The sequence below is a fragment of the Salvia splendens genome, chromosome 17 (genome assembly GCF_004379255.2).
Source record: "Salvia splendens isolate huo1 chromosome 17, SspV2, whole genome shotgun sequence".
NCBI lineage: Eukaryota > Viridiplantae > Streptophyta > Magnoliopsida > Lamiales > Lamiaceae > Salvia > Salvia splendens.
In genome coordinates, this window is record NC_056048.1 from 12,747,447 (window position 1) to 12,819,535 (window position 72,089).

A 72,089-nucleotide genomic window follows, 5' to 3' on the forward strand; every position below is an offset into this window, starting at 1 on the left:
CTCCTTCGTGTGTTTGTGCATTCCACAATGTGAACACCATAGTTTGGACTTGTCTGGTTTGTCGTTTCCCCGGCGGTTGGCGGCGGAGCGCGGCGGAGGTGGATGACCTCTGTTCTGTGGTTGTGATGGACGGTATTCTCGAGCTCCAAAACCGAATCCGACTCCCCCCGATGATGGTTCATTTCCGACCGCGACGGAGGCTGAATCGGACGTCGGTGACATGACTTTAAGTCGAGCTGCCTCCCGTTTCACCCATCCGTACGCGACGTCGGCTGAGGGGTAAGGTTCTTCCTTAAGGATTTCTCGTCGGATCCAATCGTATTTCTCATTGAGCCCGGTGAGGAATTTGAATAACCTCAATTCTGCTTTAATTTCTCTGTATTGTTCCACTCCCTTATCGCAACAATTAACTATTTTATGCGAGCACCGATCAATGTCGATCCAGAGGCCGTGTAATCGGCTCCAGTAGGCTTCCAGCGTTGAGTCCCCTTGTACTATTTTGCTCGCTTTGTTGCGCAGGTCGTATATCAAATACGAGTCCGATGAACTTGCGAATGTAACCGCGAGGGTATCCCATAGTGACTTCGCCGTCTGATGATGTGCGAAATCCGCTATGAGATTGGTCTCCATATTATCAATGATCCAGGAAAAGACGATTAAGTCTATTTCCTCCCAATCGGTGTATCCGATTTCGCCTGGTTTTGGTGGAGATGGAACTCCGGAAATGTGGCGGTAGACTCCTCGGCCGCCAATGGACACCTTCATCAGCCGTGCCCATAGTGAATAATTCGAGCCGTTCAACTTGAAGGCTATGGTAACACTCTTACTTGATCTAATCTTTTCGGCAATTTCGATTTGGGGTGGCTTGTCTTCTGCCATTTTTCCAGGTCGAGAGAGGTTTGGACAGTTGCTTTCTTCTCGCCGTTTCGGTCGAGAGAGGTATGTTTTTGGCTATGATGATATTTTTCTGAGCCTGCTCTGATACCATGTAGAACTGTATAATTCTCGGTTATGTCATTCACAATGAATTGATACATCATATATAGACCTAGGGATTTTATACATGGTAAGATTTTCCTCAATCAAATCTCCCTAATTATTGTCTAAATATTTCGTTCAATCTTCTTCCTGATTTGATGCAATCTTCTCTGTTTCTTGCATGATACTCTCCAATCTCCAACACTTGGAAGGAGGCCATTTTCACGAGCATGATGACTGGCCAACTCACTCACTAAATCATATTCACTAAGTGTATACTTAATCCAGACAGAATAGGTACCCGCTCAGGATCCGGATTTTGTTATGCATAATTGGAAAAACCAATGCCGATAGACATCATACATAAATCTCAAAAGTTTAGGCAAGAAAATAACGTGAAAGGATTTTCAGTTCAAGGGCTTTTGAAAAGAAATTTGTTAAAATGTAGTGACCAACTTGTTTACTACGTATGTAAACCCACTTGAATTAAAATTCCTCACTTACGGGTGCACAGAATCTTTTCCATTGCTCGCCTTTCCAGGTCGAGTTTATCATGAAACTAAAAGATGGAAAGATCTTATTGAAAGCTTAAAAAGTATTTGCAATTTTAATTTTTAGGGAATTTGCATTTTCTAGCTTCAGATTTTCACTGGTAACTCTATCTCTTTATGTTAACAATTTAGAAGACTGATCACTGAAAATGCTTCCATTTAGTGATCCATAGGTTAATTTTCCCATTAATTGATTTTAAAACTCAAAGTTGATTTTCACTGTGCGCAGCAATCAGTTTCAAACAAACTGCAGTTTTTTCTCAGGAATTAGGAGGAGTGGATTCTACCGTTAGAAAGCTACAGTAGTCTAGTTTAAGCCCTTCCAAATGGTGACCAAATCCATTTACCGAAGTAGGAGATATTCCATTTAAATTGAAGGGTGGTGAAACAGCTCATCTGAATTTTTAGTATAAGTGACAATTTTACTCGACCACAATTTAGGATATGACTGCTTGACTTTCTCCAACTTGTCCTATTTATGATCTTCCTATAAGACCATTGTACTTTTCTTCCTGACTGTTATTAGTACGATACCAAGTTGTTAAGCTTATAAAAAAGCAGGATTATGTTTATCGATTCCTACGCGGTAGACTATGTCATGGTACCCAGACACCCCCACTTGTTTCACTCTCCTAAGATATTGAATTAAAATTTTGAGCTCATTATCAGTAAACTCTGGGTGCTAATTATTGCTTTTTAATAATTACCCATGGTTGTCAATTATTGCTTTTTAATTTAGTGTAGTTAGTCAGGATTTTTTATTAATTCATGTATTAATTTGTATATTAGGAAAAGGCAAGGTGCAGTAAGGTTTTTTGTCTTTTTTTTCCTTGTTTATAATGCACCATTAATGTGGTATGTAAATGAACCTACTGTGTACTTGGATAGCATAGATAGGCCATCAGTGATTGATTTTATTTTGATTGGTTGGTCCTGAGAATATCTGATTCTCTGTGAAGTTACGTAAGCCTCTGTGCTGGATTATTTACATGCTGTCAATGTTACATTGTTAATCTACAAGAATTATGGATAATGATTGGTCTTTTGACAGTCCACAACCGTGCTCTTGCCAGCGGCACGGTTGTGGGCCCGGGCGGTACTATTCATGCCTGCTCTCTGGCAAGAGCACAACACCCACAACTGTGCTCTTCCGCAAGGACGAGCACAATTAATATAAAATTCAATTACACAAAAACATTTCCATAATATTAAAATTCATTTAAAACCCACAATAAATATTACAAATGACAAATAAAATTAAACATTGCATAATTAAAATCCTAAAAATTAAAAATTACATAATTAAAATCCTAAAAATTAAAAATTACATAATTAAAATCCTAAAAATTAAAAATGACACTACTCGTTGCCGAATTTCGCCCACATGTGGTTGATTAGGTCTTCTTGTAGTTGATTGTGGATTCGAGTATCGCGCATTGTGTGTCTTGTCTCGATCCTCTGGCCAACCGTCGTATGCTCGCCTCGGCGTAGGGGAGACCTCGCTGTTGAGCTTCCGGCTTCGTCCTCGTCGTAGAAGCTAGCCGCCCTCGGCCCTTCGTCGGCTATAATCATGTTGTGTAATATAATACACGTGAACATGATGTCGGCGATATTATTCACGTACCACAGCCGAGCCGGGGCCTTCACAATGTTGAATCGAGCTTGAAGGACCCCGAAGGCTCTTTCGACATCTTTCCGCGCTGACTCTTGACGCTGCGCAAAAAGAACCCGTCTCGGGTCGTGCGGGTTGTGGAGCGTCTTCACGAACGTCGACCACCTTGGGTAGATACCATCGGCGAGATAGTAACCCATGCGGTATATATTTCCGTTGATGGTGAAGTCGATCGCCGGTGCTACACCATTCATCACATCATTGAAGAGTGGTGACGAATATAGCACATTCAAGTCGTTGTTGGATCCAGCAACGCCGAAATATGCATGCCAAATCCATAGGCGGTAGTCGGCGACCGCCTCAAGGATAAGCGTTGGGCCGCCGCCTTTGTGACCGCTCAAGTGTTGCCCCCTCCAAGCAGTCGGACAATTCTTCCACCTCCAATGCATGCAGTCAATGCTGCCAAGCATTCCGGGAAAGCCATGGACTGATTCGTGAAGACGAAGCAACCGTTGGCAATCATCAGTGGTGGGTGCTCGAAGGAATTCATCCCCAAAAGCAGAACGAACGCCCTCGCAAAAATTCTTTAAACATAGGATTCCAGTGGACTCACCGATATGCAAATACTCGTCGAACATGTCGGCCGTTTGCCCAGTAGCGAGTTGTCGGATGGCACACGTACACTTCTGCAACGCCGTGATACTTTGCCGGCCGGCTGCATCTACACCTGTTTGAAAGTATTCAACACGTGCGGACAATGTGTTGACAATTCGCATGAACAAGCGCTTTGACATGCGAAAACGGCGCCTGAAGTAATCTGCCGGAAACCGCGGCTGGTCGGCAAAGTAGTCGGCAACGAGCCTTTCGTGGGCTCCCTCCCGGTCACGATGGATGTACCGTCGATTTGATCTGGTTCGTTGAGGAGGAGGAGCAGGGGTATTCGCCGCGACATATGCTTCGTAAGCGGCACGATGTTGTTCGTAGTATTCTTGTTCTTCGCGTTCCGCTTCCGCCATAATATGGGTGAAATCCATTTGAGAATTTGAGTGGGGGATGAATGTGTTGATAGTTTGTATGAGAATTATGAATGAGAGATGAATGAGAGATGATTTGATGTGATAAATGGATGATGAATGTGTGTATTTATAGATGATTTTGGGGAAAAAAAAATAAAAAAAAATCAAAAAAATTCAGAAAAAACGGGAAAAAACGGCCATATTTTTGGGATTTGGAAAATATTTTTTTTTTATTTTTTAGCATTATTTATAATTAAATACCGATTTTTAAAAAAAAAAATAAAAAAAAGTTTAAACACAACGGCTATGCCGTTGACGAATGGGAGCGCGCCACGTGTGCGTCCGCTGGCACGGACGTGCTCGATACATCGAGCAGCGCCGTGCCAGCGGCGCGGCTGCAGCGGCGGCGGTCCTGCGCCTTGCCAACGGCGCGGACGGCGGTGGCGTCTTTCGCCACCGCTGCGGATGCTCTCAGAAAAGGCTTTACGATGCATTCATGAGATTCTTAAAATTGATGAAAGGTTCGGATAAGCTACACTTCTGTCTGATATGATCAATTAATATTATGTCACATGTGGACAATTGGTGACTTACAAGTGATGAATCTTAGTAATTATTCTTTTAAATGCTCATTGGATTTACTTTGTTACCATATTTTATTTGTTTACCCGGTAGGATATAGCTCATATTTTTTCCTTGAACGCGACTTGGGAAGGTATGAAGGAGTTGTTTGGCCTACACGAGTCTATATTGTCTTTTCATCTGGGGACACAATCTGTAAATTGATATTTGAGTAAAGGTCAATTTTGGTCCTAAACATATAACCAAAATACAAATTTGGTCCAAAACATTCGCTTTTTGAAAAGCGGGTCCATAACAAATGAAAATGTCGCCGAATAGTCCTTTTTTTGACGGTTCCGTCAAAAAACTAACGGTCAACGCTAATTGCACAATGGCATGACCGTTAGTTTTTTGATGGAACCTTCAAAAAAGGACCGCTCCGACAAGGATTTCATTATTATGAACCTGATTTTCAAAAAGTAGATCTTTTGGACCAAATTCGTATTTTGGTCCATTCCTAAATTGAATCTATCTTTATTCTACCATTCCTACTGAAAATAAAATTTTGTTACTAGATTATGCATTCTTTTGTTTCTTCATGTAACCTTTACTTGGAAGAAGTTTATGGGACCTAAGTACCTAATGTTTCGTAGTCGTTGCCCATGTAGTCATCTAAAGAAGTTTGTGTAAATCCCCCTTCAAGTTTCTTATACAGAGTCCAGATATGAACTCCGTATATTGGTTTTTGTCATGCTAATTACTCACACATCAATCAGAGGTCACATGGATTGCCTAATGAATATTCAGTCTGGTCACTACATGTATAAAAAAAGTATCTTAGTAATTATCTTTTTCCATGACCATGAAGCTGGTTAATAAGATATTTAATTGTATGAGAACTAACAGATTTTGAAAATTTATCTTCAATATAGCCTTCAATATGTGGTCTAGAGTCTAGAGTTATTTTCATCCTTAATAGAGTTGGTTTAAATTGAGGTTTTAAGGTGTTTGTGGTTTTACATACCTGCATATCATACTGAAGAGGTAGTTAAAATTTTTGATTTCAACTGCTGCTCAGGTTTGCCAAAGCATACCACCTGCACGGGCTTCTTCTCCATGGAATGGGAGAACACAGGTAACATTCTAAAGTTAATATGGTTGTGTCTGATACTTGGCTGGATATGCTAGCTATTGTTATGTATTATAAAGTAAGGTTTGAATTATAAGATATAAAATTTGATACTCCCTCCGTCTCATAAAAATAGGAACTTTGGGGATGGCACAGGTTTTAATGTGAATTTGGTAAAGTGGGAGAGATGTATAAAGAAAAAGTGATTGAAATATTATTCGTGTAGAATGGACCCACTTTATAAGAGAGAAAAGACTTGCCAAAAATAAAAAGGGCTATTCTTTTGGGACGAACCAAAATGGAAAAAGAAGACTATTTTATGAGACAGAGGGAGTATTATTCTATGTTGTGGTTTATTTTATGTTATTGTTATATGTTTAAGCTCGGAGATATACCCAATTTGGTCAGCATATGCTCAGAGATTTCCTTTTGACTTAAATACATAAACCTCAAGATATAAGCATTCTTCCACAACTTTAGCTTTTAGCATTGTATTAACTTTATATTATGTGTAATTTCTCGTGAGCTGTAAGTTTTTCTCCTTAAGTTATTTGTACTTTCTGCGTAGAAAATTGTAATTATGTTACTCTTCCTATGTGTGTGTGTACTACTTATAGTTCTTTGGATTATTTATTTTGAAAATTCATAGTCTATCTCCTACTGGCATGCTTTGTCTTAATATACTTGTCATGAAAACCATTAGGTTTGACGTGTTTGTTTCATAATTCATACTACCTCCGTGTTTTAAAATAGAAACTATTTCCATTCTGGTTCGTTATAGAAACTTTTTATACTTTCTATTTTAGGAAATCTTTTTCTATCTAATGAGACTGGAGCCATTCTCCACTAATAATACTTCAATCTCTTTTTCTTGCTATCTCTCTCTTACCTTACCAATTATGAATTATAACACGTGCCATTTCAAAAGTTTATATTTTTCAAAGATGGAGGTAGTATATTAAACTAGATTACTTGAGTTTCAGATGAAATTTGATCCACTGTTTAACATGATGATTGTAGGAATGCCATCAAGGAATTATCAACGGGATTGAGTAGTGATAGTTCGAATATCGAATGTTTGTATCTAAGAGCTTCTTGCTATCATGCTATTGGAGAATTTAAAGAAGCAGTATGACTTTCTCCATATTCCTTATTATTCCCTCTATGATAGTGTTATTCATGGAGTGGATCTTATGATGCAGGTTAAATATTATGATGCCGCCCTAGATCTTGAATTAGATTCAATGGAAAAATTTATACTCCAGTGCTTAGCCTTCTATCAGGTTATTTATTGTTCAGTACGACTTATTTCCAGTGATTGTCTGACGAATTTCACTTTTCACCTGTCTATTAGTATTACAGCATTATTGTTGAATTATAATTGTATTCATGTTACAAACAAGTTCAAAGTAATTACAAATTTTATTATATATGTGATTTATGTAGTGTTTGGCTTCACCCAGCAAGTCTCTGCTATTTTTAGAGTTGGCTATTCTTTCTGAGTAAACTGGAGCTCCTTAGAATATCATGTGATCCATGATTTGTTTGACTTATTATCGTACATTGGAGTATATTCACTATATTGTAGGTACCATGAGTTTAGACTGAGGAATTAGGCTTCAACTTTGATGAGCGTGATAAGTGTTGTTAGAGAGTGAGGGAATCCTAAGAATTTAGTCATAACTTTGCATGTCGCTTGTCTTTGGTCATTTCATTTCATCTTCGGCACAATTTTCGGAAATTAGTTGTTCCAGGGTGCTTTAGAATCTCCAAATAGTACATTTAGCATATAAAACTGATATATCATCTGAGCAATTGGAAAAGTGTATATGCAGAAAAGATTCATTGCAGTAGCATGGTGGAATAATGGATACTTGAATCTACATTTGAACACATGATTGGCTTCAAAAAAACAATTTGGAATGTTACTAAGTCGGAATTCTCGGTCGTATGAGTTGTATCATTCATCTATCTGTTCTTGTTCTCCATATAGACATCATTTTATCCACGATCAATGTTAATCTATTAGAGTATCCCAAAACCATGCTTTAGTGTGAGGAGTGACTGTTCATCATTCTTATTGCTGTGTCTATAATCTATTGTTGCAGAAAGAAATTGCGCTGTACACAGCTTCAAAGTTTAATACTGAGTTATCACGGTTTGACTTTGATGGTGACATAGATCCCCTCTTTAAGGTAATATTAATTTCTCACATCATCCTTCCTAGGCCGTGGCTATCGCGTCAATCATCTGATTGTTCTGTTACCGTATTATGTAGGCATAGGTTAGAAAGTGTATCTGGATTCTTTTTATATTTATGTTTGAGCATGCTATGCAATCAAGCTGAATTATGATTTGCAACTTATTGACCTTTTTACTCTGAATAAATTTAAATTCTCATGATGTCTTCTACAGTGCTTCTGTTTCTTTGCCATAAGAAACTTGTACATACTTCAGAAGATTTAAGGATACAATTAATTCATATATTTATACATATTGTATGGACATGCCCCTAGATGCATTTATCACTATTGGAAGGCAGGTCACAGTCACGAATATGTATGGACATGCCCCTAAATCAGTAATAGGACGATTTAGTCGTTGGCCTCCTGCATATGTGTTCAAACAGAACTGGGGAATTTGTGAGAAGAGATATGACTTTAATGCTCGAAATAAACAAACAGAAAATGAACAACGAAAGAGGAATTCTCACGCAGGAGGCCAATGACTAAATCGTCCTATTACTGATTTCCCAAGATGATTTCTATTGCCTAGGGTCCTCACTATATATAGCGACTAATGCAGCAAAAATAGAAGCAATGAAACTCAACCTAACAAGACTTCCAATTTTCTCTCCAAATCTTCTCTATCGGTTAGCATGAACAACTTACCAAGTCAGTCGGGATCTGTGGGGTTGTTCTGCAGGCGCTTACTTGGACAAACGACTTCCCTATTCCCGCACCTGTATACTTTCCAACCGCCACCCATATCATTGTGTTAGAGATACTTGTAGCTAACATGTCATTAAAAGCTTAGTATTAGCATACTAATATTATGTCAAGCTTTATCTTTATTTCTTGACTAGTATTTTATTTCAAGACATCATTCTCTTATATTTGTAGCCCTTTAATTAGTTGATTGTTGAACGTGTGACAAATCAATTATTTGAAGCATAGGACTTTGGCTTTCAAATTTAGTTTTCCTACATGTATTAAATTTTGAAATGAGTTAGTTTGGAGAACAATTTGAGGCCAAAACATTAAATATTTTAGTACGAGATATCTGAAAATATTCAATTTAGCTGTTGCTACCTTGAGTAGTAAATGTCAGTTCTCATGCTGATATAGCCAACAAGCAGATAACCGTGAATTAGCATTAGCAAATGTGGATTGTATTAACTAGCACACATTGAGTTAGTTCAAAACTTTTCTCCTCAAATGGTTCTGGTTCTTTGCTTTTCTTGCCCTCTTACTATTTGCTACTCTACTGTTGGGTTTTGCACCAACTGATAATCTTTATCCAAACATGAATCAGTACTGAATGGCGGGACTTGCTGCTTTAGAGATTGCACAGAAAGTTGTCAGAGTTTGGCGCTCTATACAAACTGATTGGAAGCATTCAAATAAAGGTTGTCTTAAGCATGGAAAGAAAGTGAGGAGAAAAGAACTTATCCCTACTAGTCATAACAGAGGTGGTGCTGGTTGCAGCACTAGCAGTTTTTTTGAATCATCAACTACCAGTAATGTAGCAGAAGATAGACCATTCAGGCGTCCTTCATTGCCATGGCATGGTGTTTATTCAATTGCTGTCAAATGGAGACAAATATCTGAACCATGTGATCAAGTTGTTTGGATTAACAAACTGAGGTATTCCGTTTCTGTTCATCTACTTGAGATTTATGAGAGAAAAGAGTTGGCGTTACGGCCATCTGCACCATGCAAAATTTAAACTATGGGGATCAATGGTGCTGTGAATTGTTAGATATTATTTGAGGAAGAAAAGAGTTGTTCACTATGTGTATAACTGTATGTATATTTTCATGTGCATTTAAGCTTAATTTCTTGTGCGGTTTTTTTTGGTTGTCTAGTGAGGAATTTAATTCTGGATTTGGATCCGAAACTCCTCTTGTTCTTGGGCAAGCAAAAGTGGTACGCTATTTCCCAAAATTTTACAGGTAATTTTTAATCCCAAACTCCTCTTAGATTCAATAGAGACGAAATCATTCATTGCTTGTTGGTCTGCAGAGCATTCAGTGTTGCCAAAACATTAATGAAGGAGAATAAGTATGCCCGTGACAAGAAGAACAACCTCATCTATCTCAATGAAGATGGAAAATTGCAAGAAGTAATATTGTTGAACAAGTCAAACGTTAAATCTTCTGCATCTTCACTTTTTTTGTCTTCTTTCATGGACTCTACTGTTTTTGCAAGATTAGTTACTTTGGTTTGCCTTTCTAGACTTCCCATCAATAGAACTATTGTTTGTCAGTTCATTATTGGGTCCACGATAAGTGTTGTGGTGTTTTTGCCATTTTCGTCCATCCCCAGTAAGTGGGGTGTTTCTAATTTGGCACATGATCCCACCCATTCCCTTATATATTTGAACCTCATTCACACTCGATATTTACCAAAAACTCAATACTTAATTACCTAACACAATACCCTTTGTGGGACTCTTTATCCACTGAAAACATATCCACTCAGGTTATTAAAACCCATGCCCTCCATTCTACAGCACACTTATCGTGATTCGTAGTAATATAGTATGCTGCTCAATTTAGGTTGGGATATTATCGATGTACAATTTCTTGATCATGTTACCAGTCCTGTTTCTTCTTAGGTGGAAATATCAGGAGAAAAACCTCTTGTTTTAGAGTGGTATTAGTGTTTTTTCTTTTTTATGAAACTTTACTGGAGTAAGGCTGATGAGTTGACTATGCTGTAGATACCCCCCTGTAGGGATACTAATACGTATCTACACTCTACAATCTTGCATCTTGCTACAATCACCTTGTTTTCCCTGGTTCTCCACTGAACTAAACCTAAAAGACATGGACAGTATCAATGCTACAAGATTACTTAATAACAAATTTGAGCTAACTTATATTGAATCGCAATCAATGCTCAGTTTGGTTCTTTTTTCAGCTCATGGATATTTCTTTTATTGTGCTTTGTTGGTTTCCTATGTATTATGCTCTGAACTGTGTTGTTCGTTGACATTACAGATAATGAATGCAGAATCATGCTCAGACCTTTATAAAGCTGTGGGCCAGGATTTCTGGTTGGCTACTTGGTGCCACAGTACGGCAGTTGAGGGGTACTCTTTGTTGAACATTTCTTTTTGCAAACACTTTTTTGTCCGTTTGATTATAAATGTTGAAATTTTGTAACACGAACTCCTTTGATCATTTTCTCATTTCAGAAAACAGCTTGAAGGAACTAGGATCTCTTTAACACAAACGTATGCTACATATCCTTCTGGTCCACTTCATATTGATAACTTATCAATTTGTATGGTTACTGTTTTAAACTTATCTTCATCTGCTTATAAATTTTGTTGTTTGTTTGCTCCTATCAGGGATCCAATTGGGTATGATTTTGCTGTCAAAACTCCTTGCACACCTTCAAGGTGGGATGACTTCGAAATGGAAATGGTTTCAGCATGGGAGGTATCTCTTCCATACCACCTAATTCTTCTGTGCTTCTAATATCACCTGGCTCTATTGAACATAAATTCTCATCCTGTTCCTGCAATATACTCCATCCGTCCCTATGTAGTTGAGACATTTCATTTGGGTACTGAGATTAAGGAAAAAGTGTTTAGTTAGTTAAATGGAGTGAGAATAAAGTAGGACAGAGAATAAAATAAATAATTGAAGAGAGAATAAAATAAATAATTGAAGATAGAGTAAAAAAGGAGAGAAAATAAAGGAGCAAAGCTCAAGTATGTGTTGTTTTTTTTGTCATAAAAGGAAATGAATCAACTATAGTGGGACAGCTCAAAAAGGAATACGACTCGACTATAGTGGGATGGAGGACATATGGAACTGATCAAAAAAATGGAATACATGCATCATCTTTTCTTGTAGCCTAGATTGTCAAAAGCAACTGGATTTTGCAGGCACTCTGTGATGCTTGTTGTGGTGAAAATTATGGGTCAACCGATTTTGATGTGCGAGAATGTTAGGGGGGCAATTTTAAGGATGACTTATTACTGGTGAGAATATGTTTGGAGTGCCATAACATGTGCGCATTGCACTTAGTGACGTTTCACTTATATGATTCGTGCTCAATTGCTACTTGCAGGTATAATTTTATGCCGTTATCAAGAGGCACTGCTGTAATTGGATTGGTTGTGTTGCTTGGGCTGTTTATGGCCGCCAACATGGAATTCGCTGGTACCATTCCAGAGGGCGTTCAGGGATGCAATTCTAGAACGCGACCCTAACTCGTTTATATCTTCCGTGAAAAGCTGGCTGTATCCTTCCCTCAAGATCGTGGAAAGGGTACCCTGATGTAGCCTCAACTCTTGAAACAACAGGACTAGTTGTTGCGGCGTTGAGCACCTACTCTGATTGAGGAACTCATCTATAAGATATGAGTGAGTTTTTAGGTTTGACTCGGACGCCGCAGGAAGGACCAGTTTATGTGGCGTTCGCATTTTATGAAGTGTTTTTGTTAGGTGTATGTATTGTTGTGCAATCTAATACTAGTTATTAATCTAGATTAATTAACCTCGTATAATGTTTGGTTTGCCAGTGTTATTTAAGTCTTGAGGTTGTTAGAGAAACTCTGTTAACTGCCTCTGGTCAGTTTTAGAATCAGTATTAGCCTTTTGATTGGAGGATTTACGTCTTACTGATTGAACTATATTTTGTCATCAGTATCTTGTATTTTTCATGTTGCGCAATGGTGAATATGTTCCGAATTCTATATTTGGTAGTCACAGCTCAAAAGTTGGGCTTGGATCCTCTGCTGTGCCAAAGAGCACAGCAGGATTTGCAGTGCTGAAAACGCAGCTCTCAACCCTTACAAATAATGATAATTACGAGGGTGGAGAAATAGAGTTTATGATGCCTATACTATATACATGTGTTTTTGTCAAGCTAAGGCTGAATTGCATTTAACGTTGAATATGAGTATATGTATGTAAAATGGATTCAGCCTTTAACGATGAATATGAGTATATGTATGTAAAATGGACTATGATCAATTGCTAACTAATTATTCTATATTAAGATTAATTTTTAGTCATTAGATTAAAAGATCTATTGGTTGAAATAATGACCAGTAAATTATATTTTAAATTTAAATATTTAGTAAATAAATTTTAAAAGTATTAATATCAATATATGATAGTTAAAATTACTACTATCCGTCTTCTAAACCATCTCAAAACATTAAATTACGTGGCTCTTTCGATTTAAATTATTTTTTTGTAAAAAATATATTAAATTAAAAGTAATTTTATAAGGATTCTAACGAGATTTCAATTGCATATGTTCCAAATATGTTCAGATGATGAAATTTGACGAGTAATGTTTATTTCATTTTTTGTATATGTTGATAAACAGATTTTGTATATTTTTGTAAAATATCAGTAAAATTGTGTTGATATTTTCGTATACTTGTGTTGAAATACTCATGTCATTGTGTTGATATTTGTAATGCTCTATGTTGATATAAAAAAACCACAAAAATTATAATATGATAACAGAATGACGATCTTACCCGATTGTTGATATTTTGTTTACTATTTATTGAAATTCGTAAAGTTTAATCTCACCCACTCATCTCAAAATCTAAGGGTGTAGATTGGATCTTAGTTTTGGATTATGATACTATAAGCAATATAAAAGGACCCGTACATTTAAATTAGTGTAGTTCTCGTATAAAACCATGAGAATGAGGACATGTATGATTTTGAGTGGTCTTATCTGATGGATTCGAATAAAAAGAGAGATATCAACTGGGCCAGCTAAGCAGGTTTTGGGTCAATTCTATTCGGGTTGTGGTTTAGTTGGGTGTTGGCTAACCGGGCCAGAATTTTATTTGAGTTAGAAATTTTGAACCTTGACATTTAGATTTCGGGCTAGTCCATTGGGCTAATTGGGTTGCTAACAATAAAAAGAACACGTGTTAAATCAAAAGCAAAACATTTAATTAGGAGAAATTAAGGATTATGCTTAAATCAAAAGCAAAACATTTAATAAAGGTTGAGTTGTTGAATGATTAAATATATGTGAATGAATTATGATGGATCACGACATTGAACATGTAATGTACTATAATGGTTGCACGCGTGAGATTGTATGTATGAGTTGAATGTGGTTTGTGGAAAAGTTGGAGATAGCAGCTGGAGTGTAATGTTAATGATTGGTGGTGATGCCTTCGTCTTAAACACTCCTATGAAGGAGTGTTTTGGGGCACACATGCCAACAGAAAGTCGTCCCATGGGGACTGAGACACACATAGCGCTGCAGGCTGAAGTCCACATCTAGGAGACCCGAGGTGAGGGTATGGAGAAGAGGAAATGATGGACAACCTTCGCACACAATTGAGATGCAATTGATGTGCTTTTTTTTCTTTATTCTACTATGTTTTTTTAATTTCTTATATATTTTCCTTTGTACGTTTTTTTAATAATAACTAGTACTTCGTATGTTTTAGCATTGTCTTAATTTATGTTATTTTCCTATTTATAACTTCTTTCATAAATGTTTAAAATGGTGACTGAAATTGAATATGATGTTAACGTGACTGTTAAAAAATGGGTTGTGACAGATTTTGGAACTAATTTTTAGTCCAGTACTATGGATGCTTTATTCATCTATTTCTGTTTTTCTTTAAAATTTTGCTTATCAAATCAATCTCTTTTGTTCGTGGATGGGCAGCGTCACATGATTTTTGGGATAGTTTCGACAGGATGTTGCCATGATATCCTGAACGTGGCTACGAGATACATCGTTGGAGGTTAAAATTCACACCAATGATATGCTTAGTTGCTTTCTAACTAAAAATTAATGGCGTCTAATATAAGATCAAGCGACCCTTTTAGAGTAAGTTTACTCTTATACAAATAAGATCACTTGGATTTGCTAGGTTTATGCTACACTGACAAAACTTAGATAATTTAACATAGACCAATATTGTTTTTTGAAACAACATTTCCACATGGCCACCTTGGCAGCATATATGCCCGACAATCCAAGTATGAAATTATTAAGGTATGAGCTTTGAATTTGTGGAATGCATAGAGTTGAATGTAGTAGTCAACCAAGAAATTAGTACTAGAGTTCTTTGAAATAGTTTGTTTGGAAGTTTCCCAAAATGCTTGTCATAGATTCTTCTCTCCATAAGAACAGTAGGTTTGAAGAGATGCTAAAAATGAAGCTAGATTTTGTCTTCTTTTCAAAGTATAAACTTGCTTGTTTTTGCTTATTCAATTGATACACTGCAAAATGATATTAATACTTGACACCTGCAACAGTATGCGAAAGTGGACTAACAACACTTTGAAAGATTATGGATGAAGTTGAATAATTATACCAGTGGAAAAGAAGCTCATATACCAGCAATCAATACTAATGGATAATTAGCACTAACCTACCAATACATACATGGCTTTTGACATCACATCGAAATCAACTAGTGTAAAGACAATACCTCTTCTCTACCAGTTGCTTTCTTTACACACAGAGTGGCAGGACTTCAGATCGAAGGTTTTGGCTCTGGCACTGTGGATATTGTTGTTTTGCAGGCATAAGAAGCCCGATTAATCATTTTTCTGTAACATATGATATGAATGGCTGATAAATGATTGATTACGAACCCAATATTGTCTTGGCTCTTGCACACAAACTGGAAAAGCTTACGCTCCTTGTCACAAGATACATGATGAAGCAAACATATGCAGCCGAGAAGGTCGTAACTATACTCATGAAGAATACACCACTCAATTCAGAAGAGAAAAAGTCCACCAGAAGATACCCATTTATCAAGATTACCAGAGCTGCAACCATCCACGATACAGTCTGCATAGCAGAAGCACATTAAGTTTTGAGGTTTCCGTTCAGAAAAAGCATAAACTGTATATCTTTGCATAACAATGATAGACTGTTGTTCAAGTAAAGAGTAAAGTCAAGTCAAAACTTAAGCTTAGTTGAATACAAGAGAGACATATGCAATATTTTTGATAAACCAAGGATCCTTCCTTTTCTATTTGTCATTGTTTAACAATTCTACAATGAAAGAAAATGACACACTACCACTAAATTTGCAACTAAAACTAACATAAATTATCACAATAGATTAATTCATGAAAAAAGATCAGTTTAAATGTCGTTTCAACTACTTTAAAGATTGCATTAAGTCTGCTCAGGCTTATCTCAATCATTAATGCAGAAACCAAATTATAAATGCCATTGTTTCTCCAAAGGAGAGAACAATAGTAATATCGTGAATGCACAGAATAGCAAGTGTAGCTTGTGTCACTTGGCATCAGACGAGGGGGAAAGGATCGCATCTATGAATTGATCAAAACAAAACGGATGCACCCTAGTAGACCCTTTAAAAATTAGAATAGAAGCCACATTATGCAAATATTATTTTAGAGGAAAACAAATACTTCTCAAGAAAAAGAAGATACCTGAAGAAGAGTCCCAATTTTGAAATACCCCATGACTTCCTCCTTGGACACTAGGCAGAGGAGAGGAATAAGAGCAAAAGGTATCTGAACTGACTGCAGCACATTAAGCCATTCGTTTAGAATGTCCAACGAGGCATCTGATGTGTCAAATACAAGCGCCACAATCAAAGTAGGGATGATGGCACAGCTTCGCGTTATCAGTGCCCTCATCCATTTCTTCAACCGCAAATTCAGAAACCCTCCCATAATGAACTGCCCAGCATATGTCCCGGTTATGGTGCTGCTCTGCCCGGCAGCAAGCAACCCAATAGCCCATATGTACAAAATGGGGAACAACCCCCCACCATACCTCTCTTCAAGATACTGCCCTGCATTCACAAGTCCGATAGTATTTGCTTGTTCTGTGCCATAAAATACCTTGGCAAACACTGTTGTAACAAATAAATTTATCATGAATGAGATGACCAAGGCAATGCCAGATTCAATCGAGTAGTACTTGAGAGCTTCCCGCACTCTGCCTATCTTGCGATTGTCTACTTCTCTAGACTGCACAAGGGCAGAGTGCAAGAAAACATTGTGAGGCATTATTACACAGCCCACCACTCCTACCGCCTGCTTTATGGTACTCGAACTCAGCTTTGGAACCAAGATACCTGAAATGAGAGACCACACTTATTACTTATAAATAAAACATCTCATTAGAAAAGAACTCCACTTGGGCAAGAGCATCTTCTCACCAATCATAAGCTCAAGGCCATCAGGTTTCGTCTCGCCAAACATCCAAGCAAAGGAGATTGCCATTGTCGCTATAAGCACGGCGAAAAGCGCTTCCAATTTTCTCACACCATAATTCTCCAGAAACAGGAAGATGAAGCTGCATCAAGAAAGCCAGCGGCACACAATCAAAAAGTGAATACAAAATCATAACTTGTTTCCAAACATAATAAATAATGCAGTACAATATACAAAGTAGCTAAACTCAACCACTAAAAGTCAAAAGGAAAGCGAAATAATATTCACAAACACACACACAAACATATGCATATTATAAACTTGAATAACAATAATCTCAATTCAACTTCTCACAAATTTTATTTTATAAAAAGTGGCAGATAAAGTCCACAAAAGATATAAACTTGATAACATAGTAAACTCAATTTTAAAATAGCAAGTCTTATACAATGAAGAATTGACAGTTAAACTCCACACAATTTCACCACTAACTTCCAATTCATATATAAAATTAATGAAGTGAGAAGAGAGGAAAAGGGTACCAATCAAGAGCGGTTATAATGACACCCGCCCAAAGCGGAAGAACACCCTGGCTGAGAATCTTAATGGCAATAGCGCTTCCAATGACCTCCTGGATGTCAGCGCCAATGAGGGCAAGCTCGGCCATGATCCACAGCAGCAGCCTCGCCCAATTAGGATACTCCTCGCGGCAGAGCTCGGCCAGGTGTCTACCGGTGACGACGCCGAGGCGAGCCGCGAGGAGCTGGACCAAAAGGCCCATGGCGGTGGCCCAGAGGAGCAGCCAGAGAAGGGAATAGCCGGCGATGGCGCCGGACTGGAGATCCCCCTCGAGGTTGCCTGGATCGAGGAAGGCTATGCTCATGAGGAATCCGGGGCCAGTGAAGAGCCAGAGCTTCCGCCACGAGAATGGCGGGGGTGTGGTGGAGTAATCGTCGCCGTCGTCGTAGCTGGTGATGTGGACTTTCTCATTGCTGTCGTAGGCTCGCTCCTCTTCGAGAAGGGGCTGCTGTTGGTGAGCAGACATTTAGGGATTTTGTTTGGGAGAAATTCAATTGAATTCTTCAATCAGTTAATCAAACAGTAAAGGAGTGATGAACTGTGGAATTGATAATGGGATTGTAGTTGTAGTGGATGATGGATGAAAGAGAGAGAGAGAGAGAGAGAGAGATTGGTGGATGCTTTGCTTTTATCGCGACAAATTGGAATATTTTATTTACATAAGTAATTGTAAATATAAACTTTATTTGGTCATGAAATACGTAATTGTTAATTAATGTATAACTAATTTGTATAGTAGAAATTAAGCTCATTCACATTTTTGGTTCTTGTTTATTAAAGAATCTCAATGATGGTTTACAATTATTCACATGACAATTCGAACCATCAATCTAGATAGTAGTCGAGGGAGAAATATTTTGTCAACTAAATTATGTTTTATTGTCCATTTATAATTTATACTCCATTTTTATCAGAGCATCCACAATGAGACGGACGAACGCCCACTCCATGCCATCGTCTATCACTGTGGATAGGCGGGCGATGCATCGGACGATTGCCACTCCCCATGTGTAGTTCACGGACCATGAATCTGAAATCATCATCCACTCAATTGCGGGCATCCACACGATAGGTCGGGCGATTTTCCTTTTATTTATTTTTTCCCATTTTTCAATATATAAATATACCTCATTCCTATTTCATTTCTCACACCAATCTCCTCTTTCCCAACTCAATTTTCGCTCACTCTAGAAAAATGAATCCCGACGACGACCTCACCACCTCGGAAGGAGAAGGTCCCGAGGCCAATCGTACATAGGAAGTCGGTCCGCTGAGATCATGACGTAGTTACCAACGTCTCTAGATCTGGCATGCTCACTTCAATGTGGCTAGGTTAAACAACGACATCAACGTCATGCACACACCGCATCTCTTCAATGAACAATGCAATGGCAACGGCCCGGTCACCGAGTTCACTACCAACTGACGCTAGCATCATATGGGGTACTATTTGGCTGATGGCATATACCCGCGAGGTGGCCTTTATTTCTGAAGACGGTCACTTGCCCAATGGATCCGAAGAGAGCTTTATTTGCTTAAAGGCAAGAGGCTGCATGGAAGGATGTGGAGCGAGAATATGGTGTGTCCAAAGTGCATTAGGAATAATGAAAGGTCCAACACGTTTCTGGAACAAGACTGTTATCACCGATGTCATGTATGCGTGCATCATCTTGCACAACATGATAGCCGATGATGAAGGTGCAGGAGTCACCGATTGAAGCGAAGAGGAAGCTGGACCTAGCTCCGGTGTGGCGACCCCGCCCCACTTTCAATGTTTACCGATGAGCTACAATGAGGTTCTACCAGCAAAGATCACAATGCGCGACCAACAACTCCATGCTCGTCTCATGTCAGAAATGATTGAAGATATTTGGTTGTTGAAATTGTAGTTTTTTTAATATTTCGGGTTTTTTTAATAAAATGAATGTTTTCATATTGGGGTCGTAATTTTATGTATATTTTGTTATTTTATTATATTTAAAAATAAATAAATAAGTAAAAGAAAATAAAATAGTTGTTAAAAAATATGGTCCATGCGAAAAGTAGAACTATACAATACTGATGTAATGGACTATAAATTGGTATCGAACAGGGTCTAAATGCGGCTATAGGCCGCCCAATTCTCATACTAGGATTAGGATTAGGATTAGGATTAGGATTAGGATTAGGATTAGGATTAGGATTAGTTTCTCTTTCATCGGGTACAGGCACAGCTAGCTAGGCAAGCACCAAAGGCGAGGCCACGAGTGTGGGATAAGTGTGCGAGCGTGTGTCACCCTTCCGACTTCCTCATGCTTTCCTCTATTTCTCGTATACGACAACTCCTTTTCTAATTTAAAACCTAAATTCCCCAAACTTTCCTCTTCCCCAATAACATATCCGATTTTTTCCACGTGACTCCACCATTTTACAATTGCTAATCAAAATTCGAATTTTTGGGATTCTGTTAAAATTATTGTTTTTATTTTAAATTATGGAAAAATGTGTCCACATAAGTGATTGAGACTTGAGAGATGTCGTAGTTTGTTATTGTATGATGTGCAGCTTTTTTTTGTTATTAAATCATACTCCCTCCTTATTCAAATAATATAAATATTTGAAATAACATAAGTTTTAATGTATAATTAGTAAAGTAAGTGAAAAAAATTGGTAAAGTAAGAGAGATGAAAAGAAAAATGAGTAAAGTAAGAAAGAGGAAGAGAAAAAGTAGTGAAAGTAGAGTTAGTGGATTGTGGGGTCAATATCCTAAAATAGAAAGATTCTAAAGTTTCTATTTTTAAGGAACGACCCAAAATGAAAAATAGTTGTTTTTTTAAAAAACGGAGGGAGTACTACTAGTACTCCCTCCGTCCCAAAGAAGATGACCCCTTCTTTGGGTGACAGAGATTTTATGCAACTTTATTTTATGTGTTAAGTGGAAAGAGTAAAGTAAGAGAGAGAATAAAGTAGAGATAAATGTGTTTCCAATTTTGGTTATGAGTCATCTTAGTTGAGACAAACAAAAAGGGAAAGTGAGTCATCTTTAATGGGATGAATGGAAATGGAATATGTGTTTTTTAATTCTTCTTACAAAAGATTGGTTAATTAGCTCAACTCAACATTTGATTAAGTACATAATTATTTAAACATATAAGTTAATCTACTTAACGATAGAGAGGCAAGATTCGATTTAAATGTCTAACCATTTCATAAAAACGAACACATTCATAGACAATTACAATGAGGTGTCCACAATTGCAAAAGAAAAGCTAAAATCTAGTAGTAGTTAATATTCATAAAAAATCACATTAAAAAGATATTCTTCAACTTAATTAAAACAATACTCCCTCAGCCCCCACAAAAAATAGTCGCATTTGTGGACGGCACGGATTTTAATAAGAAATCGGTAAAGTACGAGAGAAAAGGAGAACAAGGAGGCAAAGTATGAGAGAACGAAGAAAAAATAGGAAAAGTATGAGAGAAAAACTTTCCATTTTAAAAAAGGAGATTATTTTTTTGGACATTCCAAAAATGCTAAATAAGACGATTTTCCGTGGATTGAGGTAGTATCATTTTACGCGGTGACGTAGTGTAGTCTTATTCCCTCCACAGATCGTTTGTTCATTTTCCTCCTCACTAGCCACCGTAGATGAGAAAAAGTTTAGTGGTTTAAGTATATCATAATGGAAATTATGTCTCACCAATTATATTTTGACAAATAGATAAATAAATGGGCCCCACCTCATGCAAATAGGCAGATTGCATATATGGAAATTTCGCATGTCCATACGTAATGCATATATACAGCCATACACACATATATATACCTATTAATTTGACAATCACACAAGCATTCTACATTATTTTTATCAATCTCAAGGAAACATGAAACTGTTCATTGCACTGAGTATGTCAGCCATTTTTGAGGTTTTGAGGCGAAATAATTGTTTCACTGATTGTTGTTTATGTGGAATGTGCAAAGACATGCACATACTCTCAGTTCTTAGCACGGAAACATCGTAGCTGCTAAGTCTCCTTATCGTCTTTTTTTTTTTTGGGACGGTCCAAAATGACAAAACTTATCTATTTTTCATGGATGGGGAGTATAATTCATAAATCCACATTTTAAAGAAAACATTTTATGTAGTACTAACTATTGAGTACTCCCTCCGTCCCAAGGAAGATGACCCCTTTCTTGGGCGGCACAGAGTTTTATTCAGTTTTATTTAGTGTGTTAAGTGTAGAGAGTAAAGTAAGAGAGAAAGAATAAAGTAGAGATAGAGGTGTTTCCATTTATAGTAATGAGTCATCTTGGATAAGACAAACCAAAAAGGAAAGTGAGTCATCTTTAGTGAGACGGTGGGATTAGTATTTTATATGATTAAATTTTATGGTTGGTGATCAATTTGGGTATAGTAAAATAGTTTCATTTATTTTATTTTTATTTTAATTCATATTTATTGCGATAATCATCTACTACTATAATTTATTTCTAGAGTTTTTTCATGGTATATTGACAAAGATTTAATATAATAAAATCATTTTTTGGATCATGTTATTAATATTAACTATCTTTATATTTTTATGTAGAAAATAAATACTATCAAATTAACTTACTATTGAAAATAAAATAAGATTCATATTATATAATCATTCATATAGATTTATTGTGTTCAATGCTAGCAAAAACGCAAAAACAATTCATTAAATATTATGTGAAATACTAGCAATGAAAAAATATAACTAAGCAATCCCTTGTAAACAGGTGATGATTCTTGCGTGTATAATTTATTCTCTAGCAGCAATGATGGAAATGATGCGAAGGATTTAGGTGCATCTAATAGGATATTAATGCAAACCAACCCCCAAAAAGTTGAAAAAAGAATTGGTAAGAAAATTTAGTGATATATTTTTTTAATGAATAAATGAATTTAAATATAAAAACTGTACCACTATAAATCCGAATCTATGACATTTTTACTGCTTAGCCAACCCACACAAATCTCGTGATATACTTATTTATTGATTAAGTGCTTAACGATTATAAAGGAGAAGGATATTCTTCCTACGCGCTACTACGGAGCCATAAATATTTTGAGAAACATCTGACCATAATGTTAATAAAAAAAATTGATAGTGTATTTTTAAAGTATACAATAGTCAAGTAGATTTTACATACAATAGAGTGTTATCACAGACTGAATATAGATCAATAGTTAGCTTAATTAATGATGGCCAATATAATAAATGTGGGCCAAGAACAGAAAAAAATATTGAAGTTAATCTTGAATCCAAAACCTTTTGATAAGGCAAATCTTTGGGTACATCAGCTTTGAATAACTACTCCAGCTCTTTTTCTCCAAATAAATTTGGTAGGAGAAGAAAAGCTTTATAATTGATTTTGTCATGTCTCAGATGCGGATTCAGGAAATTTGATTTGAAAATTTGGAGTACGAATTGTACAGTATAAAATAATATTCAAAATTTTAAAAAAATTTACATAGCAATATTTTTTTTAGGTACGAGTTGTACTATAAATACAAATCGATAATATTTTACTCATTAGATATGAGTCTATATCGAATTTTTACTAGTAATAATTTCTATGCACAAAACTTCGAAGGAAACGAAAGGCCGTTTTCATAAAATATGCAATTTTTTTACTGTCAATATTTGTCCGGCATATTGGACAACTCTTGATTTCTTCAATCATAACCCCTGCGAAAATACCAAAGAAAGTAATAATTATGCCACATTAATATTTGGAAACATTGAAATATTGTCCCAATAATTAAGTATATTCCAAAAATGAGTCCTAAGTGGAGTATTAAATATTCGTTCGTACTAATATTTTTTTTTAGTTTTACCATTTTAAACCGTTCCCAAAATTATATCAAGTCTAAATATGTAAAACTTTTAATCAATTACATACCACTAATAATGTGGACCCAACACTCCACTATCACTACCTACACTATATTTTTCATCTCTCTTTTTTTTTCATCTCTATCTTAATTTACTAATTACAAATTAAAACCTATGCCATTTGTAAATTAGTTTATTTTTAAGGACGTAAGGAATATAACAACTTCTGGCTAATCTAATACTCCCTTTGTCCCATTAAAAATGAAACGTTTTCCTTTTTGGATTGTCCCATTAAAAATGAAACGTTTCCTAAAATGGAAACATCTCTATCTCAGGTTTTTCTCTCTTACTTTCATCTCTCTTCATTAACTCACAAAACAACTCTATATAAAAATTCGTGTCGATTCTCAAATATTGCATATTTAATGTGGCGGAGGGAGTATTTGATGAAATTCATCACTACTTCAGTATAGAATTCTTGATATGCTTTCCATATCTAGGATGATATTAGTATCTTCCTACAGTCAAACATCTCAAGTCAAACATCTCAAGTATGTCTCCAGTATGACACGAGATTAAAAATTTGAACTATAAAAAAGAAAAATGTGTATAGATCGCCATACCTCTTGGCACATGTGTACCATGTAATAAAATGACCACACGGCATAAACCAGCAACTTCTTTGATCATCGTAGCATAACACACATATCTTTCCATCATATAAATCTTCTGATGATGAAGTGCAACTCTTATCACTATTTGACTTAATACCATCTTTGCTCGTCCCATACAATGCAATGGACCAAGCTTCCACATTTTGAGACAATAAACCACTCCTCTCACTCACCCTCATTCCTATGCCGTTGTCTTCATTGCTGGTATCCCACGAGAGTTTCATCATCATTGCAATAATCATAAAGAATATTACTGAAATTCCATAACCACAAAATAAATAATAAATAAATGAATTTAAAGCAAGACTAATATCCAAAAAAAATGCATCAAATTTTTGTCCATTCGATTTTTCACCACATACATTAAATGTTGTGAAAAAAATACATAAACTTTTACATTGTAGTCTATAAAATTCAATTTTGCCAAAATTTAATCATACATAGCGCACATGAATATTAACGTTATCTGACTGTCGGTTCCCTTAAACGATGTAGCAGGGACGGATGTACATTAGCTTCACAAGACCCCACCTCAAAAAAAATTCATTTATGCTATTTTGAGCATTATTTTTAAATTTTTTTTAAATAGCCTTATATATGCTACTTATGAAATCCTTAAAATGTTTTTATCTATATTTTTGCCCCCAGGTATATAAAATTTCTAGCTCCATCATCATTGCAATAATCATAAAGAAATTCACTGAAATCGTGTTAAATTTATATTAGTTAAAAGTTTGTTATAAAACTCTTAGGTGGTGTTCAGTTTTCAAGATAAAATAATACCAAGATACAATCAAGGATTGAGTTGTGAGATTATTTTAGTCATTGGGGGTTAGCTATGACTAATTACCCCATTATTATCCATCTAGGATTTAGTTGTGAGGGTTGAATCTCATGAACCAAACACACTACAAATTTAATCTCTGATACAATCTTGCAAACCGAACACCCCTTAATTGACAAAATGTTGGTGTATTTTTTGGCTATTAACCCTATAAAGCAATGTTTTAAAAACCGGACCGGCCGGTTCGACCGGTCGAACCGCGAACCGGTAGGTACTCCGGTCCGGTTCACCCCTTTAAACCACCACTGCATTGAACCGCCGTGAACCGGTGGAACCGGCCGGTCGGACCGGTTGGACCGTGAACCGGAAACCGGTTTTCTATTTTTTTTTTCAAAATTTTTTAAAATTTGTTGTTGGTAGAGGTTGAACTCATGATCTCTCTTCTAGTTAAGAAGACCTCTACCACTCCACCACATGGGCTCATTGAACAATTTGAACATTAAATATTTTTATACATTAGCCATTAATTTTATCTAAGAAAACTAATAATTCATTTTAATTTTATTATTCTTTAATATAATTGTTAATTATAATATATATAATTATCATCCTTTATATTTTAATGATGCTCTACTTACCACCTATATTATTATTAGTACCATATAAGATTCATTGTTTACTATAAATAAATTTTTTATATTACATACTTAATTTATATACCCTAGCTATTAATATTAATGAATAATCTTATCTAAACTAATTAATAAGTACTTAATTCGTATTTAATTATATATTATTTTACGAAATAAATTTTCTTAAATTAATATAAACATTATCTATTTTAATACATGAAATATTAAATTTTTTATCTAGACTAACTAATATTAAATATATATATCTGAATATATTTACTAAATTTCAATATTATTTATATTTAAACACCACTAATTATCTATAAGGTTTAATGTTTTGTGATATATTATTAATCGTAAATCATTTACTAAATTTAATATATTTTTATATATATTTGCAACAGTAAAACGGTTAGACGGGTGGTTCGACCGGTTGGACCGGTTGAACCGTGAACCAGTAACGTCGCCGGTTCGTTTGCCGGTCCGATTTTTAAAACATTGCTATAAAGTATTCAATTATTCACATCATATAATCAACAATTCACATCATATAATCAACAAAACGAATTGCTATGCGTTAACTTTCACCATAGAAAAAAATTCAATTTATAATCATAAATAGGGGTCTCTGATATAGAGTAGTAATATTGCTAATCAAGATTTACGGGCAAATTATCTCTGTCGACATCACGCGTCCCTTTCAACTAGATAGCTTTAAAAAAAAGTACTATATTATTTCTAGTAGTACTATATTTCTAGGAAACCCTTATTGCAAGCAACAAGTAATGTAATCAGCAAAAATATTATTTACGCATCAACTTTAGCAATTGCAATATTGCAAGCATAGTTTTCATCAATTCGATCAAAACTGGAAGTCTGTAACAAGACTGTCAATCCTAATTTACACCAGAAAATTAGATCTCAGTGTGGCAACAATTTCGAGTTTTCGAGTTACATTACCACTAATTGCGACGTAAATAATGTTGGAATCTTGATTTTAAGATGTCCGGTCAATGAAGTTTGACCAATAATAAATGTGATGAGGCATTTAATTTTGGAGAATTAAATGATATAGCGTCGATCTACGTTACGCGTAAATGACCGTAGTATATTCACTTTCTCAAATCCGATTCCCGGTGAGTGAGAAATAGTGGATTAAAGTTGGTCACATTGTAGCTTTTGATAAAACTATGAGTTGAAAGTGTAGGGAGTAATTAACTAGTGTTAATTATCCTACATAGGAGATGAGACACATATTTAAATGTGTATTTATTAAGTGACTAATTACACTTAGTAATTATCGTGGACTAAGATGGGTGAAAGAGCCCACACGCGCGCCGAGCCGAGCCGTGCCCTTGCCCTTGCCATTGGATCTTGGCAATTGGTCTTTGGGTGGTCTTTTGGACCACCTCAGTTTTGGGCAGCAGCCTGATCAACTCGACATGCTGCGCCTTGATCAGTAGCCTGATCAACTCGGCCTGCTGCGCCTTGAGCGATGGCTTGATCAGTGTCTTGATCAAGTCACGCAATGATGAGCCATGATGACAGCCAGCTTTCAAACTAGTAACGGCCGACGGTTACAGGCCCGCCATGATGAGCCATGATGACAGCCATCAAGGCTGAGTTGACCCCCGCAGTGGACCAAGCCTATAAATAGGCTAGTCATTCCTTGCATTAGAACGAACAGAATAACATTCACATACTCACAAGCATCATACTCTCTCTGCATTGTCTTTCTTCCCGAAAGCTCTGCCTTCTCCTCTTCCAGTTCGCCGGAGCTCTGTTGATTGCGGTGCTGCTTCACTAGAGACGTAGCCGTTTTATCTTTGGGGACGACACGCCAAACCGAGAGCACTATCGGGGCGTATCTCGTCTTGCGGAAAGAGGTCTCCTCGACTCGGCTAAGTTTATTTCCAGTTTACAGTTTCAATTTCATTGTAATTTTCAGTTTTTAGTTCTTCCTTCTTGGGTTGTATTACGCCCAGTATTGTTTATCTCTTGTAATTCCAGTTTTCCCCAACAATCGCAAGACGGGATATACTTGCCGTTGAAGGATTCGGACCTTAACTTAAATTAATCACTATCGAAATTAATACCTTTGCTGGAGATGTCGACTGAATCAAACACTGTCGCTGCCACCACCGCTGCTGCAACAACTCCATCCACCGTGTTGACCACTGCACCGGTCAACACACCGTCGATTCTGACGATGATGCCCACTCCTGGGCGCTATCCATCTTCATCAACAACGGTGGATCCACTCCTGGGCGCTATCCATTCTGACGATGATGCCCACTTGGGAGTTTGTTAACCCCCTTGGGCCCACTGGTGGATCCACCTCGAGTGGATCGGTTGGTTCCACTTTTAGTGGTTCCTTCGGATCCTTTAATGGATCGAGTGCTAGGGCCTTCGGGTCTCACACGAATGCTGGGGCCTTCGGGTCTCACGCGGGTGGTGGTTCCTTCAGGGCTGGTACGACCATGGCGGGATCTATGCCCAACATGAATGGTGGGGGCTCTATGCCCAACCACGTTGCTCGTTCAAGTGGAGTCAACTTGAATGGTTCATATCATGGACCAAGCTCGGTGCCTTTGATGCCGAGAATGATGCCGCCCGCTGAGAAGCCCTCCAAGTTTGGAGGATCTAACTTCAAGAGGTGGCAACATAAAATGTTGTTCTACTTGACAACATTGGGGGTCGTGTACTTCCTCAAGGAAGACGATCCACCCAAGCGAAGCGATCAAGAGACCAGACTGGAGGTCTTCTCCGACTACGACGCATGGCACAAAGGGGATTATCTATGTAAAAACTTTATTTTAAGTGCACTAGATGATAGCCTCTACAATGTATACTCTAATGTCACCACATCTAAACAAATGTGGGAGAACGTAGAGAAGAAGTACCATAGCAATGATGCCGGTACTAAGAAATTTGTAATAGCTAAGTACTTGGACTACAAAATGGTCGATTCAAGACCAGTGATAGACTAAGTACAAGAGTTTCAAATTATCATCCACGAACTCGCCGCCGAGGGGATGAACTTGCCGGAAGCTTTTACTTCTGGCACAATAATTGAGAAGCTCCCACCTAGTTGGAAGGACTTCAAGAGCTACCTTAAGCACAAGCGAAAGGAGATGACCCTTGAAGAAATGATCGTGAAATTGCGCATTGAATCTGACGTGCGCAAAAACGACCAAAAGGCTAGAGGCCATGGCCCCTTTGAAGCCAAGGCCAACTTGTTGGAGCGGGGCGGTCCCTCCAACAAACGTCCTCGTCCAAGTCAAAAGGATAAAGGGAAAGGAAATCAGCCTGCAAAGAAATTTGAAGGCGAATGCTTCAAGTGTGGCAAAACTGGCCACTTTGCCAAAGACTGCTGCAGCAAGAAGAAGAAGCCGGCAGCCCACGTCGTTAAAAAAGAGTTCAAAGACTGGGACGAAAATGACCTCATCGCTGTGGTCACTGAAGAGGCCAACTTGATTGAAAACAAGGGAGGCTGGTACATCGACACTGGAGCAACTTCTCATGTTTGTGCCGATAGGAGTAAATTTTCAACTTACAATCCTGTTGATGGGAGGAAGATCAACATGGGGAATCAAGCGTCATCCGAAGTCAAAGGAACTGGAGATGTGATCCTCAAAATGACGCATGGCGTCTCTGTCACGCTGAAGGATGTGCTGCATGTGCCCGACATCCGAAAGAACCTAGTCTCTGGATCTATACTAGTTAATAAGGGTTTTAAACTTGTATTTGAATCCGATAGGTTTGTTTTGTATAAGTTTGGAAAATCCCTCGGAAAAGGTTATGTAACCGATGGGCTTTTCAAGCTTAGCGTGGCTACGCGCCATGGTCCCAAGCCTTTGGTTATCAATAACAATGCGTCTACTTGCTCTTACTTGATTGAGTATTCAAACTTGTGGCATTGTAGATTGAGACATGTAAATTCAAAAGCCATTACAAGATTAGTGAATTTAGATTTACTAAAGGCTAATGAAGTGGATAACCAAGATAAATGTGAAATTTGTCTTGAAGTAAAAATGACTAATTTGTCGTTTCACTCGGTTGAACGAAGCACAAAACCCCTTGAATTAATTCACACGGACGTATGTGATTTAAAGATGGTGCAAACTAGAGGTGGTAAAAAGTATTTTATCACTTTCATAGATGATTGCACAAGGTATTGCTACATTTATCTTTTAAGAAGTAAAGATGAAGCAATAGAAGCGTACCAAAATTATAAGAACGAAGTTGAGAATCAACTTGGTTGTAAAATCAAAACGATTCGAAGCGATAGAGGAGGCGAATATGTAGCCCCGTTTGAGGAGTTATGCAACGCAAGTGGTATAATCCATCAAACGACTGCACCATATTCACCACAATCTAATGGTGTTGCAGAACGCAAAAATCGAACTCTAAAAGAGATAATGAATGCACTGCTTCTGACTTCAGGATTACCACATAACATGTGGGGGGAAGCTGTTTTGACAGCCAACTATATCTTGAATAAAATCCCTCCCAAAGGAAAAGATGTTACTCCATATGAGTTGTGGAAGGAAAGGAAGCCATCCTACAAATACCTCAAAGTGTGGGGGTGTTTGGCAAAGGTGATGGTTCCTCCGCCCAAGGAAGTTACAATTGGACCTAAAACAGTTGACTGTATCTTCATTGGATATGCACTTAACAGTAGTGCATATCGATTTGTTATCCACAAGTCTGAAATACCGACTGTGACCTTGGGAACAACAATTGAGTCAAGAAACGCGGTATTTCTTGAAAATATGTTTCCTTGCAAAAGGAAGGAAAACGTAGCATCCAATTCTGAGACAAGAATTGAGGATGAAACCACTAGTTCTAAATCAGCGGATGAGGAACCTGAAACGCGCAAGCGTGCAAGGCCCGATCCAAAGGATACAGTACTAAGACGTGGTAGTAGGGTCAGAACACCAAAAATATTTGGTCCTGACTACATTGCTTTTATGTTAGATGAAGAACCGACATCTATAAAAGTAGCCTTCGATGGCCCAGACGGGCTACATTGGAGAGAAGCTGCTCAAAGCGAAATTGATTCAATTTTCCTAAACCACACTTGGGTGTTGGTAGATCTACCTGAAGGTGCGAAACCTCTAGGTTGTAAATGGGTACTTAAAAGGAAATTTAAGGCCGATGGAACAGTGGATAAGTATAAAGCTCGACTAGTAGTATAGGGTTTTAAACAAAAGGAAGGACATGACTTCTTCGATACCTATTCACCTGTAACAAGGATTACATCTATCCGAGTGCTTCTCGCTAGTGCTGCATTGCACAATCTTGAGATTCATCAAATGGATGTAAAAACCGCATTTTTAAATGGTGAACTAGAAGATGAAATCTATATGGAGCAACCCGAAGGGTTTGTAGTACCTGGACAAGAGAAAAATGTATGCAAGCTCGTAAAGTCTCTATATGGATTGAAACAAGCACCATAGCAATGACACTTGAAGTTTGATAATGTGATGTTATCAAATGGGTTTAAAATCAACGAGTGCGACAAATGTGTCTACATCAAGAGCACTAATAACGACCATGTTATAGTGTGTCTATACGTTGATGATAAGTTAATCTTGGGTAGCAACACTCAAGTATTAACGATACAAAGGCCATGTTAAAGAGAAACTTTGACATGAAAGACATGGGTCTAGCCGATGTAATTCTTGGAATGAAGATTCTAAGAACGTCTGATGGAATCATCTTAACACAATCACATTATGTTGAGAAGATATTGAATAAATTCAAAGCCTACGATGGCGTGCCGGTTAAGACTCCAATTGAACTCGACGTTCACTTGAGCAAGAACAAAGGCGAGCCCGTTGCACAAGAAGAGTATGCACGGGTCATCGAGTGCATTATGTACTTGACTAATTGCACTCGACCTGACATTGCTTGTGCTGTGAACAAGTTGAGTCGTTACACGAGCAATCCAAGCAACGAGCATTGGAGAGCTCTTGTGAGGGTTTTGAGATATTTAAAACATACTCAAAATCATGGGCTACACTTATCGAGATACCCCCCGTTACTTGAATAGTACTGTGATGCAAATTGGATATCCGACAATAGGGACTCACTTTCAACAAGTGGATACATCTTTACTATTGGGGGTGGTGCTGTATCGTGGAAATCCACAAAACAGACATGTATAGCCCGATCAACACTGGAATCGGAGTTCATTGCCTTAGATAAGGCTGGTGAGGAAGCCGAGTGGCTTAAGAACTTCCTTGAAGATATTCCATATTGGTTTAAACCAGTGCCACCAGTGCTGATCCACTGCGATAGCCAAACGGCTATTGGAAGGGCAAACAATGGCTTCTATAACGGTAAGTCTTGACATATACGTCGACGACATAATACCATGAGACATTTGATCACAACAGGGGTGATTACAATTGACTATGTGAAGTCAATAGATAATCTAGCAGATCCGCTAACCAAAGGGTTAAACCGTGATCAAATGAATAAGTTGCTAGAGGGAATGGGTTTGAAATCCACAAACTAAAGAATTGTCATAGTGGTAACCCAACCATGATGACTGGAGATCCCAAGAACTTGGTTCAAAGGGACAACTAAGCTATGAGAGTTCATGAGAAACACTCACTATATCTATTCCCTAAAGAGCAATAGAGTGTTGAAAAATCTGCCTAAGTGGTAAGGCTAAGTCTATGACTTTTAATGGTTCTTAAGGATCTCAAAGAGATGGAGTTCTCAAAGAGACCGAGTATGGCAAGGTACTTAACTAAGAATCACCTATATAAGTGCGAAGTGTGGTCGCTCCATAAAACACACTTATGAATCCAAAGTGGTGTCCAAGACTGCAATGGACATAAAACGTGAGAACAGATGAGGTTGAGGTGTTTAAGCGTTAACACCATTGTCTCGGTGCACGCCGTAGGGGATTAGTTCAAAGCATCGCGCTACTAAGCCGCATGTGTATCTGATGGTGTCGACTATGGAGGGTTCAAAGCCAAAAACTACCTATCCTTATGCTTATATACCTCGTGAGGGTTGAGCTTGTGTCTGCATGCATATGCAATTGGCTATTTCCACTCATGTGGGGGATTGTTGGAATCTTGATTTTAAGATGTCCGGTCAATGAAGTTTGACCAATAATAAATGTGACGAGACATTTAATTTTCGGTGAGTGAGAAATAGTGGATTAAAGTTGGTCACATTGTAGTTTTTGATAAAGCTATGAGTTGAAAGTGTAGGGAATAATTAACTTGTGTTAATTATCCCACATAGGAGATGAGACACAACTTTAAATGTGTATTTATTGAGTGACTAATTACACTTAGTAATTATCGTGGACTAAGATGGGTGAAAGAGCCCACACGCGCTCACACGCGTGCCGAGCCGAGCCGTGCCCGTGCCCGTGCCCGAGCCCGAGCCCGAGCCCTTCCCCTTGGACTTGGATCTTTGATCTTGGATCTTGGCAATTGGTCTTTGGGCTTTGTTCTTGGGCTTGTCCCTGGATCCAGACTTAATGTTTTGGACCACCTCAGTTTTGGGCAGCAGCCTAATCAACTCGACATGCTGCGCCTTGATCAGCAGCCTGATCAACTCGGCCTGCTGCGCCTTGAGCGATGGCTTGATCAGTGTCTTGATTAAGTCACGAAGTCCACATGTGACGGTTGAACTAGGGCGTGTACAGCGTTTAGATTCAACGTCGACCACTCCAGCTTTCAAACTCGTAACGGCCGGCGGTTACAGTCCCGCCATAATGAGCCATGATGACGGCCATCAAGGCTGAGTTGACCCCCACAGTGGACCAAGCCTATAAATAGGCTAGTCATTCCTTGCATTAGAACGAACAGAATAACATTCACATACTCACAAGCATCATACTCTCTCTGCATTGTCTTTCTTCCCGAAAGCTCTGCCCTCTCCTCTTCCAGTTCGCCGGAGCTCTGTTGATTGCGGTGCTGCTTCACCAGAGACGTAGCCGTTTTATCTTTGGGGACGACACGCCAAACCGAGAGCACTACCGGGGCGTATCTCGTCTTGCGGAAAGAGGCCTCCTCGACTCGGCTAAGTTTATTTCCAGTTTACAGTTTCGATTTCATTATAATTTTCAATTTTTAGTTCTTCCTTCTTGGGTTGTATTACGCCCGGTATTGTTTATCTCTTGTAATTCCAGTTTTCCCCAACAAATAACGACTTCTATAGTGAAGTCCGAGCTCAGATCGCCGTTCTGCAACACGAAAAAAGAGGATTAGAGATACAAGTGTAATTATAAGTAAAGATGAATTATAAGCTCCTAATTTAACTTCTAAATCTTTATTTATGAATGATAATGTTTATTTATTTGATCGAGTTTAAAATAAAACAAAAAATAGTGAAAATATGGTTGAAAGAGTTTTGTTTACCTTGAGATGTATGATGGATTTCTTTGAGATTTTAAGGTTTCCGAATCGCCCCATATGGGGTGAGGTGGTATAGTCTTTCAGATTTAACAAAAAATTTGGACACTTAATTATAGATGCATTATTTTTTCTTTATTAAATTAAAATGGAATATATTCTACATTAACTTTAAGTTAAAATAATGATTTAAAATGGAATATATTCAACATTAACTTTAAGTTAAAATAATGATTTCTTTTAGCTAAGGTACGAATTTACAATATTTGGAATCAGTGGCGGAGCCAGAGATTTCATAACGGGGGGTCCAAAATTAAACTTAAAAAAAAAGTACATAAATTAAATTATAAGGTTCAAAATGTAAAAGTCAAATGCAATCACATCATAACATTTGTCTTCTATTCTTCATCTTCTGAAACCGCTGCATAATAGTTTCATTGGTAATTTTAGCAAACACATCCTTTTCGATGTAAGGAACTAAGCAATCATTCAATAGTTGGTCTCCCATGCTATTACGTAGAGAAGTCTTGATGATCTTCATTGCTGAAAAGACTCTTTCTACTGATGCAGTGGCAACTGGTAAGATCAATGACAACTTAACTAATGAATAAACCATTGGAAAAACTTCATGTTTCCTTGTAGAAACCATCTTTTGAGAAAGACCACTGATTCCTGATATTTGTGAAAACTTTTCATCTATGCGCACATTGAAAATAAAGTTCTCAAGTTGACTTTTAAGCTCGGACAAAGCAACTTCAGAAAATTCAGAAGGATAATACCGTGCAAGACGAAGCAGCTTCTCCAAATCAAATGCAGAAAATAAATCCCTAGGATCAAAACATGACATGCATAAAACTAAGTCTGCGTTGACTTCATCAAAACGTTGATTCAACTCTTGAGCTTGCAAGTCAATAACAGAACAAAAGAGCTCAACTCGATAATAGTGGAGATTCTTCATTTTCTCAGCTCTACGTCTTCCTTTTTTTCGAGCTACAAACTCATCTTCCATGTCAAGCACATCCAGTTCATATTTGCTACAAAACTTAGAAACATCAGCAAGCAATACATCCCAATCTTTTTCCCTCATTATTTGCAGACGTGATTTTGCTACCTTGACAAGATTCATCGCATTAACAATGTCTTGATCTTTCTTTTGTAGCACTTGGGAGAGTTCATGTGTGATTCCCAAGATTTGCTTCATAAGATATAACACAAAGACAAACTCAAAACTATTTATAATTTCTAGCACATCATCAGCTTCAGCCCTTATTGAATCGTCATGACCATTCTCCCCAACATACTCAAGAACATCAACAATAGAAGAATATAAGTGTATCAAGTTGACAAGAGTACCGTAATGTGAACTCCAACGAGTATCTCCAGGTCGCTTCAATGACATTTCTTGATTTAGTCCTCTTCCTGTGCTTATTTCATCACTTGCAATCACTTGCAATCTCTTTAATAATATCAACTGATGAAGAATCAACGGAAGAAAGTTTCTTGAAATAACGATCCATATACCTACAAAAATAGTCAACACTGATTAAGTTCAAAATATTTGATATTTTCTGTATGCAAAACTATTAACACACACATCAAATAAAGAATTGGAGTTATAAAATTCCAACTACAGAACCACCGTAGTCCGTAGCCATTGAATTACATAAGCTATCTTCTTTCTCCCCCTTTGAATTATTATTGCAGCCAAACAAAAAAACAACCTATGTAGAAAAATTAATTAAATTATATTTGAGTTTTGAATATACCTAGTTCTAGTTTACCAGATTTCAGACTTGGAACGGCAGAATGAATACGCTAAATTCAGACTTGGATTGGAACGGCAGAATGAATACGCTAAATTAAGAGGCACGATTCATATATATTTTTCTAAAACCTATCTCTAATATTATATTTATTATAAATTATAATTATTGTGAAATTACTAAAATACCCCTAAGTTTTTTAAGAATTAGTGGGGGGACCAGAATGGAGCATGTGTGAAGGGTTTCTCTGAATAATTAAAAAGGCAACCATTGTTGGAGAATACTCCACTTTATAAGTTGTGAGCCAAAATGTTTGAGATAATTTTAATATAATGAAGCAAGTGTTGTTTTATTGAGGCGTGACCATTAGAACAACACATGGTCTCTGTCATCTCACTCTCCAGATACGTATAATTATTGTAGTTTTTATTCGTATTAATTCTCGTTATAGTTTTTTAATTTCAGCTACCTATTACTCCCTCCGTCCCACAATAATTGTCACTCTTTTCCATTTCGATTAGTCCCACAATAATTGTCACACTCCATTTTTACCATAAATGGTAAGTAGGTCTCAAATTCCACGAACTCACTTCACTCACATTTTATTCACTAAAAAAAATGCTAATTAGTGATGGCAACGGAAATTTCAGGGATTAGTGACGGATAAGCAATTGAAAAATGTCAGTCACTAATTCGTGACAAATAGTCCGTCAATAATCCGAATTTACCATGGCGGCCGCCTTTGATTTCCGTCATTGTAAATTTAGTGACGGATTTGTTCGACACTAATATTTTTTACCGACAAGCTTATTATTATTGACGGATCTGTCAGTACCTAATCTGTCACTAAATCTGTACCTAAATTTCGCTGAATAGTAACGAAAAATTCCGTCACTAAATTGTGAGTTTTTTGTAGTGATTATAAAACCAATATAAAAAAATAGGTTCCACATTCCATTAACTTTTTCAACCAACTTTTCTTTACATTTTTTAAAACTTGTGCCCACAATAAGAGTGACAATTATTAAGGGACGAAGGTAGTACCTATTTTATTCCATTAAATAAAAACTCAAAACAATAACCACAAAGAAATATCCCCATAGGAGATCATGAATTGTCATTTCGTAAAAATTTACGATACAAAAGTAAAAATAGTTACTCAATCCCTCTGTATCGGAATGGGAGTCCATAGTTGACTCCACAAGATTTAAGAAATGTATGACAAATGATGGAAAAATTTAGTATGAATCTCACTTTTTGTATATTAGTTTATAATAAAATGTGAGTTAAATGAATTAATAAATGGTGATACCTACTTCTATTTATAGTAAAATATAAAATGACACTCTTTTAGTGGGATGAACAATAAGAGTGTCCACAATAGTGGAACAGTCACGCTTCAGTCACCAAAAAAATTTGTCTGCCTAGTCATCACATCCATGCCTCAGCCACATAAAACTTGTCCAGCCACGTAACAACCACGCCTCACATTTTTTTTAATTGTTGATATATTGTAATCTGACTAGAACAAAATTAATTGGACAAAAATAAATAGAATGGAATGCAATGAAAAAAATAATTTGGGAATAAATATTTTATAGATAAAAACTAAAAAATAAAAAAATTAAAGAAAATACCGCCGCCGCACCGCCTTCTCGCCCGCCGCCTGCCACATGGCTCCGCTGGATACTCGGCTGTCCCCCATGCGCCACGGCTCCCCTCCAGCTTGCAATAGGCCGCTACGGCTGCGCCGCACAACACGGCGGCCGCTGCGGCTGGTCTATTGTGGTTATGCTAACAACAAAAAGTGACCCTTATTGTGCAACTATACTAATCTATACATATATAAAATACGAGTTTTGGTCTTAATTTTGAGTTATTTATTAGTTTTGGGTATAAATTTCAATATTTAAAACTTTGGGGCAAATCTAGATAGTAACTGGAATGTAATAAATGTCATGAAAAAAATTAGTCTATAAACATCATTTTCCTAATGAATTTAGATTATAAATAGTAATTACAAATATTTATGAGTTTTGAGTATTTGAGATGTGACGTTCAATCAATTAGCCAATATATATGTATTGCCTATATTCAAAAGTCATCAATTAGCCAATATATATGTGTTCCCTATATTAACAAATATATATATGTATTCCCTAGATATATTCGGATACCACCTTTGCAACTCCAAATTATTAGTCTTATTAATCAAAATTATTAAATGACTCTATATCTATCAAGTACTCCTAAATCATGTAACGGATTCCATGACCACAACTGATGTAACCGCTAATGGTTAGGGAAAATAATTAAATGGGCTTAATTTGTAGACAATTGTTAATAAACGTGTAACAAACATTAATATAAATCATCAATTATGCATAAATAGTGAATCTTAAACTTTATGTTATAAACTGAATTAACAATTCCAATTAACTCATTCAGTTACAAAATCATTTAGTTTATTTTTATAACTAGATGTAATAATGATTAACTATTATACAACATTATTTGGTTTATTTTTACTGTAATCATGATTATTTTTATATAGAACGGTGCTAATTTCATGATGTCAATTTTATTTAGTTAATAATTATTTTTATTTTCCTAATAATTGATTTGTTTGTTGCACCATTTAATATTAGTGCCGTTACAAATTGAGAATTAATGGATACAATTTAAATCGATGGCTATAAATATATGTCATTTGGTGGCTTGTAACACATGCACTACATTCACCTATTGCATTACTGAATTATTGCTTTAAGCACTTTTTTGTATGATTCTTATTATATTGTACTAATATTTATTGTTTTGTTTTTCCCGAAGAAAAAAAGTTCAAACCATGGAAATGGAATTCACCTTCATCAATAATCTACAATATACCGTAATGTCATCCATCAGTTGAAATCATGGAAGCATCAATCAATTGAAATCATGGTAGCATTCACCCAGTAGAATTTGGTTTCGAAATAGGTGAGTATTTTGTGAAATTTTATAGCCATGAACTCTTACGGATTGCGACTTTTAATAGTGCAAACGCAAAGTTATGTTTGCACCGTTACTGAACGCAAATATTTCTCAGAATTGCAATATAGGGTCTATAGTTGATTCTTGTTTGAAGTTCTTACCTACAGATGGGGACAAACTGTCCTGATGCAGGAAATGGCGTCGATACAGGATGATAAAAGTGTTGGAGACGATGAGCGGAGAAGATGATGGAGGCCGGTGGGCGATGGGGCAGAGCTTCATGAGCATAGCGAGTTCTGGTCTTATTTTGAAATTTTTATAAGCTATGGGATGAATTTCAATATTTATAAGACTATGTAAAAGTGAGTGAAATTATAAAATGTAACTGTAGCCATTCATGTAACTGGAGTCATTTTTTCTTCTTAGAGCTTAATCAGATGATGTTTCAAATGTTCCCATTCATGTATTGTGAATTAGAGCTCTCCAAATTTTTATAATTTGCTATTAATTATTTTAAATTTATGGTATGTTTTAGTTGTATAATTCATAGTTATTTTGTTTATAATTTTGACATAATGCTATTGTTTCTAAATTTAATAATTAATTTATGAAAGGCAATCTCACTTTTCATCAATTACTCTTGATTACCAGTTAAAAAAAGGCAGTCCCACTTTAATACATTGTGCTGATTGGAAAAAAAATTCGCATAATATATATTTTATTATACATCCAATATTTGAATAACCTTGGCGATGGAATGATCTAAATCTTTTATGGAATGATCTAAATCTTTCAATTGGGATGTAAATTTACCCCATTGACATCATATATTATTGAAAGTGGTAATTAATAGTAGTATTTTATAGTATGATATTGTAGATTAGACTTTCTAAGCTAAATCCAATTACCATTTAATAATTTCATTAATTGAAAATCAATTAACAATAAAGTATTAATCAAGAAATAATATATAAGAAACCAAATAAAAAATTCAATAAATTCAATTAGGTTAAAATCTGTTTTCCACGTACCTCCATCTTCTCTTTTGCTCTAATATGTTTCCATCCTACCTTCTCCCTCAATTATTTACATCCGCCTCCATCTATTTCCAGCAACCTTCATATTCTCTGGTAATCATCTCATCACTTAATTTCATCATCCTGCATTATAGTCATCTCCTTCATCAAGCCAGTTTACCTCCATCTGACTTAACTGAATTTCAAATAAAAATCTATCACATATCTAATATTGTAATTTATTTGTGGACCATAAGAGTTTATGATATAAAATTGTGCAAGAAAAGCTAGTATGTAGATTTTATGGAACACTTCTTATTATTGACCAATATAATTGATCTTGGGCCAAGCCCATAAATTCATCAATCCCAAATTCTTTAACCTCGAGCCAGCCCAAAAACCTCACTAGGTTTTTGAAAACTTCTGTTTTTCACTCTTCTGCTCATCTTCTTGTTTATCGTTGCGGCTTGCTCAAGTTGAATCGTCAAACTGATCCAGCCAGCCTATCAGTGCCTTCTACCTGCAAAATGCCAGTGAGTGGATCCAGTGAAAGCTCAGGCTGATCAACTCGACTTACTTTGACTTGAGTGAGATGATCTGGAAGAACTAAAAGCGTGTTTTCAAAACCTTAACCCACAATACTATCAACTAGTATAGGGAAGTAAGGATCGATCCCACAGAGATGATGCGTTTGACATTTGTTGTTGGAAACGGAATGGGAATGGTTGCAGTCACGCTTTCTAGAGGGTGGATTAAGTTAACTACTTGACTTGAGAAATTAAATTGACTAGGGTTCTAAACTAGGGTTGGAACGGTACGGTATACCGTGCTGAAATTGCCATACCGCATACTGTACCGAAAAGTGCGTTATGACCAAAAACCTTACCTTTACCGTACCGCTTTTTTTGGTATACCACATACCGGTATACCGAAAAGTCGGTATACCAAAATTTAGATATCGTTACCTTACCGACATTTCGGTATACCGTACCGTGATTTCGGTATACTGCAATATGCGGTATGCCGAAATCACGGTACGGTATACCGAATACCGCATGTCAAAACCTAACATTCATGCATTAAATAGCAAAAATATCATTTTAAACATCTAGGAAATATCCAAAGTGATAAAAATCCATCACAAAGCAAACATAGTTCATGATATTCAAAATCCATTCAACTTCAAAAAAGATGTCACTAATCCAAAGAACCGACACGGGGAGGAGCAGGGCAGAGCCGACAGGGAGCGACCTAAGATGACATCAATCATCATCAACACCTGAGATGACAAAGAAGGGGAAACATTAGCCGTGGTATTGGTTAGATACAAAACATATGTAATTCTGAACAGTTCTTCTACCGAATATAAAAGCCTTATTTATAACAACTAATAAATATAATAATCTAAAACATAACAGTAAAAGACTACTAACAAACTATAATATCTAAACAATTAACAAATACTACCACCTAACAAAAAAACTTGAAAGACATCTGTTTGATTAGATATTGAATATACTCTGTCATAATTGTTTTAGTTGTATAGTTACTTATTACGTGCATGTGCTATATTTTTCTAGTTACATCTAAAATTAATTTGAATATCTGTTCCTAGACAACAACAAAACCATACCAGTTCTCCAAGTATAGTACCACTACTTCAATCAGAAATTGGCAGTAGTACATACACAAATTACAACTATATGATTCAAAGCTAACAGATTGATAAACAATTACATGCAAAGCAAATTTTATTACAGATTAATATACACCAATGATGAAATAAAAGTTTTGCCATGACATACCTTGGCAAACCATAAGTGTAAAGGATTAGCTCAAGTAGGAGATATTGCTTTAAAAGCATCTTGGCTCATGTTTGGATCTACAAAAGAATCACAAAAGAATAATTAACATCTATAAGGATATAAATATAATAATTTATACTAAAGTGTAAAGCAACATACTCTTTTCAATTTCTTCAATTTCTCTATAAATTTCAAGGTCATCATCAATAGTGCACACCAATGCCTCCACCATTTTTGGACTCAAACACGTTCTAAAAGGATCCACAACCCTTTTACCTAAGCTAAAAGACGACTTACTTGCGACCGTGACACCTAGATGCATTTAATTTCCACCATTCCAAAAGATCAAAATTAGGATTAGACCTCTTCTCCATCTCATCAGCTAGGTACTTATCCACTTCATTTGATATTTGATTCAGTTGGTCTTGTTCAATTTCCTCCTGCACCCCATCGTACAATTCATCAAAAAGATGCAAATCACCTTTGTTACTGCTGTCTCCAACATCCTCGCATTCTAGAAGTGGAGTCTGATTCAACACGGTATCATTTACTCCCTTGTACTCTGCCCACAAACTTACCAAGTCATCTTTAAATCGATCACACAAGTGTTGAACCTGTTGAACTTGATCAACATTTGTTAAGCTCCCAACTTTCAGTTTTTTTACACTAACTTTAAGCATTCGCAGTTTGTTCCTCGGATCCAAGACATTAGCAATAAAAATAAGTGGATTCACTGTACTCCAATCCCCCCAATATTTGTCAAATTTCAGTTTAATTGCTTTTGCAACCTTTGAGAGAGTCAAATCCTAATCAGTACAATTTTTCTCAATCTCAATTTGTAAAGCAAACATCGAAAGTGAAATCAAATGGGACGTAGGAGTTTTTGGAGCACTTAGCTGTAAAATCAGATCATAGAAATTTTTGAGAAAATGTACAAAAGCTTTTGCATTATCCCAATCTTCTGCACTTGGAAGCATCATTGCCCTACCTTTTTCATCATTCTCATGAAAGTATTTTATGAAAGGAACACATTCTTCAGCCATTCTCTCAAACACAATTCTATACTTTAATGCAATATTAGTTTTCACATCCATGGGCATTGTTGATGTACTAGAAAACTTAGTATAGCAAACTCCCTAAATTTGTTCAATCTTCCAGGTGAAGAATGAAGAAACAAAACTGCATTCCTTATAGGCTTAATTGAAGATTTGAGTTCTTTCAAATCATCTTTAACAATCAAGTTAAGTATATGGCAAGCACATCTTAAATGCAAATACTTCCCATCGAACATCAAAGTTTTATCAATTCTCCTTCTCCTTTTCAAGTATTCAATCGCAGTATCATTAGAAGATGCATTATCAACTACGATTGAAAACAATTTTTCTATTCCCCATTCCCTCAAACAAATCTCAATCAACTTTCCAATTTCTTCCCCTACATGGCTTGTGATTTTAGTGAAGTTAATTATTCTCTTAAGCAACTTCCAATCATTATCCAAAAATGTGCTGTGACAACCATATAATTTATATTCTGCACAGATGTCCATGTGTCTGTAGTAATACTGACTCTTTGTCCATTAAGAACATTTTGAATTTTTTTCTTCTCATCTAAAAACAACGTATAAACCATACCTGCCACTTTCTTTTGATTGGGCATTTGAAATCTCGGTTCAAGCTCATTCACAAGAGCAACAAATCCAGGCTTCTCAACAGCTCGAAAACACACTTCATCTTTGATCACATATTGAGTCATCTTCAGCTCACACCTTTTCTGACTAAAAGAGTGAGGAACGATGCGACTTCCTTGTTGCATTGTCTCTTTCGTCAACACCGTTTGACCTTTCTCACTACTCACATCAAACAATGGACTTAACTTGCACCTGTTGACTAAATGATTTTTCAAGCCACTAGTACTCCCACGAATAGCTGGTATTTCAGTTTTGCAGTAATTACATACCCTTATTTGTATCTTGCCGCTACTCGTATCCTTTGTCTCTTTTTTGCAATGCTCCCAATATGGACTTCTGCTTCTTTTGTAGGAGGTAGAGAAGGTTTGTTTGCTGCTCCTTCTACTTCTATTGGTCGTTTTCGACTAGAACCATCATCATTTATTGAAGTATTTGGTGATTCTGAAATAGGCAGACTGGGGTCACTGAGAGTATGAGAATCTTTGGATTCCATCATGAAAAGACAAAATATTTTAATTAGTCATAGTTCTTCTCAAAGGCGCAAAGAAGAATGCTGTGTTAAATTAAGAATAGGTGTACATTTTGCTTTGTTCTTCCGAAAGGCACAGAGAAGGCTGTTGTGTTAAATTAAGAAATCAATGGCAAGTATGCAAGTCAAGTTTACAACAATTTTAAATCGCCATTCCAAAATGCAAATGCGCTCAATAAAAATCATTACTTCTCCAAGCAAGAAGCAGATGATCATGAATTACCTAAATTGCATCTGCATACATACGCTACCTCATCTGCATACATATCTCTATTAATTACGGTCATCAACTAAGGCATCTCAGGAAGGTAAAGCAGGATTCCTACCGTATTAGGTCATGGAGGAAAGCTACGCTCTCATTAAAACAACAAACTACAGAAAATCAAGTAACTAGAAAAAAAAATCAATGAATGAGGTAGCTGACGGTACCGGCGGACAGCGGTGGTGGAGTTGGCTGTCGACTGCGTCTGCGGAGCCTCTGTGTGTGTCGTGGGTGCGGGGGTGCGACGGAGATAATGTTCTAGAGTTGCAAGAATTCCTCCCTTTAGTTTCAATTATGTTTAATAAAATTATATAATAATATATTTTATAAATAATAAATATGTTAAATATGGTATATCTGTGGTATATACCGCCAATTACGGTATATACCGTATTTGCGATATACCGGGTTATACCTGTATATACCGTAAATTTATGGTATATATCGCAAATATGCGGTATATACCGTAAATTTGCAGTATATACCGCAATTGTGGTATGATGTGGTATAACGTGGTATACCACAGTATATATAAAATACATACCTTTACCGTACCTAAAACTGTCGGTACGGTATGATACCCTACCGAAAAGTACGGTATACCAAAAATTCGATATTTTCGGTATTTTTTCGGTACGGTAAGTGCGGTATTTCGGTATATTTTCCCAGCTCTATTGTAAACTGATCAACTTGCTAAGCTTAACTAAATCTACTTGATTCACTTAACTGAACCTTCCATAAATGGACAAACAGCATAAACGGGGGATTGTCAGTCCCCTGGAAAGTGTACGATAAAGTAAAAACTCTTTAACAACTCCATCTTCTTTACCAAATCAACATGGAAAACAGAACAAAGAACATATCTGAAAAGCTATGAAAGATGAAACATCATAACAACTTGTAAAATTAAATCTACTCCTAAAATCTAAACTACTACTACGTAAACTAGAAACTAAACCATAAGCATGCATAAATGAAACATAGACATCCAGATCTAAACAGAAACGTGAATTGAAAACTCAGATCTGACCAAATCGACATGAAACAAGATACTTTTGAGCTAAGACATGCGACATAAAAGGGAACCGAAAACAGATCAGAAACATCATGCATGAAAACAGAACACATTAGTTGGAAATGAAAACATAACTTCAGATTTATCAAATCAAAAACTTCAAAATGTCGATAACACCAAAATCAAACTGAAAATAAACTACGAAAGCAGTAAATTGTTTCATCACTTCTTCTCGAAGTGGAATACAGAACCGAAAGCTAACAATGTAGGAAACTACCACCAAACGCCAACTAAACTAAACTAAACAAGACCAAGTGTGTGTGCAACGGAATCAAGAAGATGAAATAAAAGAGCTCCGATTTCAACCGTAGAAGAGAGCTAAATTCCTAAAGATATTCTAAGAAATCCTATGAGACCCCCCCTTTCACCACTGGTTGGGACTTCTCTTTCTTCTTGTGTTGGGCTTCCTTTATATAGAGAGGCGTATGGCTCTGATCCCTAGGGTACCATCCTCTCTGAAATGTCATTCCCGCCCTTTACTTTGTGGTGGGGATCTTCAGCTCTATCTCCTATGCGGAGGACTTCTGCTAGCTCCATTCGATTCTTGACTTGATCAACTTAATGCTGCAGTTTCTTGACTTCTTTCCTTAATCCATTCGTCCGCCCAACTGATTTGTTCTTTTTCTGAATATGGCAGTTTTTCATACACTCCTAGCTCAAAATTAGATGTTAGTTACAGAATTTGATGCAGTTTCACTATAGAACACATGCATGAAACGAGCCTCATCAGTTCTGCACCCCACTACACATGTTGCACTTTGTGATACAATGAAAAGGCAAACGGCAAACCATTTCCCAAATATTTTTCAAATTATGAAAAAATAATTAATTTTACCGAAAAAATCTAAAATATTTTACTCCCTCCATCCTCCAAATATTGCCTACATTTGATCCGACACAGACTTTAAGAAATATGAAGAAAAAAGAGTTTAAAAAGTTAGTGGAATATGAGTCCAACTTTTATATACTTCATCCCTTTTTAAAAATAGGAACTCTTTCCATTTTGGTATGTTTCATAAAATAGCATTTCCTCTCAAGGAAGGCAATCAAGAAAAACCCCTGGAGGGGGAAAGCGAAGCTTGGAGGTGAAACGGTCCATTTATTAGCTCAAGGCTTGAAGGGGTTGGCAGCGGAAGCATGAATAAATCAGAGAAAACGATCTATTTAGCAGATTAATCAAACAAAATCTATTTGCGCAATTATCACATGTATCATGCTCATAATTTGAATTAAAACATGCTTTTCTACGGAGCAGAAATATACCTTCTTGATTCTCCAAAGAATCGTAGATGGCTCGCTACTTCTCCACATGAAGATCTTCGATACTGGACCACAAATCTTCTGACTGGTTCCCGAATTGTATTCTAATATCAGTGTGGGCTGATCTTATAAGGATACTAGGACTTGAATAAAGAAGACAGAAAAATCTCACGGAGGAGAGCTGAAAAATTCGACCACTCCTTAGAGATGGGGGCGAAAATTCTAATAATAATTATGTGTATTTTTTGTCTCATTTATTCTCCTATTTATATTAAGTTCATATTGGGCCAGTCAGAGATCTATGGAAGGTTTTGGATATGACCTCCCCCAGTTAGCTTTTTACTAATTAAATTGAACCCCACAATTTAATACAAGCTTATATTGGAATATTATTATCAGCCACTACAGTAATAATATTGTACTGCCATCCAAATCCGAAATTACAAGTAATTCGGGTTTCCGTTTTGTTTATTGTTTATTTCCAGCTCTTAAGATATAAATGTCGATTATTTAACTTCTTATTAATCAAACTCCAACTAGCCAGGTTCCGAATAATAAAACCTTGTTTTGAGCTTCTCTTGACGACATTATCAAATGAGACTCACCAGGCGCGCGTTACAATATAATAGAAATCATATCACCTCTACATATTATTCACCACTACCCAATATATCAGGATTATTGGATTGCGAAAAAACCCACACCATTTGATAAGTCAAAGTAATGCATAATCAATACCGTATGCTCAATGCTAACATATATTGATTAAGAAATAAATATTTATCAAGACCTCGTCTTTCAGTAAATAGCATAAAGACACGTCTTGCTATTAGATTCGTTCAATGCTATACCATACTAATGTCATCTTATTTTAGTAAGGCTTATAAATATGCGGACTGACATTGCAACCTTTCACGATAGGTAGTCTAAGCCTATCTGGGTTATGAAATTCTTCTTTTTCTTTGTTCAGAACTGACCGTGTTACCTTAAAGTGGACGCCGCCCCCAACCGGTCTACTAAAACAAAGACTTAGACTTTGTTAAGTTTCTTATACATTTAAATATGTAATATAATAGCCATTAAATGTAAAACATAACAACATTATAACAAAAATAATCTGTTTTTTTCCTTGGAAAGTAAAATAAGAGTTTTTACAATATTCAATCACTCAAAAGGTGATTTCTAGTATACAAACTCTAACAAGACTTATATTAGCTCTAGTGTAGCTCTTACTTCTTAGTTCTTAACTCCTTCTTGCTCGTAGCTTGTTACTAGCTAGCTCTTAGGCTTAGCCAGCTTTCTTGATTAGCTTTATAACTTCCTATAGGGTCTGCCTATTCCCCGTACCAGGGAGTTGATCTAGCTCGCTGATGCGTGATTACGGCTTTCTAATCTGTTCATCGCTACGTGGAAGGCCTCGAGAATGGGCGCGAATAGAGTATGGATCAAGTTATATGGAAGAAAACCGATTCGGTTGGATCAGTTAGCAAATGTCGTTGCCACTTGATCAATGCAATCTCGATCTCACTCGCTTCCTACCAAAGTAATTTATAAACTCCTGATAAGTCGTATTCTAGGCCTAGGTTACGGGTCAGTATGATGTGCATAATTGAATTATATCTGCAAAACTAGTTGCTTAAGCGTGCAGGGTAAGCGTTCTAGCCGGTAGGCAGAGTTTCAGACACTTCAAGTGAAAAGGGCGTCAGGACGATTACGTACTGACCAGTATACATGCAAAAATGGCTCGAGATGGAGAAGGAGGATAGCTGGGACTGCTCAATCATAATTAAGGGCAAAGAAGTCATTTCACCGCAAGGTCTTACCCTAAAAATCAAGGGTAAGCCTCCCTAAAAGGAAGCCACTTGGAGAGAGAAGAATCATCATCACTTTTAGGAGAGTTCTCTCGGAGTTCAGTCTTTCAGCCCAGTCCAGAATCTCATTCCTCGCCACTGCCATGGTCACTTGAAGATCTAGATGTTCCCGGAGTTCCAAATCGTCCGTTCCAGCCAGCAGAATCGTAGTTAGAGATTCCATCGCCCGGAGTGGCAAAACACTTTTATTCGCTTTCGTAGTTTAATTTACTTGCTTTCTTTACGTTGGATCTTTGTTGCTTTTGGATGTTTTCTGCCTTTGAAGTACTTGTTGAAGATCTGAACGTGTTTATGCCATGAAGTTGATTTTCGTTTCGGTTATTGTGATGATTTCTTTTCCTTCCTATTCCGCCTAGTTAGCTTAGATCTAAGGTTCCTTGGTGTTTTAAGTGCTGAATCTTTTCTTTCCTTGTTTCCGTCACAATTTTCCTTTAGTTAAACGTGGAACTGTTCGATCGTGAGTGAATCGCTGCATGTGAAGTTTAGTTTGAGTGCGTTTCGTTTCCTGCTAACCAGTACGCAAAGTTGCAGTTTCTGTGTTTTGATTTCAGATTTGGTGTTCTTATTTGTGGATCTGTGTTCGCGAATTGATAAGCTGTGTTTCCGTGTTGAATCTGGAATTATTTTCTGATTTTAGTTTGTGTTGTTGAAGAAGAAGATGTCCATGTCTAATATTGGGGACCACTTTGCTTTTTAGATGTTTTTTTGCTTTTTGTCCTTTACTTTCAGTTATAACCTGCAGATCTGTCGGCCTAGTCACCATGACTACCACTACCCTCTGAATATTCTGTCTAGCCCAAAATAGAATCCCGTACCTTCCAAATATTTTCTGTTACAAAAATGTCTCCCCATTCCACGTACACAGCCGCCTGTCCAACACCTTTCCCACCTCCTAGTCAGTAGAGTACCACCTTTAAATTCCAGCCTAGATAAGTCTCAACCCAAAGCGTGGTAGCTAACCAAACCATCCAGAATATCACCACAATAGTTTTAACGCACCATCTCTGTGGGATTCGACCCTTACCACTACCATACTGCTCAGTAGAAGTGGGTTGAGGAATCTTTGAAGCCCGGGTCTAGGCTTAGTTAGGATCTCTATCCTGACCAGTAGGATATATCCTTGCTTGAACGACACCTACGCACCCACGGTCCTTTCAACTCCCAATCTCGCACTACTTTAACAGTAAAGCGGCAAGTTCGGGGTCGATCTGTCACGACCGCCCATACTAGGGGTACTACAAACGCGGCGATCGCGATACAACATGCAAGGACAACGTTTTAAATGAAAACTTAATTAACTTAAAAGAATGAAAAACATTTTGGTTTAAAGAAGTTTACAGTTATAACTTTTCTATTAAATAAAAAAAACGACTCATAATAAATACCTTTAAAAGAAAGCAGCGGAGAAAATTAATTAGTAAAAACCCAATCAACTACTAAGAAAAACATTTAGTTTACTTCGCGGGAAACATCATTTTCAAGTAACATTGTAAATACTCGTTTAAAACCTAACACAACCAAACAAACTCATACACAGTACGAAAAAGATTAAGGTATTGGAACATAGTTCAAGATATAGTAGCGGAAATAAGGTTTAAAGAGAGTCAAGGATAACGCCTATGTATGAAGACACAACGCATCCTTAGGCCAACTCAACATCCTCCGCAACATCCCGCTAAACCTGCACATAAGAAAAAATAATATGCAGGGCTGAGTACTTGTTGTACTCAATGGGCTTATGCCGAAAACAGTTTATATTAGTTATGTCATCCATACCAGTGATCTCGAGTTTTATATGTAGTAAGAAATATCACGAGAGCACAAAAACATTTCAAGTCTGGCCAGACAATTTATCTCCCCACTTTTCACATCATTCCATAAATCACAATAATCATATCATAGTGCGACGAAAGTGTGGCCACACTATTCGCCCATGAGACCGGTCGACTAGAAAGGACGGCTCACGATCCCACCAGTGTACACAGCCTGATAGGGTTTGCGGCCCAACTTAGACCCGAATTCGTTGCACAACACAGCCCTATAGCCTAACGGAGCAAGCTCAGACGAACTAGGCATCACGCAACAATCTCACAAACAAAAACATGGCATGACATAACAGTTAAACCACCCTTATAACACCACGTAATATTTTTGGAAAATAAAGAGGTTTGAAAAGAAAGCCCACCTCGATTCCTTAACAACACAATTCCAACTTATGCAACTCTCGTTCCTCGAGCTCACGTATACTCAATCACCCTTGCCAACGACAACACAATCAACTTTCCATAAACTTATGTTATCATGCATGTCCTATTGTTCCTTTTTATCGTTTCCCTTAAATTACCCATCCCATCATTCATCGACATAAGGAAAAACATGCCATAATATTTCCCAACGTCTCACACAAAATCACGTCATAGGATACTTTCCCAAATCATACATGCATCATATAGTTCATCAAACTTAGCAACAAGTGATATTTTCACATAACAACAAAACTGGCAGAACTGCGCGGTTGGTTTGTAAAAATCAACAAAAATTCAACCGACCTCATATGAAGCTAAAATTTTGTCACAACACAGTAGACACATTTAAGTTCATTCAGTTAAAGTTTCACACTCAAATCATGGCATTTGGTCAGTCAAAACATTTATACAACTCTCTGGTCGGAACATAAAAATTCTGGCAGCATTGCGCAGTTCATTTGAAAAATTCACCATAAATTTATCCGATGTGCAATGAGGCTGAAATTTTTACACGACTCAGAAGACACTTCAAATGTTCATTTAGTTCAAGAATTACATCAAACGGGGGTTATTTGGTCTGTCAAACAGAATACAAAACCTTCTGAGCGAGAACACAAGTTTCTGGCAGAATTGCGCAGTCAACTTCAAACATTTATTAAAATTCACACGAGACACAGAAAACACCTTGAAATTTACTCAGTAAAATTTTCACATCAAAATTCGATCGTTTGATAGGTCAATTACACATCAGAAACTGCTGTTCGAACGTCACAGATTTCAGGCTCACAAATTCGAATTTAGGGTTTCTTCCTCAATCATCCAAATAGAATTTTTCATGCTTATAACACAAAATCATGCTCAAAAAGGTTCTCATAATCATGTTTGCACATAAACTCACATCATTCGCCGAAGATTCAAATCAAATTTCACATAAACTCAATCAAAATCGCAGAATTATCAAAGTTCTCATGCAAACACACTTTACCACCGATTAATTTTGCGATCTATCAATCGTACACTCACTATATGCATGAAGGGATCAAGAATAAGGTTTCAATGAAGGAGATGAGAAGAAAATCTTAGTTATACCTTCTTGAATCAAGAAAAACGAATGGTAGAAACAAGCGTTGGCACGATTCATCGGGAACTCTTGAAAATCCACTCCAATTGGTGCAAGAACAAGGATTGAAGGAGAGTTTTTGGAGAGAATGTAGAGAGGGAGGGGGGAAATCGTGTGGGGGAGGGAGAAGGAGAAAGGAGGCGTGTGATTTTTGGTGGCTAGGGTTAGGGTTTTAGTTATTTAAGGTTTAGGTTAAATCCCCCCATTAAATTGTGGGAGGATAAAATACAGGTAAATTCCCACAATAAAATATAAAGTAGGCGTGTATTTTGGTGCATGGAAGGAAATAAATATTTAAATCCTCAATTAAATGGAAATAGGATTTAAATTTGGTAATTCTTTTTTTTTTCATAGGAAAAGACTCCCATAAAAATAGGTAACCAATAAATTAATATCCACAAGGAAAATAAAAGCATATGGGCGTGTGGGATGGAGAACAAAATAAAAGGAAAATATTCACTTCCCCAATGGATTAGACATAAGTATTAATTTGACACTTATTTGAATAGAAGGAATTCCACAAAATAGGAAATAAATATATTTTCCTCCACAATAAGGGAGGGCCGAAAATTGGCTTTAATTGCCACAAGGAAATAATTCAAATCCTAATTTAATTAGGGTGAGGAAAAAAAGTGTGGCATGATTTAATTGGATTCAAAATTAAAAGAAGGGAATCAACAAGGCACCAATTAAATCAAAGAAAATAATTCATCCTCCTAATTAAAATAGGGGATTTTCGAAACTCACAACATTAGGCTAGGGTTCAAATTTCATGTAGCACAAATTAGGGATAATTCGATTTAGATTTAATTTGGATAAATATCCCAAAACAATATATTAAATCCAAGAAGAAAAATATTTCCAATAATTGAAGGGGCCGAAAATTCCCAATGAATTTGTCTAGAACAAAATGCATGATCTCATTTAATTAATTCCCCACATTGTAACATATAGTGTATATAACATTTCATTCCACATCGCTCATGACAATTATTTCACATAATCAACTCAATCACTTAGGAACGAATAATCTCATTAAAGAAAAATTTCCACTCGCCATCCATATTACAACAAAAGTCATAAAATTTTTGGGGTTTTACATCCTTCCCCTCTTGAAAGAAATTTCGTCCCGAAATTTTGATCGTCTCACATAAACAACTCGGGGCTTCCTCGGAGCCATGGTGTTTCCACGTGGCTTCCTCGGAGCCATGGTGTTTCTACAACACCTTCATGGATGCTATTGACTTGTTTCGCAACTCTTGTACCTTCCGATCTAGGATTGCCTCGGGCCTTTCCTCGTAGCTCATGTCGGGGGTTAGGATCACTTCCTCTTGATGAATCACATGCTTGGGGTCGAACACGTACCTGCGTAACTGTGACAAATGGAACACGTTGTGCACGTTCCCAAAGTTGGGAGGTAACGCCAAGCGGTAAGCTACAGGACCTACTTCATCGATAATCCCGTACGGTCCTACAAAACGTGGTTTCAGCTTGCCTTTCACTCCAAACCTCACAACTCCTCTCGTCGGGGATACTTTCAAGAACACTTTGTCACCAACGTCGAATTTGATTTCCGTTCGACGCACGTCAGCATACGACTTCTGCCTATCTTGAGCTTCCTTGATCCTTGCGCGGATTTGATGCACAATTTCGGTCATCTCCTTTAGCGTCGGGTCCTAACATCTTCTCTCGCCAACTTCATCCCAATAGAGTGGGGATTGACACTTCCTGCCATACAAGGCTTCATACGGAGCCATATCGATCGTCGCTTGGTAGCTATTGTTGTAGGCGAATTCAACCAACGGTAGAACAGTTTCATAACTTTCCCCTCGATCTAATACAACGGCTCGCAGCATATCCTCAAGCGTTTGAATCGTCCTCTCTGACTGTCTGTCCGATTGCGGGTGATAAGAAGTGCTGAAGTTCAATTGTGTGCCCAATTCACGTTGCAAACTCATCCAAAACTTTGATTTGAACTTCGTATCACGGTCGGACACGATAGTATTTGGCACCCCATGCAAATGCACAATCTCATTCACGTACAGTTTTGCTAACTTGTCAGCGCCATAAGTAATTTGAATTGGTAAAAAGTGCGCGCTTTTCGTTAGTCGATCGATGATCACCCAAATCGCAGTGTTGCCTTTTTGTGACTTCGGCAAACCCGTCACGAAATCCATAGATAGATGCTTTCACTTCCATTCGGGAATTTTGAGTGGTTGCAACTTCCCATATGGCCGTTGGTGTAAGACCTTCACTTGTTGGCATGCTAGACATCGTTCCACATATGACGCTACGTCTCCTTTCATTCCATTCCACCAAAAACCTTGCTTCAAATCTCGATACATCTTCGTACTTCCGGGGTGTGCAGTGTAAGGCGTGTCGTGCGCTTCACTCAAAATCTCATCTTTTAGCGTCTCATCGCTCGGCACACACAATCGCCCATCGTACCTCAAAGCATTATCTGCCTCCTCACGGTAATGATCAAGCTTCTCGGCTCTCACATTCACACGTAATTCTTCCAACTTCTCATCACGTCGTTGGGCTTCTATGAGCTTGGTTCTCAAATCTGGCTCAATCACTAGTGTCGCGATTCTTCCTCCTACTGTCTCGGGTGCTTTCACTATCTCCAATCTCATTCTGTCGAGTTCGCGAATCAACGCTTCCTCTTGCGTTAAGAAATAAGCCAATTGCAGTTGGTTCTTCCTACTCAAAGCATCGGCTACTACGTTTGCCTTGCCCGGATGATAGTGAATACCACAGTCGTAATCTTTCACGATCTCTAACCAACGTTGCTGCCGCATGTTTAGCTCCTTTTGCTCGAAGAAATACTTGAGACTCTTGTGATCCGTATATATTTCGCATCTCACTCCGTAGAGATGATGTCTCCAAATTTTCAGTACATGCACTACTGCTGCTAGCTCCAAGTCGTGCGTCGGAAAATTCAATTCATTCGGTCTCAACTGTCGGGAAGCGTATGCTATCACTTTCCCATCTTGCATCAACACACAACCAAGTCCTACCTTTGATGCATCGGTATAGACGGCGAAGTCCTTGTCGGCTGCCGGTACGGCTAGAACAGGTGCTGTAGTCAATTTCTCTTTCAAAAGTTGGAAACTCGCCTCGCACTCCGGCGTCCAAACCACTTTGACTCCTTTCTTCAACAGTTGTATCATTGGTCTCGCGATTTTAGAGAATCCCTCGATGAAGCATCGATAGTATCCCGCCAATCCCAAGAAACTGCAGATTTCACTCGGTGTTTTCGGCGATTTCCAATTCTGCACGGCCTCGACTTTTGCTGGGTCTACTTGAATTCCATTTTCCGTCACAATATGTCCAAGAAAGTTCACTCGAGTCAACCAAAACTCGCACTTACTAAACTTGGCATAAAGCTTCTCCTTTCGCAACGTTTCTAACACGGTCTGTAGATGCCATCCATGTTCCTCCTCTTTCTTCGAGTGCACTAAAACATCGTCGATGAAGACTAACATGAACTTGTCGAGTTACTCATGGAAAACTCGGTTCATCAAGTCCATGAAGACAGCCGGGGCGTTGGTCAGCCCAAATGGCATCAGGACGAATTCATAATGGCCATAACGAGTGCGAAAAGCAGTCTTAGGCACATCCTCTCGTCGGACCTTTAGTTGATGGTACCCTGATCTCAAATCCATTTTCGAGAATACGCCAGCTCCTCGAAGTTGGTCGAACAAATCATCAATCCTCGGCAGTGGGTACTTATTCTTCAAGGTCATCTTGTTGAATTCACGATAGTCGATGCACATCCTCATCGTTCCATCCTTTTTCTTAACTAACAACACTGGCGCTCCCCAGGGTGACACACTAGGTCGGATGAAACCCTAGTCTAACAGTTCTTGCAACTGGATCTTCAACTCTGTCAACTCTTTAGGGGCCATTCGGTATGGCGCCTTTGATACTGGCGCAGACCCTGGTTCCAAATCAATAGTGAACTCTAATTGTCTGTCGGGTGGCGATCCAGGCAAAGCTTCGGGAAACACCTCGGGAAATTCTCGTACTACTGCCACGTCTTCCACTTTCAAATCCTTCTTTTCCTCTCCGTTCAAGTACACAAGATACGTCGGTTGCCCTTTTCTTATCATCGTGGTTGCTTGTAAAGCAGAGATTATGGGGGGTTTCGTCGGTTCATGGAAATTCCATACAAGATAGTCGGCTCTTTGCTAGAGGCTCGAAAAGAAATTTGCCTCTTCTTGCAATGTTGAATCAAAAACTCAGAATATGTATCAAGAACGCGAACTTTAATCAAATGGTCTTAACTTGGATATGAACCAATTTTGAAATATAACAATTGGTTATGATCATCCCCATGGAGCATGAAAGAACATAAGATAGGTCATGAATATGAGATGAAATCAAATAAATGTCAATTCTCCTAGTTGGCTACCAAAAAGATAATTCAGTTGTCCGACCAAATTTGAAAAGTCCACACATCAATGGATAATGACTTAAAGGGTTGAGGGAAAAAAATGATTAGTTGCATGAGGATTGAGAAATGTAGGCATTTGTCACAAGGTGGTACTGATCATGGTTCAACGAAAATCATAATATGGATTGATAGAATAACATCAATAGGTTCATAAGTTTGTGAAGGCAACCAAAGTCAAAGGGGATTTTTGAAAAAAAAATCAAGTGGATTAAGTTTGTTAAGGCAAGGTATAAAATGTAGGCCTTAACTTCGTTTTGTAGAAAGGAAGGTTCTATTATGAAAAGGATACATATAGTGAAACTGAACCAAAAAGAATTTCACTCTGTAAGAAAGAACTTGACACAGACATGGTTACAAAATGAAAAGCTGAACAAAAGTTCAAGGAAGAATATCCCATAGAAAAAAACGTGATTATATTGAAGGACATAACTGCAAGTAGCTTTAGGAATGAAGTTCAATAGCAAAGGCTCACAAAGTCAAAATATTGTGCGTATAAATAATAAGTCGTAGAAGACTACAATCAATCCAAGTGTCCAAAGGTATGAAGGCAACACAAGGCATGCACAAACCGACCCGGCCCGGCGGTTAACCGCCGGTTCATGAACCGGAACCGACCCCGGAACCGGCGGGTTGAACCGGCAGAAGGGTTGAAGGGTCGGAAGGGCCGGTTCAGGTTCGGCAATATATTGAACCTGAACCGGCGGTTCGGCGGTTCGAACCGCCGGTTCAAAGGGTTAAATAGTGTTTCGTAGGTTAGGGGTTCGTAGGGTTCGCGTAGGGGTTTAGTATAGCCGTTGGAACCGGCGGTTCGCGGGGTAAACCGCCGGTTCGCGGGGTAAACCGCCGGTTTGTCGGGGTAAACCGCCGGTTCGGGAGCCGGTTTCTGACGGTTCCGGCAACTTTTTAGAGGCTAGGCCGTAGGGTCAGTGTGTAGGCCTGCAAAATCGGTCAGAAACCGCCGGTTTTCGGTCAGAAATCGATGGTTTTCTGACGGAAACCGTGGACAAGCCGCCGGTTTAGGGTTGAACCGCCATATATTTTTGTATATGCAAAAACAATTACATAATTGTATTTGTATATACTCTAGTCGATGAAGTATATTTCTCTATACGGCTAAATGAGGGAAACTTTTGACAATTCTACTATATTTGTTGATTGTTAGACGAAACTCAACATTTAAAGTTGAATTGCTAAAGGTGTCCTTAATTTAGTTATGTAGAAAGATCTTCTTCGCCGGTTAAAAGTATATATATAATACACTTATACGTTTAAGAACTTCAACATCGTTTCTTGTCATTTGTAATTAGTTCTTCACTAGTAGTCTCATTTGTATTTAAATTTTGTTTAAGACTTCAAGACCGCCATATGTTTTCAATTGGTAATTGTTGTAACTTGTAACGTGTAATTTGTAAACATGCAATTTCAATAAAATTGCAACTTTATCCGTATTTTTTTCAATTTTATTTACTCACATTTCATACAAAAAACAAACTTGAAAAGTGTAATGTAAGTTGATTAAAATTGAAAAGTTGAAAAATGCAAAAAAAAAAAAAAATTCGTCGAACCGTCGAACCGGCCCGGAACCGGCGGTTCAAGCCGAAAACCGGTGGTTTTGAACCGCCCCGTAACCCGCCGGTTTTTTGAACCGGAACCGGAACCGCCGGGAGCTAGGCGGGCCGGTTCAGGTTCATACATTCCCCGACCCTTGAACCGCCGGTTCATGGCCCTGAACCGGCGGTTTTCGACCCTTGTGCATGCCTAGGCAACACCACTTTCCAAGAACTGAAAGTGAGTTAAGACTCAATGGAGGAAAAGAAATAATATGCATCACTTGCAAGGGGTGAACGGAACAAGCTGTCAAGTAGACAAGGGTCCACGGTTATTTGAAAGGTCTTGAAAAATAACTTCTTAGAATCCAAGTAAGAGCTGTTGATTAAAATAGTTTGTTCTAGCTATTATAGTCGCACTCCCTCGTTCATCTTTCGCAAGCCAAGACTGGTAACATCGCTCTAAGAACCGTAGATTCCACGATAGGATTCTTCGTGTCATCGTCACTAATAATGATAGTCGGAATCCACATCTTCATAAAATTCTTTGCATGTCATAATGACTATCCTCGTAGGACATTGTTATCATCCTCGTGCTCCTTAGCAGGGTATGAAGATCATCTCCATCGTGTTGTCACTTACGCAAGATTACACTATACTAATTTAATCGCGAGTATGATCGCTCGCCGTTGCATGAAAATATCACTTAGCTTCAGCTCTTCTTGTCTCGCACCTTGACTTAAGGGGTTTGCCTCAACTTTCATATTCTGGTACGTTTCATTGCTCAGAGAAGCAATAGTTAAGTTTTCAACTTAGAACTACGATTCACGCGGTCATTTAGGCTTATATTTTAGGTACTCTAAGTTCACAACACAATTCATCATCTCATAGATCATCATCTACCACAATTTACGTAATTCATACCTCAAGATAAACACACCACATTTTCACATCTCATAGCAAAACACTTTCGAACTTTACAACTATATTCAAAACTTTTGAAATAAAATTTCTTTACACTTTCACACTTTCCAAAAAAAAATTCCACATCTCACTTTTAAAATAAAAGTTTTGACTCAACTAAAACGTACTTTCGCATCAACTTTCATCATCCGTATAAAACACTCAATAGAATAACGTATCATACTTCGCACCTCATAACATACATAACATCACACTTCCATAGCTCAATTTTCCAAACGAAAAAGTCATTTCTCTTTTTTTTAAACTTTTTTTTTGTCGAAACTCAATTTTTTTTTCTTTTGTACAATTCATACTCACAACATTTTCCATTGATCAATTAATTTTCCTGAAAGAAAGAACTAACATGTTTTCATTTAAAGTTCAAAGATAATTTTTTTTCAAAAATTCCAACAACTTTCCACAACATAAATACTTTTCCTCAATCATACTCCACTAGAACAACTAGTCATTAATATTGCAAAACAATCAACCTCAAAATTATTTTCCCATTTTTTTTCTTCATGTCAAACACCATGCAAATCTTTCAAAACTAATAACGTATTTGTATTCCAGACAAAACACTCATGCACTTCGCATATATGTTTGAAACAACATTTTTAGTTACTCATCTTTTCTCATAAATTTCAACATTCTCAAAACAACTCATCAATTTCCATTTTTGATGTAAAACACTCCATTTTCCCATGTTCGCATGCTTACATCGTAGAACTTTCACACATAACACATATTTACGACATTATGTCACTCATGCTCATGTTTCACATAAGCATACCAGAACAATATCACATTCTTACATACAACACGTGTTTAGATCATCTTGACAATCATGCTCATACTCAACAAAATCATACTATCACAACATCGCACTCATATATATATATATATATCACGCGCTTAGATTATCATGGCAATCATGCTCATATTCCACATAATCATGTCATTACAATTCATCTTCATGCATAACGTTCATTCACATGCATACACTTGCCAAACACCCTCATCATATCATCATCAATTACATGCATCGATCTCACATGCTTTCAACAACTTAAAACATACCTCACTTTCTTTGGTTGAGCGCGATGCTTTGGATGTTGAGCCTTCGTTACACTTCTAGTCAATAAGGATTCACTAATCTAGACTTAAGACAAAAGAAGACTCTCGGACCAGAGCGAAACACTAAGCTCTGATACCACTCTGTCACGACCGCCCATACTAGGGGTACTACAAACGCGGCGATCGTGATACAACATGCAAGGACATCGTTTTAAATGAAAACTTAATTAACTTAAAAGAATGAAAAATATTTTGGTTTAAAGAAGTTTACAGTTATAACTTTTCTATTAAATAAAAAAAATGACTCATAATAAATACCTTTAAAAGAAAGCAGCGGAGAAAATTAATTAATAAAAACCCAATCAACTTCTAAGAAAAACATTTAGTTTACTTCGCGGGAAACATCATTTTCAAGTAACATTGTAAATACTCGTTTAAAACCTAACATAACCAAACAAACTCAAACACAGTACGGAAAATATTAAGGTATTGGAACATAGTTCAAGATATAGCAGCGGAAATAAGGTTTAAAGAGAGTCAAGGATAACGCCTATGTATGAAGACACAACGCATCCTAAGGCCAACTCACCATCCTCCGCAACATCCCGCTCAACCTGCACATAAGAAAAAATAATATGCAGGGCTGAGTACTTATTGTACTTAATGGGCTTATGCCGAAAACAGTTTATATTAGTTATGTCATCCATACCAGTGATCTCGAGTTTTATATGTAGTAAGAAATATCACGAGAGCACAAAAACATTTCAAGTCTGGCCAGGCAATTTATCTCCCCACTTTTCACATCATTCCATCAATCACAATCATCATATCATAGTGCGACGAAAGTGTGGCCACACTATTCGCCCACGAGACCGGCCGACTAGCAAGGACGTCTCACGATCCCACCAGTGTACACAGCCTGATAGGGTTTGCGGCCCTACTCAAACCCGAATTTGTTTCACAACACAGCCCTATAGCCTAACGGAGCAAGCTCAGACGAACTAGGCATCAAGCAACAATCTCACAAACAAAAACATAGCATGACATAACAGTTAAACCACCCTTATAACACCACGTAATATTTTCGGAAAATAAAGAGGTTTGAAAGGAAAGCCCACCTCGATTCCTTAACAACACAATTCCAACTTATGCAACTCTCGTTCCTCGAGCTCACGTATACTCAATCACCCTTGCCAACGACAACACAATAAACTTTCCATAAACTTATGTTATCATGCATGTCCTATTGTTCCTTTTTATCGTTTCCCTTAAATTACCCATCCCATCATTCATCGACATAAAGAAAAATATGCCATAATATTTCTCAACGTGTCACACAAAATCACGTCATAGGATACTTTCCCAAATCATACATGCATCATATAGTTCATCAAACTTAGCAACAAGTGATATTTTCACATAACAACAAAACTGGCAGAACTGCGCGGTTGGTTTGTAAAAATCGCCAAAAATTCTTCCGACCTCATATGAAGCTAAAATTGGTCACAACACAGTAGACACATTCAAGTTCATTGAGTTAAAGTTTCACACTCAAATCATGGCATTTGATCAGTAAAAACATTTATATAACTCTCTGGTCGGAACATAAAAATTCTGGCAGCATTGCGCAGTTCATTTGAAAAATTCACCATAAATTCATCCGATGTCCAATGAGGCTGAAAGTTTTACAAGACTCAGAAGACATTTCAAATGTTCATTTAGTTCAAGAATCACATCAAACGGGGGTTATTTGGTCGGTCAAACAGAATACAAAACCTTCTGAGCGAGAACACAAGTTTCTGGCAGAATTGCGCAGTCAACTTCAAACATTTATTAAAATTCCATTTTTCGACAAAAAGGGCTGAAATTCACACGAGACACAGAAAACACCTTGAAATTTACTCAGTAAAATTTCACATCAAAATTCGATTGTTTGATAGGTCAATTACACATCAGAAACTGTTATTTGAACGTCACATATTTCAGGCTCACAAATTCGAATTTAGGGTTTCTTCCTCAATCATCCAAATACAAATTTTCATGCTCATAACACAAAATCATGCTCAAAAAGGTTCTCATAATCATGTTTGCACATAAACTCACATCATTCACCGAAGATTCAAATCAAATTTCACATAAACTCAATCAAAATCGCATAATTATCAAAGTTCTCATGCAAACACACTTTACCACCGATTAATTTTGCGATCTATCAATCCTACACTCACTATATGCATAAAGGGATCAAGAATAAGGTTTCAATGAAGGAGATGAGAAGAAAATCTTAGTTATACCTTCTTGAATCAAGAAAAACGAACGGTAGAAACAAGCGTTGGCATGATTCGTCGGGAACTCTTGAAAATCCACTCCAATTGGTGCAAGAACAAGGATTGAAGGAGAGTTTTTGGAGAGAATGTAGAGAGGGAGGGGGGAAATCGTGTGGGGGAGGGAGAAGGAGAAAGGAGGCGTGTGATTTTTGAGGGCTAGGGTTAGGATTTTAGTTATTTAAGGTTTAGGTTAAATCCCCCCACCAAATTAGAATAATTAAATTGTGGGAGAATAAAATAGAGGTAAATTCCCACAATAAAATATAAAGTAGGCGTGTATTTTGGTGCATGGAAGGAAATAAATATTTAAATCCTCAATTAAATGGGAATAAGATTTAAATTTGGTAATTCTTTTTTTTTCATAGGAAAAGACTCCCATAAAAATAGGTAACCAATAAATTAATATCCACAAGGAAAATAAAAAGCATATGGGCGTGTGGGATGGAGAACAAAATAAAAGGAAAATATTCACTTCCCCAATGGATTAGACATTGGTATTAATTTGACACTTATTTGAATAGAAGGAATTCCACAAAATAGGAAATAAATATATTTTCCTCCACAATAAGGGAGGGCCGAAAATTGGCTTTAATTGCCACAAGTAAATAATTCAAATCGTAATTTAATTAGGGCGAGGAAACAAAGTGTGGCATGATTTAATTGGATTCAAAATTAAAAGAAGGGAATTAACAATGCACCAATTAAATCAAAGAAAAAAAATTCATCCTCCTAATTAAAATAGGAGATTTTCGAAACTCAGAACATTATGCTAGGATTCGAATTTCATGTAGCACAAATTAGGGATAATTCGATTTGGATTTAATTTGGATAAATATCCCAAAACAATCAATTAAATCCAAGAAGAAAAATATTTCCAATAATTGAAGGGGCCGAAAATTCCCAATGAATTTGGCTAGAACAAAATGCATGATCTCATTTAATTAATTCCCCACATTGTAACATATAGTGTATATAACATTTCATTCAACATCGTTCATGACAATTATTTCACACAATCAACTCAATCACTTAGGAACGAATAATCTCATTTAAGAAAATTTTCCACTCGCCATCCATATTACAACAAAATTCACAAAATTTTTGGGGTGTTACACGATCCCACAGAGAAACTAGTGTATCAAGTGTGTGAGTAGTGAACAGGGGGTTGGCTGCTGCCACGCTTTAACTTTGGGAGTTTTTAACGACTGATTTTAACTTAGACAGAAAAGTAACTAACTACTTGCTCAAGGGAAATTTAACTACTAGGTCAAGTGAATTTCAGACTGGAATGAAAATTAACTACTTAGAACAGTAAGCATAATGATGAAAACGAAAGCAACTTTGATTAAAACTAAAACTCAAAACAATACAACGTGAAATTTAAACTAAGCTAACACTTCGGAACTATGAAAGCAAGTAAACCGAGGAGATCCTCGGCAGGAAACTTAAGAATACGTCGACAGATATCAAGTATTCTGCAGCGCTTCTTCAATTACCCTTTCTATCTAAGCATTACTTTATCTAAGCTATCTAGAGAACTGAACTAACTAGAGAGCTAAACTAAACTAAACTAAAGACGGAAAGGAAAGGATCGGATTCCTTTTGCGTGGTGGCACATCCTCTATTTATAGGCTCAGCACGACCTCCAGCTGGATAACGATCTTGGCAGGGAATATTCGCTCATGCTGAGAGTGAGCGACTCGTTGATTGCTACGTGCTTTCCTTCTAGAATGACGACGCTTTTCTGTAACAGATTCATGACTCAGCTCCGTCCTTGAGTCTCATATAGCAGCACGTGTCCCTTTCTAGAACGTTGTCCTTGATAACAGAATGATGCGCACCATCCAGCTCATTGCCTCGCATGTCCTTCTTCTGGAAGCCTGTGGTCCCCTACTTGACTGCTTGGTTACTCCCCTTGATCAACTTCCCCAATTTCTGGCCTCTTTTCGCCTATTGTACTTGCTTGATCAGTTTGACCTTATTGCCTTGGTCAAGCGGCATTCCTGCACATTTAACACTTGTTTTGCGCGATAAAACCGATCAAGTAGCGTACATTTTACCCCTAAACCGATGCATGAAATGAGCCTTATCAAACTGCTCACACTTAAAACATACTTGTCCAGAAGTATAAAGAAAAAGAAAAGAAAAAGATAAGGCAAATTTCAGGCATGATTTACTCATTTCAAGAAAGTAAAAGAAACATACTCGAAATAAAAACACATATTCACTTAGATGCATTAGATCGAATAAATTTCTAACAATCATACCCGAGGTCGAGGTCAATCCATTTGCCAGCAGCTCATGTTTCTTCTTTTTCGCTTTTACTTGATCAAGGTGTCAGTTCGTCAAGATTGCTCAATTTAAAAACTACTGTTGTATTCGCTCAGTCACTCATTTCTCACCAGAGATGTTAGGACTGTTCACTCGGTATTTCCACAAATTTAATACCTCGAATCAGATTGCACAAGATAGTTCCTTAAGGTCTTTATTTCAGGTGTAATGAGGCTTAAGGGTAGTGGTGTATCAAGGTAGGGTCCTAGGGGTTCTAAGTTTAAAAATATAAACTGTAAAAAGAAAAACATATGAGTCAAGAGACCAAAGATTTGAACTTTTTATTTTGCCACTAGATACCTCACTTGGTCAAGTGGCGACTTCTAGTCTTGAATTTTTGGCTTATTTTTCTAACTTTCGACTTATCGGGTCAGGTTACAACTTTTCCCGCCCTCATTTTCTCAAACTTTTCTCGATAACAACACATTTTTTTGACTTGATTTCTGACTTGATAAACCTGATTGACTAACTCGCTCAACCCGACTACCATTTTATATTTACTTTCTATCGTACTACCCCTTACTTTGAAATCACTCATCTCTTGACCTCTTTTCCTCACGTGTTTGTAAAAGAAAAATTAAAAGTGTATGGAAATGGGTTCTGGTTTAAAAAGAAAGGGTCAAAGTGTATGGGCTCAACTTGGTTCACTAAGGGATGTCTTGCTAGACGAGGCGGGTTCGTGGAGCGAAAGAAGAAAAGTCACAAATTGGTTAAGTCCTAATGCCTTTAGTCCTTACTACTTGTGCAATTTTCATCTAAATATCAAAAATTCAGCTTCTCGTAAAATTTTTCCTTTGAAAGATAGTAGAAAGTGTTCTACTTTGGCTTATAACTCACATATAGAGAGGCTTCACAGTAAGTTTAAAAATTGAGCATTTCCATCATACTTACGTCGTTCAAACTGATCAAGTTTTTTGCAATCAAGTTTCTACATGTAAACATACTAAGTCATTTTTCTAACTCTTCCCAAAGTAATCAAGTCTTCCACTTATCCAATTTCATGCATACTGCCCTATTTATTACTAATTGAAATTTTGATTTTTTTTTTAAATTTTGACATGAATGATTTTTATTTTTTGGAACTAACCCTCCCCCTTCCACTGCATATGAACTCGTCCTCGAGGGACTGGATTCAGTGGAAAAAGGGTTAGGTACAAGCGACAGCACAACAGAAACCAAAGAAAACTTCTCACACTTAGACCGGACACAGGGCTAAGTGTGAGATAATGCCAACAATCAATTATGTCGATAAACACAGAAAAACAATTACCAAAACACAAGGGCAGATATAAACCAACAAAAACATGCATAACTTCTCACACTTAGACCAAACACAGGGCTAAGTGTGAGGTGGAGCAGAATATCAGTTATACATACCAAAAGCAAATTAAAAATAAATTGTTTTGAAACTTGAAATGAGTAGAGATCGGGGGGTTGTACTTAAAGCTTCCCAGGAGGTTGACCGGGGGATGCCGAGGGTGGCCGGGAGGACGATGGGCGCCGGGTTGGGGAAGAGCTTGTAGAGGGAGGTGGTGGTTGCCTGGCAGGGGTCTGGTCGTGGGTGGTTCCCAGCAACCGGACCAACAGGACCAGTTGAGTATTTGAATTCTCCACTAGCTGTGGAAGGACTTGGAAAGAGACGAAAACGCGATTAGAATACGGATCAAGTTATATGGAATGATAACCGAACTGGTCGGATCAGTTAACAAATGTCGTTGCCACTTAATCAATGCAGTCTTGCTCTCGCTCTTTCTTCCTTACCAAAGTAATTTGCAAACTCCCAATTTGCACAACTTTAACAGTAAAGCGGCAAGTTCGGGGTCGATCCCACAGAGAAGTTGGTGTATTGAGTGTGTGAGTAGTGAACAGGGGGGTTGGCTGCTGCCACGCTTTAACTTGGGAGTTTTTAACAACTGTTTTTTACTCTAGGCAGAATTAAACTAGCTAGCTTGATCAACGGAGATTTAACTACTGGGTCAAGTAAATTGCAGGTAACAGCGGAAAAGTAAATGCGAGGATGAAAACGAAATAACTTTGATTAAACTAAACTGAGAGCAATACCGCGTGAAATTAAAACTAAGCTAATACTTCGGAAAATAAGAAAGCAAGTAAAACCGAGAAAAATTTCGGCGGGTAATTTAGGAATACGCCGACAGAAAACAAGTATTTTGCACCGCTTCTTTAATTCCCCTTTCTAACTACGCATTACTTTATCTAAGCTAAGTTATTCTAGAGAACTGGACTAAACTAAACCAAGCTAAACTAGACGGAAAGTAAAGGATCTCTTCCTTCTTGTGATGGCACACCCTCTATTTATAAGCTCGATTCGGCCTCCAGCTGAATAATGATCCTGACAGGGAATATTCGCTCATGCTGAGAATGAGCGACTCATTGATTGCTACGTGCCTTTCTTCTAGAATGACGACGCTTTTGAGTAACAGATTCATGACTCAGGTCCGTCCTTGCGTCTCATAAGCTAGCACGTGTCCCCTTCTAGAACGTTGTCCTTGATAACAGAATGATGCGCCACATCCAGCTCATTTCCTCACGTGTTCTTTTTCTAGAAGCCAGCGGTCCCCGCCTAACTGCTTGATCACTCCCCTTGATCAACTCTCCCGATTCTTGGCCTTTTATAGCCTTTTGTACTTGCTTGATCAGTTTGGCCTTGCTGCCTTGGTCAAGTGGCATTCCTGCACATTTAACACTTGTTTTGCGCGATAAATTGATCAAGCAGCGTACATTTTACCCTTAAACCGATGCATGAAATGAGCCTTATCAAACTGGTTACACTTAAAACATACTTGTCCTCGAGTATAAAGAAAAAAGAAAAGAAAAAAGATAAGGCAAATTTCAGGCATGGTTTACTTATTTCACAGGTAAAAGAAAAAACGAAAACAAGACTTCAAGATAAAAAATACGTATTCACATGTATGCATTAGACCGAATAATTTTCCAACAATCATACCCGAGGTCGAGCTCAATCCATTTGCCAGTAGCTTGTGTTCCTTCTCTTTCGCTTTTGCTTGATCAAGGTGTCAGCTTGTCAAGATTGCTCAATTTAAAAACCACTGTTGGATTCACTCAGTCACTCATTTCTCACCAGAGATGTTAGGAATTGTTCACTCGGTGTTGCCATAAATTTAATACTTTGAATCGGACTGCACAAGATAGTTCCTTAAAGTCTTTGTTTTGGGTTGTAACGAGGCTCAAGGGTAGTAACGTATTAGGGTAGGGTCCTAGGGGTTCTAAGTTTAAAATAAAATTTGTAAATTAAAAAGAAAAATCACATGAGTTAAAAAGCCAAAGATTTGACTAAACTCGTTGGATCAGATTTGGGATATTTATTTCTTCCTCTGCTTGATGCTCCTTCTTGGTCAAATTTTGACCTTTAGCCTTATAACTTCCGGCTTATTTCCTGACTTTTGATTTTCTGGGTCAGGTTACAACTATTTCCTGCCCTCTTTTTCTCAAACCTTTTCTTCATTTCTTTTTATATGATCAACCCGATTGTCTAACTTGATCAACCCGACTACCCTTCATTTCGACCATTCTATCGCTATCCCCTTTTGTTTCCCTTGACAAAATTAATCTCTTTGACCCTCTTTCCCCATGTGATATGAAACTTTGAATTTGGTTTTAAGGCTTCAAGGAATGGGTAAGAGTGTATGGGCTCAACGTGGTTAACTAAGGGGTGCCTTGATTAGTGAGGAGGGTTTGTGGAAAGAAGAAAGAAAATTGCTCAAAAGTCTAAGTCCTAGTGCCTTTAGTCCTTACTACTTGTGCAATTGTCATCTCAATATTAAAAGTCAGCCTCTCGTAAAGTTTCCTTTTGTAGAAATAGTAGAAAGTGTTCTATTTTTGGCTTATAACTCACATATAGAGAGGCTTCACAGTTGGTTTAGAAATTGAGCGTTTCCATCATACTTGCGTCGTTCAAATTGATCAAGTTTTTGCAATCAGGTTTTTACACGTGAGCATACTGAATCCTTTTTCTAACTCTTCCAAAAAGTAATCAAGTCTTCCAACTATCCAATTTCATGCATATTGCCTATTTTATTACTAACCGGAATTTGTTATTTTTGTAAAAAATTTTAGCATGTATGATTCTACTGTAACTAACCCGTCCCCCCTCCCCACTGCATATGAACTCGTCCTCGAGGGACTTGATGCAGTGGAAAAAAGGGTTAGGCACAGGTAACGGCACAACAACAAACAAGGGAAACTTCTCACACTTAGACCAGACACTGGGCTAAGTGTGAGGCAGTGCCGGCGATCAACACATGCTAATAAATATAGAAACAACAACAAAAGACACATAAAGCGGGCAAACAACATATAGAGCAAAAGCGAGCATGCATACTTTCTCACACTTAGACCCGAAACAGGTCTAAGTGTGATGCGGAATAGAATGACAGCTATACATACCCAAAAACAAATTAAAACTTAAATTGTTTTGAAATTAACGTGAGCTTAGATGGGGGGTTGTACTCAATGCTTTCCGGGAGAATTACTGGGAGAGGCTGAGGTGTGCTTGAAGGAAAACGGGCGCTGAGACGGAGGAGAGCGTGTAGAGGGAGGTGATGGTCGTTTGGCAGGGGTCTGGTCTTGGGTAGTTCCCACCATCTTGGCCAGCAGAAGCAGTTGAGCATTTGAATTCTCCACCAGCTGCATCAATGTCTGCTCCACTTGGAGCTTCCATGCATTGTCAGTGCTTGAAGCCTCCTCCTGCTCCATCCTTGGAGTGGGCGCCTGGTGTGTATCCTTTTCTTCTCCATCGGCAAGGTTTTCTGAGGCCTCCTCTAACCTTCTTCTCCTCTGTGGCTCGCTTCTTTGCTGCTCCCGCCGGCTTGCTGCGTAAAACTGAAAATTCCCTCCATTCGTCTTCTCTAAAACCTGAATTCTAACAAAGAAGTCAAGATCAAACATTTCAGGACTAGGGCAAAGGATGGGGCGTCCGACTCTTTTCACGATCCAGTTCCTCCTCAGATAGGCACCGAGGATGTGGCAGATGTTCAAATGGCGGGCAACATGGGTAGCCATCTGGTTCATGGAATACGCCAGCCATAACCCCAGGTGGACTTTCCTCTGTTCTCTCATGCTCCACATGAAATAGATCTCAGCCAGAGTGAGGATCGCCAGTGTGTTTGCTTGTCCGAGGAGATTGGAGGCCAAGTAAACCTGGGCTAGGCGAAGGGCAGGATCAGCAATAAGATGTCCTCTGGATTCAGAAGTTCTGAACTTAGGGGCGCGTCCTTCGCATATTGCCTTCCAGACGGCTTGCTGATCGAATTCTGGGTTCCTCTGAGGGAGACCGATATCACGCCCAACCCAGACCCCGTCAGCCACCTGTTGTTCCTTGTAGAGGCCCATCCAGATAGAGAAATCGTTGAGGCTCATTAGTTGTTCTTGGCCAAAGACCCTGAAGGAAACACTCTCTTCATTCAGGTCTGAACTTTCTGTAAAGCGAAAGGATGTGAACAACTCCTTGGCGAGGTCCTCAGGCACAGGGGCCTCTTCGACCTCTAGCAACCATTCAAAACCGATGCCGGCAATGTAGGCTGAAAACCTCTCCTTCATTCCTATCTTCTCCAGGGATGGCCGGTGCAGCATCTTTCCCGCCATTGACTTCTGGGAGGTCACCCTTTGGTGCACCTCCTTCTGCATCTTAGGATCATCGAACTCCATCATCTGTTGGCAAAGAGCTGGGGTCAACACCACATGCTGAGGAGAGTAGTGATAAGGCTAATTTCATGCATTGGTTAAAGGGGTAAAATTCATGTGTTTGCGGGGTCTAACGCATATTTTAAGCCAGGTGTGTAGAAGGTTTTCACCAGATCCAGGAAAGAAGAGGACAATTACATGGTCCAAGGAACTGGCGAATAAGTGAGCAATTTGGAGGGAAAACGACTAGACGGAGGAGACAACGAAGCTGAAGGGTAAAAGGAGATTTCTACGAAGGCTTCTAGAAGATCAACTCCACACCTATATAAGGAGGAGAGCATGCAAAAAAAAAACTTCGGAGGGTGGAGGACTTGTGACCAGATTATGGCTCGTAGCTCACTCAGTTTTACACACTTGAGGGGAAATGTTCGGGAGATCGTAGGGTAGTTTTCGGGTTACTTTGTGCTATTTCTTAGTTGGGCAACACCGTCCTCACAAAGGGCGAAGAAATAATTTAATCGCTTTCATTTTAATTTCCGTCGTTTTCTTCATGTTCGCATTTGATATAGGTAATGAGATGTGTGACAGTGTTGGTTAATCCTTTAGTTGTTATTTGCAGCTTTAATACCGTACTTTCTGTTTGCGGAAAATAGTCTCCACCGTTTTCCTGCTTTTTGTCTAGTCAAATTAGGAAGTTGATTGCTCAGTCTAAGAAGTTAGTTTAATGTCTCGCAGTTATGAGAAAGTTTAATGTCGGCATGATGTTTTCAGTTTCCTAGGTCTGGTGTTTACTTCGTTCCTAGGTCTAGTAGTACTTACACCTCAACCCAAATTTTCGTGGCAGCAGCCTCTTTCTAATCCAGAATCTTCTAAATGCTTTCTTACGCATCCATCTTCGTGGGATCGACCACTTGCTTCTCTATAATAGTCTATAGTATAACGGGTTGAGGGATCTTTGAAAAGCGAGAGTTGTGTGTCCAACGACCGAGTCTTCTATATTCCCCTGAGTTCCTAGACCGAGTGATCTAGTGGGTTCATTGGACTTAGTAGCTCGACCTAGAACAGTAGAACGCCCACACACTCTACTCCCGCATACTTCAAATGGCGCCGTTGCCGGGGATGGAAGGCGTAATTTGTGAATGTGTTTAGAGATTTTGACGTTCATAGTTTTGATTTGTTCTTTTCTTTCTTTACAGATTCAGTTTATGAGCAGCAGCTCACGGTTTGGATACTGGGGTAACTCGTCTGAGTGGAGGAATGATCAGTTTATTTGGCAAGTCAAGGACACAACATCTACGGTCACCACCAGATCAGGGTTATCTATGGGAGATCCATTTCCATTTGGTTCAGGAAGCGATGAAAGTTGGAGTTCGTCAAGAAGGGAGGATCCTAAGTCGTCTTAAGAAACAAGTACAGAGGAGGCAGAGATCAGGGACATGGCACACATGGTCGATCCAGATCCGGAGATAGGTTCGCTCACTGCCCATCTAGACGGTGAGCCAGCCCAGGCTATAGTGATGAACCCGCGTCAGAGAGCCATAGATATCAAGACAAATGTGTTAGGCATTTTACCAACATTCTCTGGACGGAGGAATGAGTTTCCGTATGAGTTCTTAAATGAGTTCAGCAAGTTGTGCAGTATTCAGAAAAGGCCCAACGACACAACAGAGGAGGATTACCGCCTACGTGCGATTCTGTTCGCCTTGAAAGGAGAGGCCAATACCTAGTTACTAAGGTTACCTTCGGATTCCATTCATACGTGGAGAGATTTCAAGTTGGAATTCCTGGATTACTTTTTCCCGTCAAACAAGACGAACACCCTCAAAAAGGAAATCGTGGAGTGTAAGCAAGAGTATGACGAGTCTCTGAGTCAGTATTGGTTGCGGTTTAAGGGATTGTTGGATGCCTGCCTGAATCACAGAATGATCGAGGCAGAGATTTATTATCTGTTCTATGAAGGGGCAAACCCCGAGTCGAAGGATTTGATAAAT

At 37.7% G+C, this 72,089-nt stretch overlaps 3 protein-coding genes across 3 annotated transcripts; 1 reads left to right on the top strand and 2 right to left on the bottom strand.

Annotated features, from left to right (window-relative positions):
* The first annotated feature begins 6,911 nt into the window (after window positions 1–6,911).
* Window positions 6,912–12,627, top strand: LOC121774632 (suppressor of RPS4-RLD 1-like). The gene is made up of 11 exons (XM_042171494.1): window positions 6,912–6,976; window positions 7,050–7,130; window positions 7,956–8,042; window positions 9,382–9,713; window positions 9,935–10,021; window positions 10,092–10,191; window positions 11,072–11,163; window positions 11,269–11,307; window positions 11,425–11,515; window positions 11,968–12,063; window positions 12,153–12,627. The coding sequence occupies exons 4-10, from the start codon at window positions 9,388–9,390 to the stop codon at window positions 12,031–12,033; spliced, it is 801 nt and encodes a 266-aa protein (XP_042027428.1). The 5' UTR covers window positions 6,912–6,976; window positions 7,050–7,130; window positions 7,956–8,042; window positions 9,382–9,387; the 3' UTR covers window positions 12,034–12,063; window positions 12,153–12,627.
* Window positions 12,628–15,338: 2,711 nt separating this feature from the next.
* Window positions 15,339–18,426, bottom strand: LOC121774964 (metal transporter Nramp3-like). Its single transcript, XM_042171888.1, has 5 exons — window positions 17,769–18,426; window positions 17,232–17,368; window positions 16,495–17,147; window positions 15,679–15,880; window positions 15,339–15,583 (listed from the first exon to the last, which is right to left on the bottom strand). The coding sequence occupies exons 1-5, from the start codon at window positions 18,269–18,271 to the stop codon at window positions 15,558–15,560; spliced, it is 1,521 nt and encodes a 506-aa protein (XP_042027822.1). The 5' UTR covers window positions 18,272–18,426; the 3' UTR covers window positions 15,339–15,557.
* A 15,518-nt stretch (window positions 18,427–33,944) lies between these two features.
* Window positions 33,945–35,525, bottom strand: LOC121774322 (zinc finger MYM-type protein 1-like). The gene is made up of 2 exons (XM_042171216.1): window positions 34,582–35,525; window positions 33,945–33,957 (listed from the first exon to the last, which is right to left on the bottom strand). Exons 1-2 carry the CDS (start codon window positions 35,523–35,525, stop codon window positions 33,945–33,947), a joined length of 957 nt encoding a protein of 318 aa, XP_042027150.1.
* Window positions 35,526–72,089: the final 36,564 nt, after the last annotated feature.

Excerpts from the sequence above, each read along its gene's own strand:
- LOC121774632 (XM_042171494.1), top strand. The coding sequence starts at position 9,388 with ATGGCGGGACTTGCTGCTTTAGAGATTGCACAGAAAGTTGTCAGAGTT. Across the intron at positions 10,022-10,091 it reads TATTTCCCAAAATTTTACAG|AGCATTCAGTGTTGCCAAAA; the intron begins GTAATTTTTAAT and ends GTTGGTCTGCAG. Across the intron at positions 11,164-11,268 it reads CACAGTACGGCAGTTGAGGG|AAAACAGCTTGAAGGAACTA; the intron begins GTACTCTTTGTT and ends TTCTCATTTCAG.
- LOC121774964 (XM_042171888.1), bottom strand. The coding sequence starts at position 18,271 with ATGTCTGCTCACCAACAGCAGCCCCTTCTCGAAGAGGAGCGAGCCTAC. Across the intron at positions 17,369-17,768 it reads ATTATAACCGCTCTTGATTG|CTTCATCTTCCTGTTTCTGG; the intron begins GTACCCTTTTCC and ends TTCTTGATGCAG. Across the intron at positions 17,148-17,231 it reads TGGCCTTGAGCTTATGATTG|GTATCTTGGTTCCAAAGCTG; the intron begins GTGAGAAGATGC and ends CTCTCATTTCAG.
- LOC121774322 (XM_042171216.1), bottom strand. The coding sequence starts at position 35,525 with ATGTCATTGAAGCGACCTGGAGATACTCGTTGGAGTTCACATTACGGT.